General features: G+C 42.6%; 2 protein-coding genes across 3 annotated transcripts in view; one reads left to right on the forward strand and one right to left on the reverse strand.

The window, feature by feature from the left end:
- Window positions 1-5,397, reverse strand: part of LOC120054188 (methionine aminopeptidase 2-like) — an 11,568-nt gene extending 6,171 nt beyond the window's left edge. The window contains exons 1-5 of the mRNA XM_039001638.1: window positions 5,129-5,397; window positions 4,268-4,387; window positions 3,804-3,866; window positions 1,723-1,825; window positions 1,008-1,169 (exon numbers count right to left, since the gene is read on the reverse strand). Of these exons, the coding sequence (XP_038857566.1) occupies window positions 1,008-1,169; window positions 1,723-1,825; window positions 3,804-3,866; window positions 4,268-4,387; window positions 5,129-5,282 (602 nt within the window). The 5' untranslated portion in view covers window positions 5,283-5,397. The remainder of the gene's footprint in view (window positions 1-1,007; window positions 1,170-1,722; window positions 1,826-3,803; window positions 3,867-4,267; window positions 4,388-5,128) is intronic.
- Window positions 5,398-35,299: 29,902 nt separating this feature from the next.
- Window positions 35,300-60,071, forward strand: LOC120054189 (nuclear receptor subfamily 2 group C member 1-A-like). Of its 2 annotated transcripts, none has more exons than XM_039001640.1 (14): window positions 35,300-35,398; window positions 42,910-43,038; window positions 43,394-43,630; window positions 43,970-44,048; window positions 44,143-44,322; window positions 45,812-45,959; window positions 47,876-47,972; window positions 48,924-49,117; window positions 52,253-52,403; window positions 52,653-52,774; window positions 54,661-54,803; window positions 55,492-55,629; window positions 58,106-58,211; window positions 58,441-60,071. In XM_039001640.1, the coding sequence occupies exons 2-14, from the start codon at window positions 42,970-42,972 to the stop codon at window positions 58,610-58,612; spliced, it is 1,836 nt and encodes a 611-aa protein (XP_038857568.1). In that variant the 5' UTR covers window positions 35,300-35,398; window positions 42,910-42,969; the 3' UTR covers window positions 58,613-60,071. The 2 variants fall into 2 exon arrangements, with proteins under 2 accessions (XP_038857568.1, XP_038857567.1); XM_039001639.1 differs by having other exon boundaries at window positions 45,812-45,980; window positions 58,441-60,070.
- Window positions 60,072-70,037: the final 9,966 nt, after the last annotated feature.

The following is a 70,037-nucleotide window of genomic DNA, read 5'->3' on the forward strand; positions in this document are numbered from 1 at the left end:
CAGGTTTAACATGCCACAACAAGAGAAACACCAACATAAAGTGTTGGGCCACCACGAGCCAGAACAACTTCAATGCACTTTGCCATATATTCTACAAGTGTCGACACCACTGTTCCACGAGCAATTCCATCATTTGGTGTTTTGTTGATGGTGGTGGAGAACTGTCTCAGGCACCGCTTCGGAATCTCTCATAAGTGTTCAATTGGGTTACGATCTGGTGACTGAGACGGCCATGGCATATGGTTCACATAGTATTCATGCTCATCAAACCTTAAAGTGACCACTAGTGCCCTGTGGATGGGGGAATTGTTATCCTATGGGGGCATAGCCATTGTAGGCAAAATAATGGCCTGCCCAGCATTTTTATACATGACCCTAAGCATGATGGAACGTTAATTGCTTAATTAGCTCAGGAACCACACCCGTGTGGAATCACCTGCATTCAATATCATTTGTATCCCTCATTTCCTCAAGTGTTTCCATTATTTTGTATTTTTTAGGTTAACCGTACAATTGAATAAAGTCTCACTTATAGAGCAGTCCGCCAACCGCTCACTGACAGACAGGGGCCACGGCGGACATGGACAGGTGTCACATTCAGGATATTTTCCCTTCAGCAACACAGGTTAACCATGCAGGTTAATAAAGGCTCACTCAATGATCTTCAATGCTGCTCCTGTGGCACTCTAGAACCAGCTCAGCAGTGAAACACCTGATTCAGCTCATCATGGTGTTAAAGATCCGTTGATTAATGAAATCAGGCGTTTCACTGCTGATCTAGGACAAAAACCTACAGTACTGCGACTCTCCAGGTGCAGGACTGAGAATCACTAAAAAAATCTCAAATACGTCAATAAACAATATGACTGAAGTGAACAACAGCCAAGTACAGCACTTTGAGATATCAGCTGATGTAAGAAGGGCTATATAAATACATTTGATTTGATTAGTATAATGTGACAGTTTGTAAAGTACCAAGGCCTATATGATTTGTGAATGAACCTCACCAGATGTCAATCATGGTCATCCCAGGTTTGATCCAGGTATTGACGTAGTTTCGAACCTGTCTGTGGGCCTCGGCAGCCTGACGGAAGTCATTCCACATCTCCTCGTTAGCCTTGTCTAGGACCCTCTTCTCCTCATGGGTGGTCCTCCACGCTGCACTGCGCCTGGTGGTGAGGAACACACACTCCATGTGCGTTTTCGTATGTGTGTGTGTGTGTGTGCGCGCACGCCGGTGTCACATGGAGTCACATGGAGACATACACACACAGACATGTATGAACAGTCACAAATGCACACAGACACACACATACTGTACACACACCCCACAGACAGCACATTCTTTATCGTCTCATTATGCAAATGTTTTCGAATGGGATTATGATGTCAAACAACACGTTCAAGAAATTATGCAGTTTATAATGCAGGTATAGATTAACATACCGGTAGTGTGTGTACATTTTAATGCAGTGTATGCAGCTATAGATGAGTTTGTGTCTAATTCATTATTATATTTAACCTTGATCCAACCAATAAAGTGAATAAAGACAGAATTGCTGTGAATACAATGTTATGTTATGTTGGGTGACTGAGGTACATCCAATATTTTTATTCGGTTTCAGAGTATGAAGTATGATGGACTGTAAACCACAGAGGCCTCGATAAGATCTATGGCCACCACACTGCACAAGGCCAATGCACTTGGTAGAGGTGACATACCCGTCTTTAGATGGGGGATATTCACACTCCTCTCCTTTTGGGAAGTCTCCACTGGGATACAGCTCACAAATAGGGATGGAGGGAGGGTCAGTCTGTCCCTTCACTGTGGCCCAGATAGGAGAGAAAAGGAGAGGAAGGAGGGAGGGGAGGACGAGAAGAGAGGAGGACAGGGGAAGAGAAGTAGAGAGAGGTTAGCCTCTGCAGATGTCCAACCCATTGTTGCTATTAGCAACACATGGTAACATATTGTCACAGCACATGCTACAGCAGGGTTCCCCAATAAGCGGCCCACAGGTGATTTTATTTGCCCCCCCCCCCCCAAAGTTTTCTGAGCAAAAGAAAAAAAAAGAAAAAAATATGTTATTGGACATAAAAGACTGTAAAATCACCAGAAAATTAGCTCAAAGTGATTTTAATTTAGGGAATCTGTTCCCCAATATTTCAACGCATAAATAGAGAGGCATACAGTTAAGGTCGGAAGTTTACATACACCTTAGCCAAATACATTTAAACTCAGTTTCACAATTCCTGACATTTAATCCTTGTAAAAATTCCGTTTTAGGTCAGTTAGGATCACCACTTTATTTTCAGAATGTGAAACGTCAGAATAATAGTAGAGAGAATGATTTATTTCAGCTTTTATCACATTCCCAGTGGGTCAGAAGTTTACATACACTCAATTAGTATTTGCTTCATGGTTGGGATGGTGTTCATCGGCTTGCAAGCCTCCCCCTTTTTCCTCCAAACATAACGATGGTTATTATGGCCAAACAGTTCTATTTTTGTTTCATCAGACCAGAGGACATTTCTCAAAAAAGTACGATATTTGTCCCCATGTGCAGTTGCAAACCGTAGTCTGGCTTTTTTATGGCGGTTTTGGAGCAGTGGCTTCTTCCTTGCTGAGCGGCCTTTCAGGTTATGTCAATATAGGACTCGTTTTACTGTGGATATAGATACTTTTGTACCTGTTTCCTCCAGCATTTTCACAAGGTCCTTTGCCGTTGTTCTGAGATTGATTTGCACTTTTCGCACCAAAGTACGTTCATCTCTAGGAGACAGAACGCGTCTCCTTCCTGAGCGGTATGGCGGCTGCGTGGTCCCATGGCGTTTTTACTTGCGTACTATTGTTTGTACAGATGAACGTGGTACCTTCAGGCGTTTGGAAATTGCTCCCAAGGATGAACCAGACTTGTGGAAGTCTACAATTTTTTTTCTGAGGTCTTGGCTGATTTCTTTAGATTTTCCCATGATGTCAAGCAAAGAGGCACTGAGTTTGAAGGTCGGCCTTGAAATACATCCACAGTTACACCTCCAATTGACTCAAATGATGTCAATTAGCCCATCAGAAGCTTCTAAAGCCATGACATAATTTTCTGGAATTTTCCAAGCTGTTTAAAGGCACAGTCAACTTAGTGTATGTAAACTTCTGACCCACTAGAATTGTGATACAGTGAATTATAAGTGAAATAATCTGTCTGTAAACAATTGTTGAAAAAATTACTTGTGTCATGCACAAAGTAGATGTCCTACCCGACTTGCCAAAACTGTAGTTTGTTAACAAGACATTTGTGGAGTGGTTGAAAAACAAGTTTTAATGACTCCAACCTAAGTGTAACTTCCGACTTCACTTGTATCTGATCGTATCCCAATGTAATGCAGGATTGAAATGATTCTGTTTATGTCAAATACTATGTCTGTTTGGGATTCTTGAGGTCAATTTGCAATGTACAAATTATTTATAACTATGTTCCGGCCCCCTGACCATCAGCCGAAGGAAAAATCGTCCTAAGGCTGAATGTAATTAGGGATCCCTGTGCTACAGGGAGTATGACAATATATGCTTACAAGGTAGCTACCTAATGTATGATGTTATGTGTATAACATTACAGGTGTACAAACAGTGTTCTGGAGGCAATCTCTTCTCAAGAAACAAACCTCCTCAGGTCAAAAAATGCCAATATGTTTTTTATGCCATCTGTGAGCCATCAAAGGTTGGCCTGTACCCACTGATGTAACAGAAGGAACTCAAACCATGCAGTGGAGGGAAAAAATGACAACATCAATGGCAAGAACAAACTCACCTCCTTTCTTCTTTTTCTTCTTCTTTTTCTTCCTCCCTGCTGAGTTCTCCACATATTCTCCATCTGTTGAAAACACAAGGCTTATTCTCTTAACAAACGTGACGTGATGTGTTCAGTCACAATTCGCAGTGCTTGCGGTTAACTGTTTACACTTAAGAAGTTACGTTAATGCGCCACCACAGCAGGTGCCAACTCATGTCACGTCAAATTCTGAGTTTGTTGGATTAAAGGAGCAAATCGGGACTTCAAGATCCGTATGAGAATGACAATGACGATGACGATGATGATAATGAAGTCAAAGAGGACTTGAGAAGTGGTTCGGTCACAATACCCAGTGCAGTTCTTGCAGTTAATGTAGTTTGTTAATGCACCACACTAAATGACACAAAGCCCATGTCACATGTTGAGTTTGAGTATGAGAATGATGATAGTGAATGATGATGATGACGAAGTTGATGTCGTACCATCCACTACATCGTCCTCTTTCTCTTTGTCCTCCAGCAGAGCTTGCTGCTCCAACTGTTTCGTCACATCACCAACACCTCCTCCGGTATCTCCATCCCCCTCAGCCTCATTTGTCCCTGCTGCAAAGTCATACACACATACACACATGTGCGCACACACACGCACTCCGTAAGTAAATTGTTCATAGTTCTGAGTCATTTTGAGAAAGTGCATCTACTGTGATCAGAACTTGGCAGGAGCCATGCATAATTTCAATCTATACCTTAGGAATCAATATCCCAAGGGCATATGTAGGTACCTTGCAGGACTATGCCATGCCATTTAGCCCTTCTGAAACGGGACTACTCTATAGACTATAGAGAAATAGTTAAACGTGCTCCAGAAAATAAGATCATGTCCACATGTGTTTTTACAAGATAAGATAGCCTTTGCTTGTCACATAGTTTTGTCAGCAATTAATGTAATGCCAGAGCATGCTTTATTTTTATCCCTAGTGGAGCTCTTTTATAAGACAAGGCAAGTGCTGAAAAGTACTGGAATATCACGGTCATGCACAGACAATTGATATGGTATCTGCCTATTACTGTTGAAAGCAACATCCTTCAATATTCGAATTTGACAACATTCCATCAAACCAATAGAAGAAGAGCAATAGAAGAAGAGACATGTCAAGCCTCGAGAGAGGCATTGCCCAGTTTCCAGATGTGCATCTGCCACTTAGCCCTCATAACGGGACAGGGACCCGGTTTTCACTTACAGGTACGGGACTTCACTGCTTTTTTACGCTATGGCACAAATGGGAGCCCTCACTAATTGGCTATTTTCAAAACGGCATTTATCCACAATGTCATGCGTCTTACCTGGAGCAGCAGTCTTATTCTTTTTCTTTTTTCTTCTCTTTTTCTTCCCTGATTCCGAGGGCTCCTCGTCCTCTTTCTCTTCGTTCTCGCCGGCGTCCCCATTGAGAACTTCGGGCGCCTCCAGTTCAGACTGCATTGTCTCGAGCTCCGCCATGATCCGCGGCAGGAATGAAGTGACGCATGAACTGCTGGGAGCCTCCAGTGGACAGATTCTGAAACAGTCATCAACTGCAGCCTGTGGCTGGCTGTGCTCAAGAGAGAGCCTGCCTGCCCCGGCAGAGGCAGCTGAGCCACTAACGAGCTATTAGGCACTTTGTGCAACTTCTTGACCTCAAAAGAGATAACTAAACCCGTCCTATCTTAATGACAAGATAGGAGTGTAGGCTAGTGCATAAATGCTGTTTGGAGAGTTTGCGATTCTATACTAACTTTGTTGATGTTTGTGTTCCCAACATAGACCCATTTCGAGATATAGTATGAAATGAAATATGACGTATTATCAAAGTCAAATAGATTATCAAATGTACATACACATTATCACTATGACACTAGTCGTTCAAATGAGTAATAAATAAATAATAAAGAGAGCCCTTGATCTAAACTGTATTAAAATGACATAAAATGACAAAGTCTATAAAATGTTATCATCTCTTACTAGCCTACAGCTGGCATGAGACACTTCTGATGTCCTCGATGAGTGGCCCATAAGGGATGCAGGCCAGAATCAAATCACCGCTTTCTTTCTTGAACAATTATCATCCAGATATGTGCTAGCGCGTCCATCTCAAGTTACTGGGCTCTCTCTGTGCACTGGGGACGGGGACCACTTTGTTTCGCATAACTTGTGTTTGCAAGTAATCAAACGCTCAAGCCACATTCTATTTTTAGAAGAGGAGGGATCCGGTGGTTTGTATTGTCGATGTTATTCTTTCAGATTGTTAACAGGATTTTTATCATTTCTGGTGCGTGAACACATTTATAGACCGCACTGTGCAGTGTATCCAAGCAACACCTTTCCGCAAAATCAAACTAAAAGGATGAAGGTTACATTTACACTAATAGCTAGATGAAAAGGGAGGTTTGTCCAATGTTATTCTGACTGACACCTGCACTCGCTCCTCTTCTTCTACTTGGGTTCAAATGTGTGTATTTGGCACCAGATCTGGACAATATGTTGAGTTCGTAATTGAGTGGAATTATTAATAATGACAGATTTAAGACCCCGACCACTGTATTTCTTTGACCAGGTGAGGTAACCAATGGACATTATTATTGTTCTATAATTCTGCATATATTGAGGAAACATGGGATAATTAGGCTAATCATAACTTTACACCTCTCTTGCGAGCAGGACACGGATGCAGTAGGCCTTGAGAATGCACGTGAATGGATAATTCCTTTGATTTGGAAAATGAACAGTGGTATAAAGTAGTTCAGTAAAATTACTTTAAAGTACTACTTAATAACCATTTACTGCAGTGGGGTAAATCAGGGTCACACAGTGTTTCTTGGTAGTCTTAAACAAATCTACTTGGAAACAAAAGTATACACCTCACACACATGGTTATGGGTTTAAAGAAAACGAGTCACCTTTACCATGTCAGATAAAGAGTTGAAATGCATTCAATGTTGAGTTTGCATTCCAATATTACACTTTATATACATCACAGAAGACTGAAATATAGCAAAACCGTTTGGCATAGAAACACTGGATTTTTGGCAGGTTTTTGAAATAATGTTTATTAATTATGAAATAATAAAAATATGAATAACATTCCACCCGTGAGGTAATTTGACTGCAGGAAAGGGCTACATAGTTTTTTGGCGGGGTATCTGTACTTTACTTTATTTAGTATTTCTATTTGGGACAACTTTTACTTTTACTCCACTACATTCCTAAAGGAAATAATGTACTTTCTACTCCATAACATTTTCCCTGACACCTAAAAGTACTTGTTGCATTTTGCCCTTTACAAAAAAAGATTGCCGTTTTGAAACTGCAGTAAAAGTGCAGTACCCGCAGTCGACTGATATTTTGGATGCAGTAATTACAGAATAACTACAGTGTACTGCAGTTGAAAAAAAGGTGTTATTTTGAACACAGTATTTGCAGGATACTACCGCTATACTGCACTCAAACTGACTGCAATCTTTTTTCGTAAGGAGAATACAGAGCAGGACAGGTCCAATTCATGCACTTACCAAGAGAACACCCCCTACTACATCTGATCTGGCAGACTCACTAAACGAAAATGCTTTGTTTGTAAAATATGTCTGAGTTTTTGAGTGTGCCCCTGGCTATCTGCAAATAAAATCAAAAATCATGCTGTCTCGATTGCTTAAAATAAGGAATTTGAAATTATTTATACTTCTTTTACTTTTGATACTTAAGATGAAGAATATTTTAGCAATTACATTTACTGTTGATACTTAATTATATTTAAAACCAAATACTTTTAGAATTTTACTCAAGTAGTATTTTAATGGATTACTTAAAATTTTACTTGAGTCATTTTCTATTAACATATATTTACTTTTAATCAAGTATGAAAATTGGGTAAGCCTACTTTTTCCACCACTGCAAATGCTGGTGCCCTTTTGGCAACAAACAAAGGTATGTCCTTTATGTAACGGGTGTCTAGATCTTCCTCCTCCTCGGACGAGGAGAGGAGAGAAGGATCGGAGGACCAAAATGCAGCGGGTTGTGAATACATAATGATTTATTTACAGACGAAGACGAAACACGAAGAACACTTGAAATGATTACAAAATAACAAAACGAAAACGTAGACAGACCTGAACTCGGAGAACTTACATGAAACACGAAGAACGCACGAACAGGTACAGACTACAACAAAACGAACGAACGAACGAACGAACGAACGAACGAACGAACGAACGAACGAACGAACGAACGAACGACCCGAAACAGTCCCGTGTGGTGCGCAGACACAGACACGGAAGACAATCACCCACAAACAAACAGTGTGAACAGCCAACCTATATATGGTTCTCAATCAGAGGAAAACGTAAACCACCTGCCTCTGATTGAGAGCCATACAAGGTCAATTAACACTGACACTTAACATAGATACACAAAACATAGAATGCCCACCCCAACTCACGTCCTGACCAACTAAACACATACAAAAATAACAGAAACCAGGTCAGGAACGTGACACTTTATCCAAAGTAGGTCTTTATTGGTACGCATTTAGAGCACTGAGTCTGTGTTTGTTGTTGTTGTTGCTTAGTGGTTAATAATATTATGGTTCTTTTTTTGCATTTCTATATTTTCTATTCTTTTCATTTATTGATAGCCTTTGCACGCACAGTGAGTGTGTTGAGGATAAGGATGAGATATCAAACGTTTTTAAAAAACAACGATAATGGACACAAAGTGCAAAAAAAAACTTCATAAGTGATAAAATATCTCCCCGCTGTTAACGAAGTAATGAACATGGGTGGTGGGAAGAATCTGGAGGTCGCCACCATGCCAAACGTGCCAGCCGTGCCGGTGGACTGGCTGGATGACATGAACCCAATGGATGCATAAAAGCAGTTGTTGAGTAAGTTGGGGGAGTTTGCGTCTACAGTACCAGAGGAGCAAGGAGGTATGTATTCCAGACTGGCTCGTATTCTATTATATTCAATTCTACTCTATTTGATCTATTTCTATACCTTTGCCTGGAACACAAGATATCCATATTTCCCACAGTTGCTGTTTCAATTACTTTAGTGTGTCAATGTCTCAATAAGTGTGTGACCTCTCACTTCACTCTGAGTTAGGTGGGGCTCTTTCTCATAAAGTATGACTTCATTTAATACAGAAAATTGCAGACGACCAAGCAAGCAGAGAATGGCCTAAACAAACCACCCATCCTCCGCCCCTATGGAGACGTCAATTTGTCCACACAAGAAACATGGTATAAAGGAGACTGGTTGCCCTCTAGGTTACAGAGAGCTGGTAGTCCCATCCACCAAACTACCAGGTGTGAAACAGGGAAGAGACTCAGGGGGTATGCTAATTTGAAATAGAGCAGACCTAAAACCCTATTAAATTAGTCAAAACATGAACATTTTACATCTGGCTAGAAATTAATAAGGAAATTATCTAAACAAAGACAAATGTTCTCATGTGTGCTACCTATATCCCCCCAATAGAATCCCCATACTTTAACGATGACGACAGCTTCTCTATACTATAGGGGAGATCAACAATTTCCAGGTCCAGGGACATGTACTAGTCTGTGGCAATCTACATGCCAGAACTGGACAATAACCTGACACCCTCAGCACACAGGGGGACAAACACCTACCTGGAGGTGACAGCATTTCCTCCCCCATATGCCCCCCTAGACACAACTACGACAACATAACCAAAAAAAATGGGTCACAACTCCTGCAGCTCTGCCGGACGCTGGGTATGTACATAGTCAATGGTAGGCTTCGAGGGGACTCCTACAGTAGCTCATCTCTTGGCAGTAGTACTGTGGACTACTTTATCACTGACCTCAACCCAGAGTCTCTTAGAGTGTTCACAGTCAGTCCACTGACACCCCTATCAGATCACAGCAAAATCACACTCTACTTGAACAGTGCTATGCTCAATCATGAGGCATCAAAGCCAAAGGAACTCAATAATATTAAGAAATGCAATAGATGGAAGGAAAGTAGTGTGGAAATTTACTAAAAAACAATTGGGCAACAACAAATTCAGTCCCTTCTAGACAATTTCCTGGACAAAATGTTTCACTGTAATAGTGAAGGTGTAAACTTAGCAGTAGAAAACCTAAACAGTATATTTGACCTCTCAGCTTCACTATCAAATCTAAAGAAATGTAAAGCAGACAACCTAAGAAAATTAACAACAATGACAAATGGTTTGATGAAGAATGAAAAAACCTAAGAAAGAAATTGAGAAACCTATCCAACCAAAAACATAGAGACCCAGAAGAAAACCTGAGCCTGCGGCTTCACTATGGTGAATCACTAAAACAATACAGAAATACACTACGGAAAAAGCCGGAACAGCACGTCAGAAATCAGCTCAATGTAATTGAAGAATCCATAGAATCCAACCACTTCTGGGAAAATTGGAAAACTCTAAACAAACAACAACACAAAGAGTTATATTTTTGTCTCTTTAATAAAGGACAAACAGCACAAATATATACATGATCAAATACAAATATTAGTATCAACTATTAAAGACTACCAGAACACACTGGTTTCTCCAATTACATTGAATGAACTACAGGACAAAATACAAACCGTCCAACCCAAAAAGGCCTGTGGGGTTGATGGTATCCTAAATGAAATGATAAAATATACAGACCACAAATTTCAATTGGCTATACTTAAACTCTTTAACATAATCCTCAGCTCCTGTATATTCCCCAATATTTAGAACCAAGGACTGATCACCCCAATCCACAAAAGTGGAGACTTATTTGACTAACTTCCACAAAGCTGTGAATGATCTGAGAGACTTGGCAAGAAGGGCCTTCTATGCCATCAAAAGGAGCATAAAATTCGACATACCAATTAGGATCTGGCTAAAAATACTTGAATCCGTTATAGAACCCATTGCCCTTTATGGTTGTGAGGTCTGGGGTCCGCTCACCAACCAAGAATTAACAAAATGGGACAAACACCTAATTGAGACGCTGCAAAAATATCCTCTGTGTACAATGTAAAACACCAAATAATGCATGCAGAGTAGAATTAGGCCGATACCCGCTAATGATAAAAATCCAGAAAAGAGCTGTTAAATTCTACAACCACCTAAAAGGAAGAAATTCACAAACCTTCCATAACAAAGCCATCACCTACAGAGAAACGAACCTGGAGAAGAGCCCCCTAAGCAAGGTGGTCCTGGGGCTTTGTTCATGAACACAAACAGACCCCACAGAGCACCAGGACAGCAACAAAATTAGACCCAACCAAATCATGAGAAAACAAAAATATAATTACTTGACACATTGGAAAGAATTTACAAAAAAACAGAGCAAACTAGAATGCTATTTGGCCGTAAACAGAGAGTATACAGTGGCAGAATTCCTGACCACTGTGACTGACCCAAAATTAAGGAAATCTTCGACTCTGTACAGACTCAGTGAGCTTAGCCTTGCTATTGAGAAAGGCCGCCAAAGGCAGACCTGGCTCTCAAGAGAAGACAGGCTATGTGCACACTGCCCACAAAATGAGGTGGAAACTGAGCTGCACTTCCTAACCTTCTGCCAAATATATGACCATATTAGAAACACATATTTCCCTCAGATTACACAGACCCACAAAGAATTTGAAAAAACAAATCCAATTTTGATAAACTCCCATATCTATTGGGTGAAATACCAGTGTGCAATCACAGCAGCAAGATGTGTGACCTGTTGCCACACGAGAAGGGCAACCAGTGAAGAACAAACACTATTGTAAATACATCCTATATTTAATGTTTATTTTCCCTTTTGTACTTTAACTATTTGCACATCATTACAACACTGTATATAGACATAATATGACATTTGAACTGTCTTTATTCTTTTGGAACTTTTGTGAGTCGAAATGTTCACTGTTAATTCTGTATTGTTTATTTCACTTTTCTTTATGATCTATTTCACTTGCTTTGGCAATGTAAACATATGTTTCCCATGCAAATAAAGCCCTTAAATTGAAATTGAATTGCCAGAGAGGGATGGAGAGAGTTACTTCCTCACTGAGTGATTCACTGACTGATATAGTGACAATGTAGTGCCAGTGTGAAGAGCAATAACGGGTTAAGAATAGCCTATTCTGTGGAATGTCCACGGTGATAAAGATACTGAAGATACGAATGAAGACTTTAGTTCCTTACGTACTTCCTGACACAAATCTCCGAACTTGCATACTGAACTCCAGCGTATTCATTTTTCCACAGAACTCAGTTGCTGTTATTAGCACTGATGACGGAGAATTATATTCAACTTCAGCACACAATATGTGATGGTACATAAAATATTCAGCAAACAAATATGTAGGCCTATTATTACCATTATTGAGCACAGGCAATTTTTGGGTGAAGCATTTTTTATTAAACATATTAATAAATACTGGGATTGATAAATACACTGCTCAAAAAATAAAGGGAACAATAAAATAACACATCCTAGATCTGAATGAATGAACTATTCTTATTAAATACTTTTTTCTTTACATAGTTGAATGTGCTGACAACAAAATCACACAAAAATGATCAATGGAAATCAAATTTATCAACCCATGGTCTGGATTTGGAGTCACACTCAAAATTAAAGTGGAAAACCACACTACAGGCTGATCCAACTTTGATGTAATGTCCTTAAAACAAGTCAAAATGAGGCTCAGTCGTGTGTGTGGCCTCCACGTGCCTGTATGACCTCCCTACCACGCCTGGGCATGCTCCTGATGAGGTGGCGGATGGTCTCCTGAGGGATCTCCTCCCAGACCTGGACTAAAGCATCCGCCAACTCCTGGACAGTCTGTGGTGCAACGTGGCGTTGGTGGATGAAGCGAGACATGATGTCCCAGATGTGCTCAATTGGATTCAGGTCTGGGGAACGGGCGGGTCAGTCCATAGCATCAATGCCTTCCTCTTGCAGGAACTGCTGACACACTCCAGCCACATGAGGTCTAGCATTGTCTTGCATTAGGAGGAACCCAGGGCCAACCGCACCAGCATATGGTCTCACAAGGGGTCTGAGGATCTCATCTTGGTACCTAATGGCAGTCAGGCTACCTCTGGCAAGCACATGGAGGGCTGTGCGGCCCCCCAAAGAAATGCCACCCCACACCATGACTGACCCACCGCCAAACCGGTCATGCTGGAGGATGTTGCAGGCAGCAGAACTTTCTCCACGGCGTCTCCAGACTCTGTCACGTCTGTCACATGTGCTCAGTGTGAACCTGCTTTCATCTGTGAAGAGCACAGGGCACCAGTGGCGAATTTGCCAATCTTGGTGTTCTCTGGCAAATGCCAAACGTCCTGCACGGTTTTGGGCTATAAGCACAACCCCCACCTGTGGACGTCGGGCCCTCATACCACCCTCATGGAGTCTGTTTCTGACCGTTTGAGCAGACACATGCACATTTGTGGCTTGCTGGAGGTCATTTTGCAGGGCTCTGGCAGTGCTCCTCCTGCTCCTCCTTGCACAAAGGCAGAGGTAGCGGTCCTGCTGCTGGGTTGTTGCCCTCCTACGGCCTCCTCCACGTCTCCTGATGTACTGGCCTGTCTCCTGGTAGCGCCTCCATGCTCTGGACACTACGCTGACAGACACAGCAAACCTTCTTGCCACAGCTCGCATTGATGTGCCATCCTGGATGAGCTGCACTACCTGAGCCACTTGTGTGGGTTGTAGACTCCGTCTCATGCTACCACTAGAGTGAAAACACCGCCAGCATTCAAACGTGACCAAAACATCAGCCAGGAAGCATAGGAACTGAGAAGTGGTCTGTGGTCACCACCTGCAGAACCACTCCTTATTGGGGGTGTCTTGCTAATTGCCTATAATTTCCACCTGTTGTCTATTCCATTTGCACAACAGCATGTGAAATGTATTGTCAATCAGTGTTGCTTCCTAAGTGGACAGTTTGATTTCACAGAAGTGTGATTGACTTGGAGTTACATTGTGTTGTTTAAGTGTTCCCTTTATTTTTTTGAGCAGTGTACAATAGGCTTTACAGACATCCGATTGGAAATGTAAACACTGACAGCGATTGCATACAAATAAAACAAAAATAAATAAAAAAAGACATGTAAAAAATAAGCAAGGCATCCACAGCAACTCTCTGACCATATCAATAATGTATGTCCACGGCATGAGAGAGCACATCCTTAAAGTCCCTGTATAGAGCACCCAATCTACCCTACATATGTGTATTTGATTTGTGGAGTTGTGAGCCCCCTAGTGGATATGTTGTGAATAAACTCTTTTATACAATCAGCGCTCTCAGCGTAGACTTCACAGGCAGAGTTGATAACATCGGAGCGGATCAGAGCAGCGCAACCGATGCCTGTTCGGGATCAAAAGAAGAAACGTTACAATATCTAACGGGTGGATAGCAAGATTACTTACAAAGTTTTGACACCACACTCGAGTCTTGACAACGCATCTGAAAGAAGAAAGCGGTCGGTTTCCATTGGAAGAAAAAAATTGAAAAGCCAGCCGGAGGAATGTGTGTGTGCGACATTAATCATCATCATGAGCGCAGGTGAATTGACAGGCTGTAGTTGATGAGAAGTATTAATGGGTTTCGATTGGGTTAGAGGATTTGAAAAGCAAGCTTAATTTACCTGTGTAGAGATTAGACATTACACAAACCTTATAATGGTCGCCTATTGATTTAAACAATGATACATTTGGGATTATATATATATATATTTTTTAAAGGTAAAAATATGAATCACCACATTGTTGGAGCGATTTGGTGGCCCTAGTGCATAGGCCTACACTACAGTGTAGGCTAGTTTTGATTGTCCCAATACTGCAGGCACAACGACAAAGTTGAGTTCAAACAACTACAGAGCAGGTAGTTTAGGGGTTAACTCCCAAATGCCTGTGATGAGTAAAAATGAATCAACCAAGAGATTCTTAATATAATGTCCATCAATCACGTCATACTCTTTGTTTTTGGTGTTGCGTTAAGAAAAGGAAACTGTTCTCTTTGCTTTCAGTTGACTGTATTACGTTGCATTGTTTCGTTTAGTGGCACACCGATCAGGCCAAACTGAGTGAGAATACTTAATACACAATAACAGTTTGGTTTTCAATGCTGACAGTGCTGATTTGCTGAAGGACCTTTGTACGCCTATCTCTATTCCTCTCAGCAGTTCAGTTCTATACTGAACAAAAATATAAATGCAACAATGTAAAAGTTTTTACTTAGTTACAGTTCATATAAGGAAATAAATTAGGCCCTAATCTATGGATTTCACATGGCTGGGCCTTGGAGGACATAGGCCCATCCACTTGGGAGCCAGCTTCTCAGTACCCCCACATAAACCCTCCATGGAAACCTATTGAAATATAGATAATAGAATACACGTGACCTTTGAAGTTGACATTCGACGGTGGGTGGACCAGCGGTCATCTTTGTGGTAGTAATTATAAGTAAACATTTTCAATTTATATGTCAATGGTGTACCAGGTAAATTGCAGTGGTCTGAAGGGATGGGTTCATTCTATTAATTATATTTCTATGATTGAAATGACACCCACTCTGTAGTCAAGAGCATGTTGTGTCTCAACCGGTGGCAGGGACAACACGAAAAACTCAGAAGATGTAAAACAGGGTCTAACCTGCAACATATAAAAACATGGAGTATGTGTGCTTTTAGATAATTGATGTTAAAGGATGAAAAATGACAATTTACAAACACCGTAAGCAAAGTCAATCGTTTATATTTTCCAGTGTTGAAGACGTGGATGTCTCATGGTATGGTGGGGTATGCAAAATGGGTTCACTTTGAGCACCTTTATCTCCAGAGTGTTTTGGCATTCAGGTCCAAAAAGTCACTTTTTGAACACTTCTTTCACGGCCAAATGTATGAAACGTTTTGTTTTAAATCAAAAGGGATCCTCTCAAAAAGTAATTGAATTCAAATGGATTTACCCACATGTCAACCCTCTGAGTGGAGGCACGCACACACACCCCTTTCTCCTTGTTAGCCCAGCATCTGTTAGCTTTTACAGAACATTTAAATGTAATTTGTATTCTAGAGTACGAGGATTTTCTTATACTAGAATGATCAATAAAAATGTAATCTTTAGAGTTCTAACTTTTACTTTCAGTTAGGACTGCTTGACATGTATGAGGGTGATGGTGTCACTTTTCCTATGTTTTTAATGCCTGTTCTCTCTCTCCCTTCTCCAGCCATGCAGAAGCCACCGGTGGCCGCCAAACCAAAGATCACTCAGCCCCAGAAGCCAGGGCCCTCTCCATCCTCGGCTCCCAAACGAGATGGCCTCTCCCAGGCTCCCATCGGTACACCAAAGAGGGTTAAACCAGCTGTAGCCCCCAAACCACCATGCTTCCCCAAACCATGCCTCGCCACAGCGTTGGAGTCCAAACCGCTCTCATCAAAGACTGTAAGTCACAATCAGACCACAGTGAATGATGGTCAGAGACCATCGGAAATGTCCAGCAGTATAGGTCTTCTGAACTGCAGAAATGGAATACGGCATCAAGAGAACAAGAAACCAGATTGTGATTATATTATTCCAATTTGTCAGTGTAGCCAGAAGAACTGTCTGTGTGTGGGGAACGGTAACACACCGGATGTAGAGATTGACAAAACTGACAAAGACTTGAAAACGTTGCATAACAATAGCAAAATGGAGGAATCCAGAATAAAGCTTGTTCCCAAATCTCGATCTCGAGAGAACAAAGGAGACAACAACAAGAGCCAAGCAGTAAACAACACTTTACCAGATGTTTGTGTACAGGCTGTGTTGCTGTCCGCGAATAACCACCTCTTAAACACAAATCAGAACGTCAAATCAGACATTGTGACGTCATCACACCCTGACATAGTGCCCTCTTCCTCAGGAGAGCACATAGAGCAATGAAGCCAATGCTGGTGGTGACACCATCCCCTCCTCTTGTTCTATTGGTAGAGACACTGGCCAGCCCAATCAAAACCCAGCTGTCCATAGGAAGCCTCTCCCCCTCCCTGTACCACGGAAACCCAGGAAGTCTGCCCTGGTTAGACAGGAAGACCCAGAGGAGGGGAGGGGAGGATAACAACGGTCAGAAAGGTGAAGGTGTCACTGGAGAGGAAGAGCAGCCCATCTCTCTGTCAACGCACCTGCTGCTCATGCACACAACATTCCTGCCAATACCAGTGAAAGCTGTGAGTCTTCCATCGTCCAGTACACCCTGCCCTCCACCCCCTTCCAGAAAGAAAGCCTTTCTGTCTGAACCTGAGAAAGCAGCACAGAACTCTGCCACCTCCTCCCATCCACACCTCCCTCAGGATGTAGAGGAGGAGAATAAGGGATGGGTGGATGACTGTGTCTATGAAAAGGAGTGTTCAGTAGACAAGGAGGTGATCCATGGTGAGATTACTTGTCATCCTTTCTCGACCAGTCTGCCCAACCAGCTGGAGCTCAACTCTAACTGCCACTCGCCTTTCACCGTGGCAACCAGCAAGATGGCCGTTGTCCCCAAGAAACCACAGGGACACAGCTCCCCGGCAGCATTGGTACTGAAGAAGGAACTGTCAGAAGAGGGAAAAGGGGAGAAAGGAAAGACCTCAGATAGTGATGATGATGGACGTGTACTCGCTAAGGGCAGTCAAGATGGCAGGGCTCTAAATATGAAAGCTATGAGAGCGCTAGCTGCAACCCCAGAGGAGCGACCAGGAAGGAGCATCCTTCAGATGCTGGTATCACCTATCTCCAGTAAGAACAGCATCGGTGAAACACTGATGCTGTCCAAGACGCTTCGCTCCACCCTGGGGAACCGGAGAACCAAGTCCTTCTCCTCTGCCGACTTCACCCGCTCCGACGGACAGAAACTTAATTCCTTCCGGAGGCTCCTGGAGCTGAAGCTCTCTGTCAAGACGCTGCCCAAGCTGCTAGCCAAGGGAGGCCAGTCTTTAGACTGCACTGCAGCTGACTCAGAGGCTGAGCAGTGTGTGAATGGTGGCGTCCAAGATATCAATTTTCAAGATCGCCTGGGTATGTCGGGGGCACGCAAGTTCCCCTGTCCCCAGCTTGGGGTGATTGAGGTGAGGGTGGAGCAGAGCGTGGATGAGTTCCGTCACCTCGGAGCGGCACAGGCTCCGGAGATGGAGTATGAGAATGTGTGGTATTACGAGGAGATACCGGAGTATGTCATCCTGCCTCTGGTACTGGGGAGTGGGGGGCCGGTGGGTACACCTCCGGACCAGTCGGACTGGCACAACCACCTGTATTATGATAATATATATACGAGGAACAGGAGCCGTACCATCCCCTGGAGAAACACACTGAACATCAACAGCGGAAGCATAGTGAGAGGTATTCTTGCTCTTTTTGTTATTATTATTATTTTTTAATTAGGTAAAGGGAGCCATACATTTTTTTTCTTGTTATTTAAAGGATTAAACATGTTTGTGTATTTCATTGGAGAGAGGAGAGATACTGTAGTGGGAAAGACAGATGGAGAGTGAAAGTGTCACAAAGGCAGTGGGTCTGATTCAAACCCACAGCAACACAATGTGACTAACTCTATTTGAGCTATTCCACGCAAGTGTGGACGGGAAATATTTCTGGTATCTCAGATTATTTTGGCAAAAATATTATTCTGATTATCTCAAAACTACCCTTTTTGATTTTGTTCGTTTTTAAACATATTTTACATCGCATTTCCAGAGTGGGCTCTCTAGTACTTTTGAAAATATGACCCATTTCATACATAGAGATTGACAATATAGGTCATTAACCAATCACAGCCTTCCTTTAGGATTGCACATTCAGCAAATCACTAGCAGAGGGAGTTCCCTTTTAAATCCATTTTCCACTTCACTGTTTTGGGAACAGTGGGTTACCTTGTTCAGGGGCAGAATGACAGATTTTTACCTTGTCAGCTCGAGGATTCGATCTAGCAACCTTTCGGTTACTGGCCCAATACTCTAACCACTAGGCTACCATGGTTTGGTAAGAAGAATGCCCCTCTCCCCACAGGTGTGATTACTACCTCTGAGGGTTTAGAGCTTGAGGTAGTCACCTCATACAAGTACTTGGGAGTATGGCTAGACGGTACATTGTCCTTCTCTCAGCACACATCAAAGCTGCAGGTTAAAGTTACATCTAGACTTGGTTTCCTCTATTGTAATCGCTCCTCTTTCACCCCAGCTGCCAAACTTACCCTGATTCAGATGACCATCCTACTCATGCTAGATTACGGAGACATAATTTATAGATCGGCAGGTAAGGGTGCTCTCGAGCGGCTAAATGTTCTTTACCATTCGGCCATCAGATTTGCCACCAATGCTCCTTATAGGACACATCACTGCACTCTATACTCCTCTGTAAACTGGTCATCTCTGTATACCCGTCGCAAGACCCATTGGTTGATACTTATTTATAAAACCCTCTTAGGCCTCACTCCCCCGATCTGAGATATCTACTGTAGCCCTCATCCTCCACATACAACACCTGTTCTGCCAGTCACACTATGTTAAAGGTCCCCAAAGCACACACATCCCTGTGGCTGCTTTGCGTGATGTATTGTTGTCTCTACCTTCTTGCCCTTTGTGCTGTTGTCTGTGCCCAATAATGTTTGTACCATGTTTTGTGCTGCTACCATGTTGTCATGTTGTGTTGCTACGATGCTGTGTTGTCATGTGTTGCTGCTACAGTGGGGCAAAAAAGTATTTAGTCAGCCACCAATTGTGCAAGTTCTCCCACTTAAAAAGATGAGAGAGGCCTGTAATTTTCATCATAGGTACACTTCAACTATGACAGACAAAATGCGAATTTTTTTCTCCAGAAAATCACATTGTAGGATTTTTAATGAATGTATTTGCAAATTATGGTGGAAAATAAGTATTTGGTCACCTACAAACAAGCAAGATTTCTGGCTCTCACAGACCTGTAACTTCTTCTTCAAGAGGCTCCTCTGTCCTCCACTCATTACCTGTATTAATGGCACCTGTTTGAACTTGTTATCAGTATAAAAGACACCTGTCCACAACCTCAAAAAGTCACACTCCAAACTCCACTATGGCCAAGACCAAAGAGCTGTCAAAGGACACCAGAAACAAAATTGTAGACCTGCACCAGGCTGGGAAGACTGAATCTGCAATAGGTAAGCAGCTTGGTTTGAAGAAATCAACTGTGGGAGCAATTATTAGGAAATGGAAGACATACAAGACCACTGATAATCTCCCTCGATCTGGGGCTAAACGCAAGATCTCACCCCGTGGGGTCAAAATGATCACAAGAACGGTGAGCAAAAATCCCAGAACCACACGGGGGGACCTAGTGAATGACCTGCAGAGAGCTGGGACCAAAGTAACAAAGCCTACCATCAGTAACACACTACGCCGCCAGGGACTCAAATCCTGCAGTGCCAGACGTGTCCCCCTGCTTAAGCCAGTACATGTCCAGGCCCGTTTGAAGTTTGCTAGAGAGCATTTGGATGATCCAGAAGAAGATTGGGAGAATGTCAGATGAAACCAAAATATAACTTTTTGGTAAAAACTCAACTCGTCGTGTTTGGAGGACAAAGAATGCTGAGTTGCATCCAAAGAACACCATACCTACTGTGAAGCATGGGGGTGGAAACATCATGCTTTGGGGCTGTTTTTCTGCAAAGGGACCAGGACGACTGATCCGTGTAAAGGAAAGAATGAATGGGGCCATGTATCGTGAGATTTTGAGTGAAAACCTCCTTCCATCAGCAAGGGCATTGAAGATGAAACGTGGCTGGGTCTTTCAGCATGACAATGATCCCAAACACACCGCCCGGGCAACGAAGGAGTGGCTTCGTAAGAAGCATTTCAAGGTCCTGGAGTGGCCTAGCCAGTCTCCAGATCTCAACCCCATAGAAATTTTTTGGAGGGAGTTGAAAGTCCGTGTTGCCCAGCAACAGCCCCAAAACATCACTGCTCTAGAGGAGATCTGCATGGAGGAATGGGCCAAAATACCAGCAACAGTGTGTGAAAACCTTGTGAAGACTTACAGAAAACGTTTGACCTCTGTCATTGCCAACAAAGGGTATATAACAAAGTATTGAGATAAACTTTTGTTATTGACCAAATACTTATTTTCCACCATAATTTGCAAATAAATTCATTAAAAATCCTACAATGTGATTTTCTGGATTTTTTTTCTCATTTTGTCTGTCATAGTTGAAGTGTACCTATGATGAAAATTACAGGCCTCTCTCATCTTTTTAAGTGGGAGAACTTGCACAATTGGTGGCTGACTAAATACTTTTTTGCCCCACTGTATGTTGTTGTCTTAGGTCTCTCTTTATGTAGTGTTGTTGTCTTTCTTGTCGTGATGTGTGTTTTGTCCTATATTTACTTTTTAATTTATTTTTTAATCCCTGCCCCCGTCCCCGCAGGAGGCCGTTTGCCTTTTGGTAGGCCATCATTGTAAATAAGAATTTGTTCTTAACTGACTTGCCTAGTTAAATAAAGGTTAAATAAAAAACTCTTCAGTGTTCTGTGCCTTGAACCAACAGCTTAGTGTGTTAGTCAGGCCTCTTTGTTTCAGAGTGAAACAATCACATGCATCTAACACACATTGAGCCTCTCACAAATACAGCCGTACCAGAGAATCTCTACTGTAAACAGGGCATGGCCTCAGAATGCACAGAGAAGGAGACTACTTGAGGTAGCCACTCACCATGGTCCAGTTCTAAACCAATACCTAACAACAATAGTTCTGCTAAGCCTTCTGCTTGGCTAGGTGGTGTTTTTGTCATATTATAGCTGGTTGGAGTAAAGGGCCTAGGATTAGGGTAGAGTTAGCATGCTGCATAACTTCATTCCCCCCCCCCCCCCCCCCCGTAGGAACATAACATAAGAATGTCCTTCACAGAGGACTGAAAAGGAACCAGCTCTTTATATTTGGCATTAGAGCTCAAACACCCCTCAATAGAATAAATAACGTTAAAAGGTAACCCTCAAGCCATCAGATTGGCCCTCTCAGGGGCCAGGCCCATAGGAACCAAATCTCCGGCTTTGCGTGCCAAACCTGCCCATGTGTCGCCCGAAGCGAGAGAATGTACACACTACTCCACAGCAGTGGGGAGCACCAAGGTTAGGAGGGAGAGAGACTGAGTCCCTCACTGTATGCCACCACCGCCATAAATATTGCTGGTTCTGACCAGCATAAGCTGGCCCGACAAAGGTGGAAGGGAGCACCTGATACCCTTAGGGGGATGTGTCTGTCGTGATCATCCTGCATGTTACAACTCAACTCATGGGAGCCCCCTGACTATAACAGTGGGTCCCACCACTGAGCCAGAACCTGTAGGCCCGATGGGGACACCCAAAGCAACCGGTTTAGGCTGTGAAATGCGTTTATGTGAGCGACTTGCACTCAGCGCTGGAAAGGCCGCAACAACAATAGCCCCAGGGGAATGGCTTCTACCACAGAAGTCATCATCCCCAGTAAGCTTAAGCACTGGCGAAAACACACTGCGTGACCCAGCTGAAATGTGATTAATCAGAGCCAGTGAGTCGAACTCGAGACCCAGAAACGGAATGCGCTGAGAGTCAGACAGCAAATTTTCTGGTTTCCTATGAAGCCTAGAGACTGAGTATGGGAAACAAGCATGTATGCGTGTAACACTGCTTGCCCCCAGCCCGTCAACTGTAACAGTTGGCGGCTCGTGATGCATTCTGAATTCATAGACTCTTAGGTGCTTGCTGAGGACACATAGGTCTCAGGAACCAGGATTTACCGGCTGTACCAGCCTTCCTGGAGCCGACATAGAATCCACTCGGATTGCCCGCTTCGGGAACAGTCGATGTGATGACCCGCAGAAGTGTGGGGGACGCGCAACAAAATTGTACCCTGTACCCTGACGTCACTGTTCACATGGTCCAGAGCAACACTGCGCATGCAAGCCATCGGTTCGAGCAGAAAACGAGCCTACTGTCAAGTGCCATCTGAAAGAGTGGGACGCCACATTGTGGACTGGGAGAGATTGGTTCTTCTTCCCTTTCCACTGCTCTCGACCACCATTTGTCTGGATGTGGAGAATGAACATTTTCCAGTGAACCCACATTCAAATCAAATCAAATTGTAATAGTCACATGCACCGAATACAACCTTACAGTGAAATGCTTACTTACGAGCCCCTAACCAACAAGGCAGTTAAAAAAAAAATACAGATAAGAGATAAAATGAACAAGTAATTAAAGAGCAGCAGTGAAATAACAACAATAGTGAGACTATATACAGGGGGGTACTGATACAGAGTCAATGTGCAGGGGCACCGGTTATTTGAGGTAGTATGTATATGTAGGTAGAGTTATTAAATTGACTATGCATAGATGACAACAGAGAGTAGCAGTGGTGTAAAGAGGGGGTGAGAGGGGGGGTACTGCAAATAGTATGGGTAGCCATTGGACTAGATGTTCAGGAGTCTAATGCCTTGGGGGTAGAAGCTGTTTAGAAAACTCTTGGACCTAGACTTGGCACTCCAGTACCGCTTGCCGTGCGGTAGCAGAGAGAACAGTCTATGACTAGGGTGGCTGTAGTCTTTGACACTTGTTAGGGCCTTCCTCTGACACCGCCTGGTATAGAGGTCCTGGATGGCAGAAAGCTTGGCCCCAGTGATGTACTGGGCCATTCGCACTACCCTCTGTAGTGCCTTGCGGTCGGAGGCTGAGCACTTGCCATACCAGGTATTGATGCAACCAATCAGGAAGCTCTCGAGGGTGCAGCTGTAGAACCTTTTGAGGATCTGAGGACCCATGCCAAATCTTTTCAGTCTCCTGAGGGGGAATAGGTTTTGTCGTGCCGTCTTCACAACTGTTTTTGTGTGCTTGGACCATGTTGGTTTGTTGGTGATGTGGACACCAAGGAACTTGAAGCTCTCAACCTGCTCCATTGCAGCCCCGTCGATGAGAATGGGGATGTGCTCGGTCCTCTTTTTCCTGTAGTCCACAATCATCTCCTTTGTCTTGATCACATTGAAGGAGAGATTGTTGTCCTGGCACCACACGGCCAGGTCTCTGACCTCCTCCCTATAGGCTGTCTCGTCAGGCCTACCACTGTTGTCATCGGCAAATTTCATGATGGAGTTGGAGTCGTGCCTGGCCTTGCAGTCATGAGTGAACAGGGAGTACAGGAGGGGACTGAGCTTGCACCCCTGAGGGGCCCCTGTGTTGAGGATCAGCGTGGCGGATGTGTTGTTACTTACCCTTACCACCTGGGGGCGGCCAATTAGGATGTCCAGGATACAGTTGCAGAGGGAGGTGTTTAGTCCCAGGGTCCTTAGCTTATTGATGAGCTTTGAGGGCTCATCAATGTTGAACGCTGAGCTGTAGTCAATGAATAGCATTATCACATTGGTGTTCCTTTTGTTCAGGTGGGAAAGGGCAGTGTGGAGTGCAATAGAGATTGCATCATCCATAGATCTATTGGGGCGGTATGCAAATTGGAGTGGGTCTAAGTTTTCTGGGATGATGGTGTTGATGTGAGCCATGACCAGCCTTTCAAAGCACTTCATGGCTACAGATGGTGAGTGCTACGGGTCGGTAGTCGTTTAGGCAGGTTACCTTAGTGTTCTTGGGCACACGGACTACGGTGGTCTGCTTAAAACATGTTGGTATTACAGACTCGGACAGGGAAAGGTTAAAAATGGCAGTGAAGACACTTGCCAGTTGGTCAGCGCATGCTCGCAGTACACTTCCTGGTAATCCGTCTTGCCCTGTGTCCTTGTGAATGTTGACCTGTACAAAAGTCTCACTTACATCGGATGCGGTGAGCGTGATCACAGTCTTCCGGAACAGCTGGTGCTCTCATGCATGTTTCAGTGTTATTTGCCTCGAAGCGAGCATAGAAGTAATTTAGCTCGTCTGGTAGGCTCGTGTCACTGGGCAGCTCTTGGCTGTCCTTCCCTTTGTAGTCTGTAATGGTTTGCAAGCCCTGCCACATCCAACGAGCGTCAGAGCCGGTGTAGTATGATTCGAATTTACATGTGGGAGAAGCAAAACTTTTGACACCCATGAACACTGTAACTTTGGATTGACGACTGTTTATGCGCCAAGGTTTGCCTGAAGCCTGCCACTCTGGGTTCGGGGGCTCCAGGAATCATTGACATACCCCAACTGGCAGTGTCACTTGGGGGTACTTTTGTCACATCGAGCCTCACTTGGTTTAGGCAGTAAGATGCGTCCCGGCACCCAGCACTGTACCGCACACATTTTACAATAGACTCAGGGAAAAAAAGCTATCATGAAGGTTATCATGCCCACCAGTCATAGGTACCGGTGCCACAGGACCATGTAACACAGTTGGAAAAGGGACAGAGCTTTCAAACAAGATTTGTAATTGAATCTAATTCCCAGCAATAAAACAAATTGCTTATAGAACCCATAAACTGTATCACTAAGCACCTCATAGGGACTAGTGAGCTGCTGGCAGGAATTGGTAATGAGCCACCTATGGGGGAGGGGTGCCCCCTTGTGGACAGAGTGAATAGCCCAACTCCTTACTCTTACCTTGGGGAAATGTACACTACATGGCCAATAGTAGGTGGACACCTCCTCGACGAACCTCTCATTCCAGTCAAGTTCATTCACACCAATCTCTACAAACCCATTTACAGTTGAAGTCGGAAATTTACATACACTTAGATTGGAGTCATTAAAACTAGTTTTTCAACCACTCCACAAATATCTTGTTAACAAATTATAGTTTTGGCAAGTCGGTTAGGACATCCACTTTGTGCATTACACAAGCATTTTTTCCAACAATTGTTTACAGACAGATTATTTCACTTATAATTCACTGTATCACAATTCCAGTGGGCCAGAAGTTTACATACACTAAGTATCTAAGCATGCCTTTAAACAGCTTGGAAAATTCCAGAAAATGATGTCATGGCTTTAGAAGCTTCTGATAGGCTAATTGACATAATTTGAGTCAATTGAAGGTGTACCTGTGGATGCATTTCAAGGCCTACCTTCAAACTCAGTGCCTCTTTGCTTGACATCATGAGAAAATCAACAGAAATCAGCCAAGACCTCAGAAAAAAAAGTGTAGACCTCCACAAGTCTGGTTCATTCTTGGGAGCAATTTCCAAACGCCTGAAGGTAGCACGTTCATCTGTACAAACAATAGTACGCAAGTATAAACACCATGGAACCATGCAGCCGTCATACCACTCAGGAAGGAGACGCGTTCTGTCTCCTAGAGATGAACATACTTTGGTGCGAAAAGTGCAAATCAATCCCAGAACAACAGCAAAGGACCTTGTGAAGATGCTGGAGGAAACAGGTACAAAAGTTTCTATATCCACAGTAAAACGAGTCTTATATCGACATAACCTGAAAGGCCGCTCAGCAAGGAAGAAGCCGCTGCTCCAAAACTGCCATAAAAAAGCCAGACTACAGTTTGCAACTGCACATGGGGACAAAGATTGTACTTTTTGGAGAAATGTCCTCTAGTCTGATGAAACAAAAATAGAACTGTTTGGCCATAATGACCATCGTTATGTTTGGAGGAAAAAGGGGGATGCTTGCAAGCTGAAGAACACCATCCCAACCGTGAAGCCAGGGGGTGACAGCATCATGTTGTGGGGGTGCTTTGCTGCAGGAGGGACTGGTGCACTACACAAAATAGATGGCTTCATGAGGAAGGAAAATGATGTGGATATTTTGAAGCAACATCTCAAGACATCAGTCAGGAAGTTATGCTTGGTCGTAAATGGGTCTTCCAAATGGACAATGACCTCAAGCATACTTCCAAAGTTGTGGCAAAATGGCTTAAGGACAACAAAGTCAAGGTATTGGAGTGGCCATCACAAAGCCCTGACCCCAATCCTATAGAAAATTTGTGGGCAGAACTGAAAAAGAGTGTGCGAGCAAGGAGGCCTACAAACCTGACTCAGTTACACCAGCTGTCAGGAGGAATGGGCCAAAATTCACCCCACTTATTGTGGGAAGCTTGTGGAAGGCTACCTGAAACGTTTGACCCAAGTTAAACAATTTAAAGGCAATGCTACCAAATACTAATTGAGTGTATGTAAACTTCTGACCCACTGGGAATGTGATGAAAGAAATGAAAGCTGAAATAAATCATTCTCTCTACTATAATTCTGACATTTCACATTCTTAAAATATAGTGGTGATCCTAACTGACCTAAGACAGGGAATTTTTACTAGGATTAAATTGTGAAAAACTGAGTTTTAAATGTATTTGGCTCAGGTGTATGTAAACTTCTGACTTCAACTGTACATAAGAGCTGTGAAGTTTTTTGTTACAGACATGTCATTTTATCATTACGGGTGTAGATCGAGTAATATCTATACATTGACATCATCTGCAGTTTTTAGTATTTGCCATTACAGTTGATTGAATGATATCTTATTTTAATGTATTATGCAGAAAAGGCAAATAAATGAGTTGTTTTGTCCCAGGGCTTGTTCTATCAGATGTCGTGACACGTAAGACCTCTTTTCATGCCATTGCAGTTATATCATCAGAGGGAAACACAACATGAGCACAAGTCACACCATGGAAATGTATTTCAAACACAGCATTGGGTAGTACAGCCTGTTTGGTGCACCTAAAAACATTGGTGCAGTTGTTTGTGGGGGAAATTCACTCATGAACACATGGGCCTTTGCACAGGAATTATGAAATCAAATGTCTACAGTTTACCTCACAATATTCCTTTGAGGCACTACAGCACTAGTGATCAATCCTTGTTATTGTACTGTGTGTAAATATTTAGCTTTCATGGATATTGATTTTACATAGAATTTTAAATAAATCAAGTTGACATGTAATCGATTTTATATTTACTGGTATGATTACGCACGTGCCAATTGTAATAACTTTTGTATCTGTTTCTCCATTTCATATTTTAAGCCAAAAGCCCACTGGGCAAAAACAAATTCTGCATCTATTCCACACTGGTTCAATGTAATTCATTGAAATTATGTGGAAAAAACATTGACAGTGTTTGTCCAGTGGGAGCCTTGTTGTGGGCCTGGGACAGAATTGCTATCTTGTTTTGTAGAAGGTGAAAACTAGGCTATTTTGATTTAAAGAATCTTAGCTGATCAAGATATATTATCAAAATATGGGAGGGATACCGTAAATATAGCCGTGAGCAGCAATGAACGGGGTTCACAGCATGACAAAGGACACAAGATCAGCTGGATAACAAAGCAAGCACTATCATGTAGGAACGATCTTTATGTGCAATCAGTGAATGCATTAGTATGTTTATCTCTCAATACCACAAGGATGATGCAAGTCAAGTTAAGTCTAGTGCTGTAGGTTGGTTATCTTTGAATGCAGCAGGTAATCATTCTTTATGCGGGAAAATCTGACCCGAGCTAAATGTGCGTAAATGGAACGTAATTCCTTTTTTATGCACCTTTCTTTACGCGTATTCTGACCTTCAACTTAAGCATGAGAATAGCATGCTATTCGTTTAGAGTGGCAATCAATGCAATGAAGGTGTGCCGGAGGTGCGTCTATAGATATGCTGTATTCTGATCTTGACTTAATTCCCTCATCCTTTCACCACATTTACAAGCGATGAATAAGGTCGAGCAACCTGTCAGTTCCAAATGGAAAATCGACTTAATTTTTCCCAATTGAAATAAGACCATTCTCCATGCACTGTCATTTTCAAATTGATAGAGCTAGGTAAATGAGTAAGCTGTTTTGGATAACGGGATTATAAATATAAGTGTTTTTGATCTATTTTACCATATGATTGCTGAAACCAGTCATTTGGCAGTAAACTGAAGAATATCAACATGTGAAGTGTATAAAATACTGGCCTTATATTCAGGGATGAAATTTGGAGACGCAAGCTATATGATTCTGTATTCATGAGCAAATTACAGTATAGCACCAAACCTACAGAGTTGATTTATGATTTCTATGATGTTTTAATTATTATTATTATGTAATTATAAACATGAATGTTTTTACAATTTGTATCATGTTAAATATTAGCCACTATCGTTAGGTCAGTTATACCCACATACATTTATACTGAACCAAAATATAAACTCAAAAGGTAACATTTTGGTTTCATGAGCTGAAATAAAAGATCCCAGACATTTTTGAAATGCACAAACAGCTTATTTCTCTAATTTCGTGCAAAAATTTGTTTACATCCATGTTAGAGAGCATTTCTCCTTTGCCAAGATAATCCATCCACCTGACAGGTGTGGCATATCAAGAAACTGATTAAACAGCATGATCATGGTGCACCTTGTGCTGGGGACAATAAAAGGACACTAAACTCTGCAGTTTTCTCACAGAACACAAGGCCACAGATGTCTCAAGATTTGAGGGAGCGTGCAATTGGCATGCTGACTGCAGGAATGTCCACCAAGAGCTGTTGCCAGATAATTTATTGTTAATTTCTCTACCATAAGCCGCCTCCAACGTCATTTTACAGAGAAATTGGAAGTACGCCCAACAGGCCTCACAACCACAGACCACGTGTAACCAGGCCAGCCCAGAACATCCACATCCGGCTTCTTCTGAGACCAGCCACCCAGACAGCTGATGAAACTGTGGGTTGCAAAAATGAAGAATTTCTGCACAAACTGTCAGAAACCAGCTCAGGAAAATTGATCTGCGTGCTCGTCGTCCTCACCAGGATCTTGACGTTCTGCAGTTTGGCACCGTAACCGACTTCAGTGGGCAAATGCTCATCTTCGTTGGCTACTGGCACGCTTTTTAGAAATTGTTGCTCATTTGAAAACTGAAATATCACATTTACATAAGTATTCAGACCATTTACTCAGTACTTTGTTGAAGCAGTGATTACAGCCTCGAGTCTTCTTGGGTATGACGCTACAAGCTTGGCACACCTGTATCTGGGGAGTTTCTCCCATTCCTCTCTGCAGATCCTCTCAAGCTCTGTCAGGTTGGATGGGGAGCGTTGCTGCACAACTATTTTCAGGTCTCTCCAGAGATGTTAGATCGAGTTCAAGTCCGGGCTCTTGCTGGGCCAGTCAAGGACATTCAGAAACTTGTCCCGAAGCCACGCCTGCGTTGTCTTGGCTGTGTGCTTAAGGTTGTTGTCCTGTTGGAAGGTGAACCTTCGCCCCAGTCTGAGGTCCCTAGCACTCTGGAGCATGTTTTCATCAAGGATCTCTCTGTACTTTGCTCCATTCATCTTTGCCTCGATCCTGACTAGTCTCCCAGTCATGCCGCTGAAAAACATCCCCACAGCATGATTCTACCACCACCATTCTTCACCGTAGGGATGATGCCAGGTTTCCTCCAGATGTGACGCTTGGCATTCAGGCCAAAGACTTAAATATAGGTTTCATCAGACCAGATAATCTTGTTCTGGCAAACTCCAAGCGGGCTGTCATATGCCTTTTACTGAGGAGTGGCTTCCATCTGGCCACTCTACCATAAAGAGCTGATTGGTGGAGTGCTGCAGAGATGGTAGTTCTTTTGGAAGGTTCTCCCATCTCCACAGAGGAACTCTAAAGCTCTGTCAGAGTGATCAATGGGTTCTTAGTCACCTCCCTGGCCAAGGCCTTTCTCCCCAAATTGCTCAGTTTGGCCAGGCAGCCAGCTCTAGGAAGAGTCTTGGTGGTTCCAAACTTTTTCCATTTAAGAATGATGGAGGCCACTGTGTTCTTGAGGACCTTCAATGCTGCAGAATTTTTTTTGGTACCCTTCCCCAGACCTGTGCCTCGACACAATCCTGTCTCGGAGCTTTACGGACAATTCCTTCGACCTCATAGCTTGGTTTTTGCTCTGACATGCACTGTCAACTGTGGGACCTTATATAGACAGATGTGTGCCTTTCCAAATCATGTCCAATCAATTGAATTTACCACAGGTGGACTCCAATCAAGTTGTAGAAACATCTCAAGGATGATCAATGGAAACAGGATTCACCTGAGCTCAATTTTGAGTCTCAGAGCGAACGGTCTGAATACTTACAGTACGAGCCAAAAGTATTTGGACACACCTACACATTCAAGGGTTTGTTTACAACATTGAATCATGTAGTAACCAAGAAAGTGTTAAACAAATCAAACTAAATATGAGAATCTTCAAAGCAGCTACCCTTTGCCTTGATGACAGCTTTGCACACTCTTGGCATTCTCTCAACCAGCTTCATGAGGTAGTCACCTGGAATGCATTTCAATTAAACAGGTGTGCCTTTTTAAAAGTTAATTTTGGGAATTTCTTTCCTTCTTAATGTGTTTGAGACAGTCAGTTGTGTCTTGACAAGGTAGGCGTGCTATACAGATGCTAAGCTATAGGACTGTTTTGCTAGCACAGACTGGAATATGTTCTGGGATTCTTTCGATGGCATTGAGGCCACATCAGTCATTGGCTTCATCAATAAGTGGACCAATGACGTCGTCCTCATAGCGACCGTACATATATTCCCCAACTAGAAGCCATGGATTACAGGCAACATCCGCACTGAATACACTGCCCTTTCCCAACTGGACAAAAGGAAGACCTAGGCTAGGAAACACTGTCACCACTGATAAATCTATGATAATCGAGAATTTCAATAACAATTTTTCTACGGCTGGCCATGCTTTCGACCTGGCTACCCCTACCCCGATCAACAGCTCTGCACCCCCCCACAGCTACTTGCCCAAGCCTCCCCCATTTCTCCTTCACCAAAATTCAGATAGCTGATGTTCTGAAAGACACTATCTTTTTCAAATTATCCGCCGCAATTGTTGCAACCCCTATTACTAGCCTGGTCAACCTCTCGTATCGTCTGAGATCCCTAAAGATTGGAAAGTTGCCCCGGTCAGACACTCTCGACCCAAACTGTTACAGACCTATATCTATCCTACCCTGCCTTTCTAAAGTCTTCGAAAGCCAAGTTAACAAACAGATCACTAACTCTTTCAAATCCCACCGTACCTTCTCCGCAAGGTCCTAAACGATATCCTAACTACCATTGATAAAAGACAATACTGTGCAGCTGTCTTCATCGACCTGGCCAAGGCTTTCGACTCTGTGAATCACCGCATTCTTATCGGCAGACTCAACAGGCTTGGTTTCTCAAATGACTGCCTCGCCTGGTTCACCAACTACTTCTCAGATTTCAGTGTGTCAAATCAGAGGGCCTGTTGTCCGGACCTCTGGCAGTCTCTATAGGGGTGCCACAGGGTTCAATTCTCGGGCCGACTCTTTTCTCTGTATATATCAATGATGTTGCTCTTGCTGCTGGTGATTCTCTGATCCACCTCTACGCAGACGACACCATTCTGTATACATCTGGCCCTTCTATGGACACTTCTTCAGGATAGGGTCTATTTTTCTCCATTTGAGCCGGACTGACGTGCCCAAAGTAAACTGCCTGTTGCTCAGGCCCTGAAGCCAGGATATGCATATAATTGGTACCATTGGAAAGAAAACACTCCTAAGTTTGTAGAAATGTTAAAATAATGTAGGAGACTGTAACACAATAGATATGGTAGGACAAAATCCAAAGAAAAACCAACCGAAATGTATTTTTTTTGAGAGCCCATGCTCTTCCAATGGAACATATAGATAAATAATTTAATCTCGCTCCCAGTATGCAATTCTTTGGCTTTCACTGGATGTCTGTAGTCTTTGTTCAAGGTTTCAGGCTTGTTTCTTCCCAAACGAGGAAGAATAATGAGTTTTGATACAGGAACACAGAATTGGAAATCAGCATATGTGTGCGCAATGAAGAGGACACGCACCTGCTAATATCGTTTTCCAATTGAACATACTTCTTTCCGTATGAAATATTATAGTTGAATTACATTTTAAGGTATCTGTGGATCAAATAGAAATGGATTTTGACTTGTTTTAACAAAGTTTAGCGGTAGCTTTTTGGATTCCTTTCTCTGCATGTTGAACAAGTGGATTACTAAAATTTATGGCGCCAACTAAACAGACTTTTTGGGATATAAAGAAGGATTTTATCTAACGAAACGACACTACATCTTGTAGCTGGGACCCTTTGGATGACAAATCAGAGGAAGATTTTCAAAAAGTAAGTGAATATTTAATCGCTATTTGTGAATTAATGAAACCTGTGAGTGAAAATATTTTGATGTGGGGTGCCGTCCTCAAACAATTGCATGGCATGCTTTCGCTCTAAAGCCTATTGGAAATCGGACAGTGCAGTTAGATTAACAAGAATTTAAGCTTTTAACCGATATAAGACACTTGTATGTAAATAAATGTTTAATATCCATCATTGTTACGATTATTTATTTGAATTGTGCGCCCTCCAGTTTCACCGGAAGTTGTCCCGCTAGCAGGACACCTAAAAGGGTACCAAAACCCTAGTATAGTCGAGGTACGGATCTGGGGAAGGGTACCAAAACATTTCTGCAGCATTGACAGTCCCTAAGAACACAGTGGCCTCCATCATTCTTAAATGGAAGAAGTTTGTAACCACCAAGACTCTTCCTAGAGTTGAGCAAAGAGCGGAGAAGGGCCTTGGTCAGGGAGATGACCAAGAACTCACTGGTTACTCTGACAGAGCTCCAGAGTTCTTCTGTGGAGATGGGAGAAACTTCCAGAAGGACAACCATCTCCGCAGCCCTCCAGCAATCAGGCCTTTATGGTAGAGTGGCCAGATGGAAGCCACTCCTCAGTAAAAGGCACATGACAGCCCCCTTGGAGTTTGCCAAAAGGCACCTAAAGGACTCTCAGACCATGAGAAACAAGATTCTCTGGTGTGATGGAACCAAGATTGAACTCTCTGGCCTGAATGCCAAGCGTCACGTCTGGAGGAAACCTGGCACCATCCCTATGGTGAAGCATGGTGGAGGCAGCATCATGCTGTGGGGATGTTTTTGAGCGGCAGGGACTGCGAGACTAGTCAGGATTGAGGGAAAGATGAACGGAGCAAAGTGAGATCCATGATGAAAAACTGCTCCAGAGCGCTAAGTGCCTTGGAAGGTGAAGCTTCGCCCCAGTCTAACAGGACAATGACCCTAAGGACAAGTCTCTGAATGTCCTTGAGTGGCCCAGCCAGAGCTCGGACTTGAACCCTATCGAACATCTTTGGAGAGACCTGAAAATAGCTGTGCAGCGACACTCCCCATCCAACCTGACGGAGTTTGAGAGGATCAGCAGAGAAGAATGGGAGAAACTCCCCAAATACAGGTGTTGCCACAAGGTCATACCCAAGAAGACTTGAGGCTGTAACTGCTGCCAAGTGCTTCAACAAAGTACTGAGTTAAGGGTCTGAATACTTATGTAAATGTCATTTTTTTTCTCCAGTTTATATTTTATTTTAATACATTTTCAAAAATGTTTAAAAACATGTTTTTGCTATGTGTGAATGTGATTTTTCCATTTTTATTTTAATAAATGTGCAAAAATGTCTAAACCTGTATTGTGTGTAGACCTACATTGTTTTGTATGTAGAATGCGGGGGGGGGGGGGGGGGGGGGGGGGATATTGAATCCATTTTAGAATAAGGCTGTAATGTAATGTAACAAAATGTGGAACAAGTCAAGGGGTCTGAATACTTTCCGAATGCACTGTACATACAAAGTTAAGTCTCTAAGTCAAACGGGAGACGGATATGAGCAATGAAGTGAGACCGCGTATAAATAACAGCAACCCCTTATTGGCCAATATGTGCCATTATTTTTGACCAAGTTACTCATGGTCTCTAGTCTGTGTGCCAAATTTGAAAAGTTGCCAATCCATGCTTGAATTATTTATTAAGTCAAGGAAAAATTATTCATAGAATAAAAATAGATTTCACAGCTTTGCTGTGAACCCCTAATAAGTAATTAGTAGGTCTGCATAATCTATGTTATGATTGATTGCCTATTACTTTGAGCCAAGGGCAAAATTTCCTCCTGAGGAGCTGGCCAATCAGCGGTCCACTTGCATGAACGTTTTAAAGACTGGTATACTCCCACACCACTCCAACATTGAAAAGCTTTTTTTTTTTAAACATACTTAATTCCAGGAAAACTATTTCAATCATATTGTTAATTATAGGCCATAAATCTGGAAACACTGGACAGTTACTTTAAACACAGTTGACCAAAAGCAGGGGATTAAATAATATCACAAGAAATTGTGTAACAGATGGTGACAGTGGACACACTACGGCATTAGCTACATTGTCATTAATTGCAAAACTCGAATGACATGGTTGAACTGAGGATACACCAGGACTCAAAACAAAAAGTCATGCGGATCACGGAAAAGCCACAACTTTGTTTTAAAAGCCTTCAGTTGTGATATTCAACAGAATACGCATTTTGCAAGCCTTGCGACTCGCGATGCCCGGGTGTTTGAGCTAATGCGCAGAAGCATCACAACGTGTTTTGAGGAAAAAGGTCACGAACTCTGACCCTGCCTGAAGCAGGAGCAAAAGACAGAAAAATAACATTAATTTATTACCTATACAATAGCGTACAACAAGCAGAGCAGGTAAGACAACTGGATTGTGCGCGAAAGCTGCCATGAAAAAACACGTCATGCATCACACAATGAAGAATACATTTGCCAAGCCAGCAGCCCGAGGGGAAGCTGCCATTAGCTAACGTAGCTAGTTCGTAGACTTTGCTAATGATTCCGGACCAAGAGTGCACCAAAACCGGCAAGTAATGAGATATCAAAACCATACGGATACTCGGTGTTATTTGGCACTAAACGACAGAGTGTAGTTAGCTAACTCAAACAAATCGATATTCGTGTACCAGTTATTAGATAAAACGTGTATGCTAGCAAGCGGGTTAGATGTGAATCCTGTACGAGAATGCTAACTAAAAATACCTAGCGCGAAGAAATTGGTTCGATTTCCGGAGCTGATGTTTAAATATGAACACCTAGCTAAATGTTCGTTTGTATTGGACCAACAACAATTTGAAACGGTTCCAAATTGATTTTCAATTGCTAACTAACGTTACATTTGTGCGTTCTTATTCCTTGTTGTCAACAGCGAAGTCCCGCCACTCGCTGGCTGCGTTTGTGTATGGGCCTTGAACCCTAGCGTGCTTTAACCCTTCAATGTTGACCTTTCACCTACAGGAAAAGAAATACCTTTATCTTCCGTATCGATTTGAAATAGTTAGCTACTAGACCAGAGCGTGTTTATGTTGTACTTACAACCATCGATATTAACGTATGGCTAGTTAACTAGATTTTGTGTGATATTTCTCAGCTTGGTGAAGACGGCCACAATTGCAGATAACAAGCATGCTAGGCCGTGCAATTCTACCACGGTGTGCCCCATAGTTAGCTAGTCAGCTAGCATGCACATTCCGAGTTGATCAACCCCTAACGTCGTTACTCTCACGAAGTTAAGTCAAAACAAAATGAGTCTGTACTACATTGACTGACCCTCCTGTTTTCTCACATTAGTAGTAATTAACGACATAGCTAGCTTCCTGCATAGGACCAGGGCTGGCATTTCAAACAACATGTTGCTTGCTAGCTAGTAAAACTGACCCATATTCAGTAACATTTGTTATTATTGTGGGCAGGGCAAAACCGATTTAGTGATTTCTGTTATGATTAAAATAAATAAATCACAGCACGTCTTTGGACTCGTTTTACCGGATTAAGTAGAATGCAATTGGAAATGAATGTTGAAAGTTCAATGTATATGTCAAAAATGTCAGTTGACAAGACATTTTGATAAATATCCTAATGTCAAAACGCAGTTTGTGTCCAAATCTATGACCAAAATGCAGAAACAGATTTCATGTTTATGTTTCAGAATATCAATCTACACATGTGCCACAATAGTAACAATATCACTTGTATTTGTTTTATTTAAAATGAGCACCTTATAAACTGCACACACACACACACACACACCGAAAACCCAGTTTTGACAAGTGGCAATAAATCACTCATAGATATGTGCTCAAAAAAACATACGGAAACTGGAGATATTCTTTTTACATCAACTGGTTAGAGGACAACCTTCAGAACAGTCATCTACATTTTGTAATTTCGTTTTTTTTTTTTTTTTCAAGTGGGTCTCCAACGTGGTAGGCTAAGTATAACGCAACACTTCTTTTGTTAATCCATCGATATGAGGTTGAAATCAATAGGACAGGGGGCAAACGTTTGGGGTGTAGCACTGTTTCAACTAACACTATTCGAAGGCCACACGGAAACTTAGAATAACATCTACATGGTTGTTTAGAGGAGACCTTTAGGAGGCTTATCTATACTGAACAAAAATTTTACTGCAACAATTTCAAAGATTTTACTGAGTTACAGTTAATGTAAGGAAATCAAGTCAATTGATATTAATTCATTAGGCCCTAATCTATGGATTTCACATGACTGGGAATACAGATATGCATCTGTTGGTCAGAGATACCTTTAAAAAATAGGTAGGGGTGTGGATCAGAAAATCAGTCCGTATCTGTCTGACCACCATTTGCCTCATGCAGCGTGACCCATCTTCTTCCCTTAGAGTTGATCAGACTGTTGATTGTGGCCTGTGGAATGTGGTCCCACACCTCTTCCATGGCTGTACGAAGTTGCTGGATATTGGCGGGAACTGGAACACACTGGTGTACACGTCTATCCAGAGCATCCCAAACAGGCTCAATGGTATGCAGGCCATGGAAGAACTGGGACATTTTCAGCTTCTAGGAATTGTGTACAGATCCTTGCGACATTATCATACTGAAACATGAGGTGATGGAGGCGGATTAATTGCACAAAAATGGGCCTCAGGATCTCGTCACAGTATCTCTGTTCATTCAAATTGTCATCCATAAAATGCAATTGTGTTTGTTGTCTGTAGCTTATGCCTGCCCATACCATAACCCCACCAAGGGGCACTCTGTTCACAATGTTGGCATCAGTAAACTGCTCTCCCACACAATGCCATACACATGGTCTGCGGTTGTGAGGCCGGTTGGACATACTGCCAAATTCTCTAAAACGATGTTGGAGGCAACTTATGGTAAAGGAATGAATATTAAATTCTCTGACAACAGCTCTTGGCATGCCACTTGCACGCTCCCTCAAAACTTGAGACATCTGTGGCGTGGCATTGTGTTGTGACAAAACAACACATTTTAGAGTGGCCTTTTATTGTCCCCAGCACAAGGTGCACCTAATCAGCTTCTCGAAATGCTACACCTGTCAGGTGGATGGATTATCTTGGCAAATGAGAAATGCTCACTAAAAGTGACAAACAAATTTGTGCACAACATTTGAGAGAAATAAGCTTTTTTTGCATATGGAACATTTCCATACAGAAAAATAACCCCAAACTCAGCTCTGTTTTACTCCCGTCACGGTGGAAAACCTTCAGGTCGCTCTTGGTACGCACTCCGATAGCATATTTCGCACTAGTTCACTGGGCTTTATCCCAGTGCACCAAAGTTGGCAACCAACTTTAAGATGCATTACTGCCACCAACTGGACTGGAGTGTGTGGATCTTGTTCATCTTTCAATCACCAACATGATGCTTGTAAAAACCAATGAGTCGATGGGAGAGGCAGGACTTGCAGCACATCAAGCGTTTAAAATAGAACCAAGTTCTATTTTAGAGACTGGCTACTCAGGTGACTGTTGACGTGTGTGTAGGGATGTTAGTGACCCTATTACCGCCACACATCATGACTGCAGTCAAATTCCACATGCTCAAGCTTTGATGCTCATTAGCAGCCTACCAAACTTGCTAACTGCCTGGTACTCAGCACTCTATTGTCCCGCTAATCACTCTGACAGCAATGCAAATGTGATCTAAAATCAAATCAAACACTTCATGAGAGCCCATGAGCTCATGTTGTGCAACATTTCTATAGGCTATACAATAGCATGAGAAAATAAAGTTTTGATGGCCTCTATTAAAAAGAGGATCCCATCTTTCTATAGGCTAGGCCTACTATATTTATTTCTCAACTTTCCTAATATTAAGCACATTCCTTTGCTTTACAACAGGTACAACTGACTAGTTATCCCCTTCCCTTTCCGCTGTTCCGAGACAATTAATTTCACACATATAGTATATGTGAAGACAAGCTCTGATGCTCATTGGATCTGGCAGGGCTTAAAAACTATTACGGACTACAAAGGGAAACCCAGACGCAAGCTGCCCAGTGACGCGAGCCTACCAGATGAGCTAAATGCCTTTTATGCTCGCTTCGAGGCAAGCAACACTGAAGCATGCATGAGAGCACCAGCTGTTCTGGATGACTGTGTGATAACGCTCTCGGTAGCTGATGTGAACGAAACCTTTAAACAGGTCAACATTCACAAAGCCCTGGGCCAGACGGATTACCAGGACGTGTACTCAAAGCATGCGCGGACCAACTGGCAAGTGTCTTCACTGACATTTTCAACCTCTCCCTGACCAAGTCTGTAATACCTACATGTTTCAAGCAGATCACCATAGTCCCTGTGCCCAAGGAAGCAAAGGTCACCTGTCTAAATGATTACTGCCCCGTTGGTAGCCATGAAGTGCTTTGAAAGGCTGGTCATGGCTCACATCAACAGCATCCTCCTGGACACCCTAGACCCACTCCAATTCGCATACCGCCCCAACAGATCCACAGATGACGCAATCTCAATCGCACTCCACACTGCCCTTTCTCACCTGGACAAAAGGAACACCTATGTGAGAATGCTGTTCATTGACTACAGCTCAGCATTCAACACCATAGTGCCCACGAAGCTCATCACTAAGCTAAGAACTCTGGGACTAAACACCTCCCTCTGCAACTGGATCCTGGACTTCCTGACTGGCTTCCCCCAGGTGGTAAGAGTAGGCAACAACATGTCTGCCACACTGATCCTTTACACTGGGGCCCCTCAGGGGTGTGTACTTAGTCCCCTCCTGTATTCTCTGTTCACCCACGACTGTGTGGCCAAACACGACTCCAACACCATCATTAAGTTTGCTGATGACACAATAGTGGTAGGCCTGATCACCGACAACGATGAGACGACCTATAGGGAGGAGGTCAGAGAACTGGCAGTGTGGTGCCAGGACAACAACCTCTTCCTCAGTGTGATCAAGACAAAGGAGCTGATCGTAGACTACAGGAAAAGGCGGGCCGAACAGGCCCCCAAAATCCACTAATTAAGACGGGACTGTAGTGGAGCGGGTCGAGAGTTTAAAGGTCCAAACATCACAAAATACTCGTGAAGAGGGCACGACAAAACCTTTTCCCCCTCAGGAGACTGAAAAGATTTGGCATGGGTCCCCAGATCCTCAAAAGGTTCTACAGCTGCACCATCCTGACCAGTTGCATCATCGCCTGGTATGGCAACTGCTCGGCATCTGACCATAAGGCGCTACAGAGAGTAGTGCGAACGGCCCAGTACATTACTGGGGCCAACCTCCCTGCCATCTAGGACCTATACAATAGGCGGTGTCAAAAGAAAACCCATAAAATTGTCAGAGAGTCCAGTCACCCAAGTTATAGACTGTTTTCTCTGCTACCGCACAGCAAGCGGTACCGGAGCGCCAGATCTACGGCCACAAGGCTCCTCAACAGCTTCTACCCCCGAGCCAGAAGACTGCTGAACAATAAATAAAATCACCACCGGACAATTTACATTGAGTACCCCTGCACACTGACTCGGTACCGGTGCCCCCTGTATATATCGTTATTGTTATAACTTTTTTTTTTTTTGTCTGCTTGGTAAATATTTTTCTTGAATATTAAATAAATACTCTTCTTGAACTGCACTGTTGGTTAAGGGCTTGTAAAGTAAGCATTTTTCACAGTGAAGTCTACAGTTGTTGTATTCGGCACATGTGACAAATAAAAAAGTTTGTTTTGAAGTTAAGAATAGTCTGATGGGTGACAATATTAGCCTATCAGTTGTGAATGATGCCCAGCGTGTGCAGTAAGGCAAGAAACAGCCTTTTTATTTGATTTTTTTTATTATTTTTTTTTACAACTTTTCCAAATCATAGTCGCACACCTCATGTAGCCTAGCCCATAGACCTATATGCTGATAAGGTTTGTATCACAACTAAAGTGGCCAAATAACTTCTTAAAAATAAGCACATTTTAATTTGCTTTACAACTGGTGTAGAGCATAACTGGCATGCAATTTGGGGAAGATAATTTTTACCACAAATTCATCTTTATAGTAAAGCGTTAGATGCATAATCGGATTTGCGGTCACTTTTAAGAAAAGTGTTTTCCCGCTAATTGATTGCATCTTGGAACGTTCACGCTTGTAGCCTACTGCCGGGTGCGCATTGAAATGGCCCAGTAGTTTATCAACATTAAGCTAAACGTTCTGATCTGTTTATTAGCCTCATTGCTTTAAAAGTTGTTTTGATGCGAGTGGTTGTATTCATTTGGGATCTATCGCATCCCACAACTGTCCCAGAGTATGTTTTGGAGTATTTATTTCTCGCATAGAAAGACAAGTTGACCAATAGAATAGGTCAATTTTTGTACTATGGGGGACAGTATATCTTTTTTAATTTGACCTTTATTTAATTAGGCAAGTCAGTTTAGAACAAATTCTTATTTTCAATGACAGCCTAGGAACAGTGGGTTAACTGCCTTGTTCAGGGGCAGAATGACAGATTTTTACCTTTGTAAGCTCAGGGATTCGATCTCACAACCTTTCAGTTACAAGTCCAACGCTCTAACCACTAGGCTACCTGCCTCCCCATAGGCTAGTGCTTTTGCTGTTCGTTAGGCCTACTCATCTTGTTGGCTGACAAAGTAAATGTGAACAGTTCTAACATCTTCAATATGCACCTCGGAATTCGATAAGAAGGATGCACGCAGTTGCGTCCCTGATGTGTCTGTCTTCACTTGTAGCCTACTTCGGAGCTGAGATGCCTGTGAGACGGACCCGATCACGTGACAGGCAATGGCTAATCAAAATTGAGATATCTGAGAGGGGCTGAATATAATAATTATAATTCCCTTCGCCCGGCTGCCAATCACCGTGCTCCGAAGCACACGGGCACACCGGCCACCTTCGCTGCAAAAGACATTAAAAAATATTTTTTTAGGGGGCGTTACGGCCACACAAAGGGGATTTGTATCTACTGTAGCCCCCAGCCATATGTCATAGCCAGATCAGGGCCTAACATAAGCGCAACTCACAGTATGCTATTCTGTTCTTCTGAAATAGACTGCATTTTCTTCATAGCGTGTTTCTTCAGACCTGTCTAAAATAAATAATAAATTTATTGTGACGGTGTAGGCTATATTACATGTATTTATTAGACTTTTTCAAATGTAGATGTTCCAAAGGTCTGCATCGGTGGCATGTAGCTTTTGTGTGGAAGCCAAGAGCTGCTAAACATGTTTGTTAATTAAAGGTGAATTACCGTGAGACCGGCAGTTACAATCACAGGCTGACAATTTCATGACCGTCACAGTCCTACGCGCGTAAGCAGTTTGGATGAAATGATTTAAAAACATTTATTTTGCAACATTTGTGTACGCTAGGTGGCCGGTTTGGCCAGCGTGTAAGTCCTGCGCACCCCAGCATTTGACAAAATCAACGGTTCAACACCAAAGATCTAGATATATTTTTTTAAGTAATCGATCTTACGTTATCGTGATGACTTAACTTTTATTTTAACATCACCAATCTGAAGTAAAAAAGGATGTCATTCCACAAAATGTTATGGGGTGAAAATGCAAGTTTGTGTAAGGTAGTAACACAAACTGTCCACATTAGGGAAATTAGCGCAATCCAAAATAAGTTTTTATATGGCAAAATAATTCAACATGTCAATTAAGATGATAGTATATGTTTCCTAATCACAAACCATTGCAACAATGACATGTATTTCTCACTAATTGAACCATTTTGAGAGTTTAAAAATGCTCTCAAACAACATTTTACCATAGTGTCTGTGTAGCAGCCTGAACATTTGACGTCCATAGTTATGGTATGTAAGAATGTAGGCCTATGTTTGTCCTCTCATTGTATAGACCCGTTACTGGCCCATCCTTATGGCCTAGTACTAACTATATGGTGTCTATTTTAGAAAAAAAGTATTTCTTTCATGTTTTGCTATGATATTAATAAGCCCATTTGCTACACATCTCACTCTCTGAGAATTTGTTCTGATGCAAATATGTTTATCATCGATTTTCAATGCATACCCAGTAACTGTGAAACATTCCTTCCTTCCTACACAGCTTGATGTGCCTCCTGGGGCTTTGATGTGAGCAGCAGCAGAAGGAAACAGAATCGGCGTCATGGACGGACAGACTCAGAGGATTCAGCTGGTGTCAGCTGATGGTGGCATGATGGGACACCGTATCCAGGTAATGTCACGGACAGGTCATTTCCTGCCCTGAGACATGGCTGTGACCTCCACGTCTCAGGTTATCCCTTACCCCCAAACTATTGGTCAAGGCTATTATTAGTCAACATCCGCATGACTAGTACCTTCATATGACTTCAAGGTTAGACAATAGCAGAACGTACAGCATCAGGGTTAGATTCCAGTGGAAAGGTATGGGACAGGACACTATTAACAATACTGTTCGTCGGCATTTGATCACACCAAATAGAGCATATTGGCTTCAGACAGTATACTAACTCAACATAATTTGGCTGAAGTATTTCTGTTATTCTCATATAAGTTGACTTGATTATTCTCCTCTCCTTTCCTTCCAGATTGTGACAGACCAGTCCACGGGCCAGAAGATCCAGATCGTCACTGCATTGGAGCAGGGTTCTGGTGGGAAGCAGCAGTTTATCCTGGCTAACGCAGACTACTCCACGGCAGGCAAGGTAATCCTAGCCAAACAAGAAGCCTCGTCCCCGGGCAAGGTGATCCTGGCGGCCCCAGATGGTTCAGGGGTCAACCAGCTGCTGTTTGTCTCCCCTGACCTGGCTGGCCAGCAGATCCAGGTAGAGGCCTCGGCCTGCACCACCAATATTCTAGCCTCTTACTACCTTCTATTCAGAATATTGCTATCCACAAAATTCTGGTTCCCCTAGCACAGATTAAAGCTACGAGTTTTTCAGCAAAACAGCCGCCTGCCATTTGTTTTGGTATACAGCTGAGGAATGGGGTTAGGGAAATGTAACCCCTCTCAAATTCATATGAGACGGCGCTCTATATGCAAGGATTGACATTCCATTTAGTCCAGTACTATGCTTAATCTGTGAGGGAAACAGGCCCCTAGAAGTGTCTTTGACATCTGATATGAATGCCTCTTTTGCTTTTTGTGTGCGTTGTATTTCCAGTTTGTGACGGAAGGGTCAGACCAGGCCCTTTCCAAGCCCGTGGTGGAGTACTGTGTGGTGTGTGGAGACAAGGCCTCAGGTAGGAATGACATGCACTTGAACTGGTCTGACCCTTCTTGAACCCTCTCTTCTCATTGTGTGACTGACCCTGTCCGTCCCTTCCCCTCGCCCAGGTCGTCACTACGGGGCAGTGAGCTGTGAGGGCTGTAAGGGTTTCTTCAAGCGCAGCATCAGGAAGAACCTGGTTTATACATGCAGGGGGTCCGGCGAGTGTGTCATCAACAAGCACCACAGGAACCGCTGCCAGTACTGCAGACTTCAGCGTTGCATGGTTCTGGGCATGAAACAGGACTGTGAGTATCTGCCCCAATCACTTACTGACGTTCACATAGGTATATAATGTCAAACAAACATGCTTCTCTAACATGTCATTTAAGAAATGGTGTCAGTTTGTCAACGTCTGCAATGTTCCACAATGCCCTGTGTTGCTTACTAGTCAGTATGTTTGAGGGGATCAGTTTGAGCAAAGTGGAGGTCTTGATCACACAGGCACTCTAAGAACCCAAATCATCTGATTTAATTTATATATTCCAATATTTATTTTTGACTGTCAACATAGTAGCACACAGATGCAATGCTAAATTCCTGTCACTTTTACATTTTGGGATGGTTGTCATGATAAAGGCATGTCATGTGCAAAAAATACACTTCCGAGCAGTTCTTTTTCGATCTGAGCGTTCAGGCAGAGGTCGCATATGGAGGTTTTGTATCAGGATTCCGATCTACTAAAGCCTTGTTCACATTGGCAGTTTGAAGTGACTCTAAACATTTATTTTTCATATCTGATTAAAATCTGTTATTTTTCCTGCGGACAAAAAGCACATGGAATTAGATATTTCAAGCCACATTTGTAGGTGGTTTGAAATCGGATACAAATCAGATTCCTGGCCACGCGACTTGTCTGAACAGTCAAATCTGAGTTATTTATATGCTGTTGACAGTTTTGACAAAAGCATGTGGTAGTTAACTAGGGTGTTGTTTACAAACAAATGAGTGAATGTGTTAGAAAGCTAAACAGCTAGGCCTACCTAGCTAGCTAGTTGACTGCTGTGGCTAGCCAAAAAGGACCTCGTTTTGAAAGTTGGATCATCTTATCCTTTGAAACTTTAAAAGCATTCGTACACTATGATTTTTAACATTCAAAGCAACTGGGAATGTCCATGGTTGGCATTGTTGTCACCTTAGCTTGATACGTAACTTCCGAGTGATCGGAAGCACGAGCACCACCACCAATCAGCCTACACCACTGCGCACACATCTGTTGTTGCTATGACAACTGGCGTAGACATGTCAGCAAATGACTGCTGTCTGAACATACCCAAATCCTATTTGGTCACTTGTAACTTGCTGTTTGGACAGTCAGTATTCAAAAATTGATTTGAAAAACAAAACTTATTTGAGCATTATGGCCTGCAATGTGAACAAAGCTTTAGACTATTTTTACACAGGCAGCCCAATTTTTGGGCAAAAGATCAGAATTGAGCTGCCTGTGTAAACACAGCCATATGGAGGTGGTATGAATTGTAAATCAAAAGATCAGATTCCATGTGTTTTTTTGTTGTTGTTTGCTGTTTACATATTAGGAAAATATCAGATATGCAAATGAATTGGCGAAATATCTTAATTTAGCTGCCTGTGTATACAACCATAATGAGTAGTTATTTGGGATGGAAGGTGATTTGTAAATCACTGGTTCTGTGTAGTCCGACTGCAATGCAGTCGATCACAAAATGCACATAAGCACGGCGGATTAAAGTTAACTGTTCTCTTCCTCTCTCTCAGCCGTTCAGTGTGAGAGGAAGCCGGTGGATGTATCCAGAGAGAAGTCTATCAACTGTGCTGCGTCTACGGAGAAGATCTACATCAGGAAGAACCTGTGTAGTCCTCTGGCTGCCACGCCCACCTTCGTCACCGACAAGGAAACCGCCAGGTACTACAAGGAGACAGCCAGGTACTGCAGCTGGCTTAAGGGCCCCATCACATTGAGCAACACAGCATACAATTATAAAACCAACTCTATGTATTTCATTGGGGAAGTTGGTTTGGAGTGGTGGAATATAAGGCACATGAGGTCACACCAAACACCTGCAAACACAGCCTCAAAAGGCACAGGGTACATACTCCACTGTAATCTCTGTGCGGGATGCGTTACCAGTGTGTGTGAGCCCTAATTAATTAATTGATGTTACTGATTGGCTGGAGTGGACACACCTGTGTTCCCATGTAGAAATCAGTCCATAGAGTCCACTCAGAGAGAAAGAGGCGAAGTCAGGGATAACTGGTCCCAAAATCTGTCTTCTCCAGCAGGTGGCTTTTTAATTTTTTCCATTTACCGAGCAAGGAGTTTTTGTATGAAGGTTAGTAAGAGGGTTGAATTTGGTTAACAAAAAATATAATTGTGTGGCTTATTTGATCAAATAGAAGTTCCGTAATGCTTAGGTTGCACTGATATAAGTAGGACACGTGGCAACTTCGGGGGAAAACCCCACTTTATATCGGAGTTGTTCCTGTTCACGCGTATCTGCCCAACCTCCATTTTTTAAAAACGTTTATTTTTGTTGTTAGTGGCCACTTGAGTATCTGACACCTTGCCCAACCGGCTGCGCGCGTGTGCTATTGTGCATACATTTATTTTGCCCCCCCACACCAAACGCGATCACGACACGCAGGTTAAAATATCAAAACAAACTCTGAACCAATGACATTAATTTGGGGACAGGTCGAAAAGCATTAAACATGTATGGTAATTTCGCTAGTTAGCTTGCTCTTGCTAGCTAACGTTAATTTGTCCTATTTAGCTAGCTTGCTGTTGCTAGCTAATTTGTCCTGGGATATAAACATTGAGTTGTTATTTTACCTGAAATGCACAAGGTCCTCTACTCCGACAATTAATCCACACATAAAACGGCCAACCGAATCGTTTCTAGTCATCTCTCCTCCTTCCAGGCCTTTTCATCGTTTAAATTATATGGTGATCGCATCTAAACTTTCATTGTATTACCATGACTACCGGCAAAACAGTTCGTCTTTCTATCACCCACGTGGGTATAACCAATGAGGAGATGGCACGTGGGTACCTGCTTCTATAAACCAATGAGGAGATGGCACGTGGGTACCTGCTTCTATAAACCAATGAGGAGATGGGAGAGGCAGGACTTGCAGCGCGATCTGCGTCAGAAATAGGAACGACATCTATTTTAGCCCTTGGTGTCGCAGACGCTCGTTGGCGCGCGCAAGCAGTGTGGGTGCAATAATTGAATAACATGGATTTCTAAATTTATTTTGCGACGCACGCGACGTGTCCGGTCTGGTCAGCATGTGAGAAGACTAACCACTGCTTCAGCAGTCTCAATCGTTCATAATTGGACCTCCAATTAATCTGCACTGATTGGAAAATACTTCACAGGTGAAAACAATATTGTGGAAGCTCAACATTGGCTGAGTTTAGACAGGCAGCCCAGTTCTGATATTTTTTTCACTAATTGGCCTTTTGACTAGTCAGATCAGCTCAGAAAAAGATCCGATGTGAACAGATCTGATGTGATTGGTCAAAAGACTTGGGGTGCCTGTCTAAACGCATCCAAAATAGGCTAGCTTTCAACCTTTTTTCCAGATTAGTGTAAATGAAGAGGATGGTTAGGGTAAACGGAATGACTGTATAGCCATTTGGCTGCGTTTATACAGGCAGCCCAATTCTGATATTTTTCCACTAACTGGTCTTTTGACCGATCAGATCTTTTGCCATTAATTGGGCAAAATATCAGAATTAGGCTGCCTGTGTAAACGCAACCTTCGAGATTTCTGTGGGATTAGATGGTAGAATTGAAGTGTTGTTTGTGTTTGCAGATCAACTAGTTTGCTGGAGTCGAGCATGCTCCTCAACATCCAGCAGCCATTCCCCAAGCTGGAGAACACCATCCTGCTCCCGACATCGCCTGAATCGGTTAGTAACTGCAGCACACGTGGGGGGCACAATATACAAATTAATTTCATAGTTAGCTCGCGTCCACCCGTGGGCTAAACTCATCTTTTTGAGTGTTTATATATATTTTTTAAGTATACATACCATAGAGCCAAAAAGTGAAATGTAGTATGTATTTAAAAAATATATTAAAAAAAACCCATTGCCTTCAGAAATGATTCATACCCCTTGACTCATTCCACATTCAGTTACAGTTAAATTCTAAATGGGTAAAATAGATTTGAGATATTTAATTTTCACTAAATTTGCAAAACTGTTGAACATTTTTTTTTCACTTTGTTATTATGGTGTATTGTGTGTAGAAAAAAAATCTATGTAATCCATTTTGAGTTCAGGCTGTAACACAACAAAATGTGGAATAAGTCAAGGGGTATGAAGACCTTCTGGAGGCACACTATAAGTGAAGACCATCTCTTCCAGGGCAATAGGAGACACCGTATTTATATTTATACTCAGCCGAGGGCTGGAAGAATCAAACCAATTTAGGATTGGACAAAATGCTGGTGCATAGAAATACTATTTTAAAGTTCGGTGTGGGTAGTCTTCCTACGTCTTTCCCTCTTTGTAATTGTTCATTTTATCCGGGAAACTGCAGTTTTATTGAAACCGCACTGGATTTGTTCCCGATAGCCAGAAAGGAAACAAAGCATTGAACTACAGAAATTCAGCCGTGGCAATATATTCATTTTGACAATAGATATTCTGCCGGTTAAAGCAACTGGGATGTTAGTCTGTGATGAGGTCTGATTGAATCTATTTGAGCATCCTGTTAAAGTTTCAGGCAATGGTTTTATCTAAGGAAGGAAATATATCTATTCACAAATATTTAAAATGGGGAAACGATTGGGACTCCAAAAGTAGAGGTATCCATTATTAATAGTGGTGCTGATTTTCCCTTGTGCCTCTCCATAGAATGACCCATGTCAGGGTGACCTGAGCACGCTGGCCAACGTGGTGACATCATTGGCTCACCTGAACAAGGCCCGGGAGATGAACGACATTACAGACGGCAATGACCTAATGGGTATGGACGACACCCTTAGCAACGGAGACAGCTCAATGACGGATCTCCAAGGAGACGAACAGACCGCCAGTGACATTACGCGGTGAGGAGATTTCTTATGCAGGATTTTTAAGCTACTTTCTGGAATTTGTTTTATGCAGAATGCCATCCCCGCCACTTGTTTTGGTATACATTTGAGGGATAGGGCTAGGGACGTACAGCACAGCCCTTCTGAAATCCATAGACGGTTCTCTAGATACTTAGACTGACCGTCCATAATACCCACATGATAGTTTAAAACTTTTTGTAGCTAGACAAAATGTATTTTGCCATTTGAACGAATTCTCAGATCCCAGATTGTATCTATTTTTAACCCCCTGCAGTCGATTAAATCCAAGTTACATAACAACAACAAAAACATAAAAATCTGTAAGTTTAAGTTAGAGATGTTTTTTTGAATTGGCTGCATCTCAAATCTATCGCATCTGCCAGTGTCGCACTTCCGCATCTGCGGTGAAAGGTGGCAGAGCTAGAGTGGTGTTTGTCAGACCATGATACATCCCTAAAATCGGGCTTCTCACGTAAATGTCTGCAGCGTCCGTATGGTTTGACCTACGGGGGAGACTCACGAACACGATGGTGTTCTCTGTTTTGCTCTACGAGGAGACTCGTCCGAAGTCTGTACCGTTTATGTGTCAACTTCTGTTTGGTACTGTCTGAACCGTTTGGGCTATAAACTAATGGGACCCCACTGTGGAAAGGGGAGATTCTCACAAACACAATGGTGCTCTGTTTTGCTCTAGGACCACCACAAGTGTTACTGGACTCGTCTGAAGGTACCGGTTTAAAAAAAAAAAAAACGAATGGAAGTATGAAGGTAGTTTTGTGCCTACTCAAAAAAGGGGTTCAATATGTATAATTCAAAAAAATTATACAAAATATCTCCTGTTTAAAAAAAAAATTATTTTGTTTTTACATCTCCTAGATTTAAGACGGACACTTCAAAACCTTGTTTCTTATTTTCTGACTGTCCTTTTTGCCATTTATGAATGTGTTATTCAATGTGTTTCTATGGGCTTCAGTAGTAAAGGCCAACATCGACCTAAAATTCCAAATCAAATAGCTAAATGATCCATATTATGACCATCTTAAAACAATTCCATATGTCAGCTTAGCATCCCCCCTTCCCCAACGTCTTTAAAGGATTTTAATAGGTAAAATGTCATGTGCTTGGATTGACTAACGGCAGTATTGATTTTAGAGCTGATAAATGTTCTGAGTGTATCAGAAGGAACTTAGGGGTTGTGTTTTCTGTATATCATGGGGCTCAAATTGAATTTTTTTGCCAGTCAAGGGCCATGTGGTTCCTGTGTTCCTGCCTCGGTTAATTAGGTTACGTGCTGGTTAGATATTTCCTATCCCAAGATCTGTCAAGCTTGAAGCTTGTTTTCCTTTCTGCAGTCTATTTCTGTATCACTTCCTGAATCTCAACACTAATAGACATTTTTACCTCTAAGAAAGTAAAGACAATATAAGTACTTTTAGAGATGAATACAGTGCCTTCAGAAAGTATTCACACCCCTTGACTTTTTGTTGTGTTACAGCCTGAATTTAAAATGGATTACATTGAGATTTATTGGTCACTGGCCTACACACAATACCCCATAATGTCAGTGGAATTATGTAATAAAATAAAAAAAATGTTTTTTAATAAAAAATGAAAAGCTGAAATGTCTTGACAATAAATAAGTATTCAGCCCTTTTCTTGTGACAGGCTTAAATAAGTTCAGGAGTAAAACTGTGGTTAACAAGTCGCATAGTAAGTTGCATGGACTCACTCTGTGCAATAATAGTGTTTAACATGATTTTTGAAGGACTACCTCATCTCTATACCCCACACATACAATGTCTGTAGGGTGCCTCAGTCAAACAGTGAATTTCAAACAGATTCAACCACAAAGACCAAGGAGGTTTTCCAATGCCTCGCAAAGAAGGGCATCTATTGGTAGATGGGTAAATTGCACTTTGGATGGTGTCTCAATAAACCCAGTCACCACAAAGATACAGGTGTCCTTTCTAACTCAGTTGCCGGAGAGGCAGGAAACTGCTCAGGGATTCCACCATGAGGCCAATGGTAAAACAATTAGGATTTAATGGATGTGGTAGGAAAAAACTGAGGATGTAACTACAAACTTAATTGACAGAGTGAAAATAAGGAAGCCTGTACAGAATCATTTTGTTTCCAAAACATGCATTCTGTTTGCAATAAGGCACTAAAGTAATACTGCAAAAAATGTGGCAAAGCAATTCACTTTTTGTCCTGAATACAGTGTTATGTTTGGGGCAAATCCAATACAAGACATTACTGAGTACCACTCTCCATATTTTCAAGCATAGTGGTGTCTGCATCATGTTATGGCTATGCTTGTAATCACTAAGGACCGGGGAGTTTTTCAGGACTAAAAATAAACGAAATGGAGCTAAGCACAGGCATAATCCTAGCGGAAAATCTGGTTGTCTGCTCTCCCAGACACTGGAAGATTAATTCACCTTTCAGCAGGACAATAACCTAAAACACAAGGCCAAATCTACACTGGAGTTGCTTACCAAGAAGACAGTGAATGTTCCTGAGTAGCCGAGGTAGATTTAAGTCAAAACTACGGCAAGACCTGAAAATGGTTGTCTAGCGAAGCTCAACAACCAATTCGACAGAGCTTGAAAATATTTTCGGAAGAATAATGGGGAAATGTTGCATAATCCAGGTGTCGAAAGCTCTCAGACTTACGCAGAAATACTTGATGTAAATTAGATTTCTTTATTTAATTTGTAATAAATGTGTAAAAATGTCTAAACATTTTTACACTTTGTCGTTGAGGTATTGTGTGTAGAGAGTGATATAGAACATCTATTTAATCCATTTTGAATTCAGGCTGTAACACAACAAAATGTGGAATAAGTCATGCGGTTTGAGTACTTTCTGAAGGCACTAAGTGTACTAGTTTAAACTCTCCTGTGTGTGTGTGTAAAGGGCTTCTACACTACAGAGCCAAAACAGAGATGTACTGAGCTGGCCTGATTTACGTATCCACCATAATTGATGGAACTGTGCTGGAAAGGACAATGACAAACTAAAATATCAGAGCCAGAAGAGTTTGGTTTTGAGTCGGCACTATAGTGTGAATCGAGCACTAATTTGTTGATTGACTTGTTTTGTTGTCTCGCTGTCCCACCTCCCCAGAGCGTTTGACACCCTGGCCAAGGCCTTGAATCCTGGTGATGGCTCAGCGGCCTCTCTGGAGGCCACGTTGCAGTTGATGTCAGGGGACCAGTCGGGCCCTGTGGTGGAGCTGGAGGGGCCCCTTCTCTCAGACAGCCACGTCCCCTTCAAGGTGAGGCCCAGGGGCCATGCTCAAAAGTAGTCCACTATAAAGGGAAAAGGGTGCCACGTGGGACGCTACCCCACTCAAAGGCCCAGGGCCTGACCAAAACACCTGATTTAAAAATGGATTCTTAAAAATGGATCCATCTTAAAATGGAAATTTGTTCTCAGTACGTTGTAGAGTGCTTAAAGAAAAAAAATCTAATGTCTAGGCCCATTCTTTCTCAATCATGATGTCTCTCTTGCTCACTCTCTTTAGTTGATGATGCCTTTGCCCATGCCTGAGTACCTAAACGTGAACTACATCTGTGAGTCGGCCTCAAGGCTCCTCTTCCTGTCCATGCACTGGGCGCGCTCCATACCTGCCTTCCAAGCCTTGGGGTGAGTCCCTACCTACCTACTGCTCTCATTCTGTGTCTCTAATTCTCTTACACTGAATTGTAAGATGTAAGTAATGGAAGATGTAAGTATTCAGACCCCTTTTTTCACATTTTGTTACATTACAGCCTTATTCTAAAATGGATGAAATGTTTTACCTCAACAATCTGCACACAATACCCCATAATGACAAAGCGAAAACAGGTTTTTAGAAATCTTTGCAAAACAAAACGAAATACCTTATTTACATAAGTATTCAGACCATTTGCTATGAAACTCGAAATTGAGCTCAGGGTGCATCCTGTTTCCATTGATCGTCCTTAATGTTTCTACAATTTGATTGGAGTCCATCTGATGTAAATTCAATTGATTGGACATGATTTGGAAAGCCCCACACCTGTCTATATAAGGTCCGACAGTTGACAGTGCATGCCAGAGCAAAAAGCAAGGCGTGAGTTCGAAGGAGTTGTCCGTAGAGCTCCGGGACAGGATAGTGTCGAGGCACAGATCTGAATAAGGGTACGAAAACATTTCTGTGGCTTTGAAGGTCCCCAATAACACAGTGGCCTCCATCATTCTTCAATGGAAGATGTTTGGAACCACCAAGACTCTTCCTAGAGCTATCCGCCTGGCCGAACTGAGCAATCGGGGGAGAAGGGCCTTGGTCAGGGAGTTGACCAAGAACCTGATGGTCAGGTGTTCATGATGGTCAATCTCTGGAGTTCCTCAGTGGAGATGGGAGAACCTTCCAGAAAGACAACCATCTCTGCAGCACTATACCAATCAGGCCTTTATGGTAGAGTGGCCAGATGGAAGCCACTCCTCAGTAAAAGGCACATGACAGCCCATTTGGAGTTTGCCAAAAGGCATCTAAAGGACTCTCAGACCATGAGAAACAAGATTCTCTGGTCTGATGAAACCAAGATTGATCTATTTGGCCTGAATGCCAAGTGTCACGCCAGGATGAAACCTGGCACCATCCCTACGGTGAAGCATGGTGGAGGCAGCATCATGCTGTGAGGATGTTTTTCAGCAGGAAGGACTGGGAGACTAGTCAGGATCGAGGCAAAGTACAGAGAAATCATTGATGACAACCTGCTCCAGAGCGCTCAGGACCTCAACAGGACAACGACCCTAACCACACAGCCAAGTCAACGCAGAAGTGGCTTCGGGACAAGTCTCTGAATGTCCTTGAGTGGCTCAGCTAGAGCCTGGACTTGAACCCGATCGAACATCTCTGGAGAGACCTGAAAATAGCTGTGCAGCAACGCTCCCCTTCCAACCTGACAGAGCTTGAGAGGATTTGCAGAGAAGACTGGGAGAAACTCCCCAAATACAGGTGTGCCAAGCTTGTAGCGTCATACCCAAGAAGACTCGAGGCTGTAATCACTGCCAAAGATGCTTCAACAAAGTACTGATTTAAAGGGTCTGAATATTATGTAAATGTGATATTTCAGTTTTAAAATTAGCAACAATTTCTAAAAACCTGTTTTTGCTTTGTCATTATGGGGTGTGTGGATTGATGGGGGGGGAAACAAGTTAATACATTTTAGAATAAGGCTGTGACGTAACAAAATGTGGAAAAAGTTAAGGGGTCTGAATACTTTCCAACGGCACTGTATATGCAAACTGCCATGTGTATCAGTCAGCCTTTTTCTGCCTAATGGCCAGAGCACCAAAATGGAAGTATTTGTGTGTCATCCTCTGATTTTTAAATGCAGTGTATATTAATGTATTCTCCATGCATGCATATTAATAAATGAAATGAAATGCATCCTATATTTCCCAGTGATAATGACATTAACCTGGTGAAGTCCTGTTGGAACAAACCGTTTGCCCTGTGCCTGGCTCGACGCTCCAACGTTTTGAATGTTGTCTTTTTTACATAGGGGTCTCGATAATGACATTAACCTGATGAAGGCGTGTTGGAACGAGCTGTTTGCTCTGGGCCTGGCTCAGTGCGCCAACGTTATGAATGTCGCCACCATCCTGGCTGCCATCATCAACCACCTGCAGACCAGCCTACAAGAAGGTACAGGAGGTGATTGTACAAATGAATACATATTTCTCACAATATTTACAATAATTGCCAGCGGATTTTTATCCAAATTGCCTTCCAGTATGGGGAGTGTGATTTATGCAGCAAACATATTTCCAGGCTCGGGGGCGGAAGGGTAGCCTAGTGGTTAGAGCGTTGGGCTAGTAACCGAAAGGTTGCAAGTTCGAATCCCCGAGCTGACAAGGTACAAATCTGTGTTTCTGCCATTGAACAAGGCAGTTAAGAACACTGTTCCTAGGCCGTCATTGAAAATAAGAATTTGTTCTTAACTGACTTGCCTAGTTAAAAAAAAGAAGAAAAAAAAAGAAATCTCAATGGATAAAAATCTGTCCTCCGCGTTGTCTCCTCTTTTTCATAATCTGGACTGATTCGAAAAGACTTGACTGGGAAAAACAATATGGTGGAAAGGAAGCTCATTAGGCTAGCTTTTACCTGGTCATTTTCTTTTGAAAGATCAGTGCATATGAAGGAGAGGAAGGATTTTAAACAAAGAACCCCAGTGTCCTTCTCCAGTATTCCTCTTGTGTTCATTCCCTGTTCCCCCCCTGCAGAGAATCATCTGCTGAGTCAGAGCCACAGTAGGTTTTTGTTGTTGTGGGAAAACATGGGGGGCGTTTATAGTATTATAAATTATTTACGTTCCCCTGTTTCCCCCCTATAGAGAAGCTGTCACCAGAGCGAGTGAAGCTGGTGATGGAACACATCTGGAGGATGCAGGAGTTCTGTAACAGCATGGCCAAGCTGTCCCCTGACTCGTATGAATACGCCTACCTCAAAGCCATCGTCCTCTTTAGCCCTGGTGAGTGGTGGCTGGAGAGAGGGATTAAAGAGGGAGGGGAAGGGGAATACAGAGTTTCATTATATATCATGGAATGATGCATAATGTAACTCGGTGTTGCAAATAGTAATTGGTCACATTCCAGACAGTGCAAAGCATCCATGGAGAGAGGGGGAAAAGATAAAATGTGTTAGTTTTGAAATTAGATTGTAAAGTGCTGATACACTATATGACCAAAAGTATATGGATACCCCTTTCAAATTAGTGGATTTGGCCATTTCAGCCACACCCGTTGCTGACAGGTGTATAAAATCGAGCACACAGCCATGCAATCTCCGTAGACAAACATTGGCAGTAGAATGGCCCGTACTGAAAAGCTCAGTGACTTTCAACATGGCACCGTCATAGGATGCAACCTTTCCAACAAGTCAGTTCGTAAAATTTCTGGCCTGCTAGAGCTGCCCCGGTCAACTGTATGTGCTGTTATTGTGAAGTGGAAATGTCTAGGAGCAACAGCGGCTCAGCCGAGAAGTGATAGGCCACACAAGCTCACAGAACGGGAAACACTGAGTGCTGAAGAGAATAGCGCATAAAAATCACTCACTAACGAGTTCCAAACTGCCTCTGGATGCAACGTCAGCACCAGGACTGTTAGTCGGGAGCTTCATGAAATGGGTTTACATGGCCAAGCAGCCGCACACAAGCCCAAGATCACCATGCGCAATGCCAAGTGTCTGCTGGAGTGGCGTAAAGCTTGCTACCATTGGACTCTAGAGCAGTGGAGACGCATTCTATGGAGTGATGAATCTTGCTTCACCATTTGGCAGTCCGACGAACAAATCTGGGTCTGACAGATGCCAGGAGAACGCTTCCTGCCCTACTGCATAGTGCCAACTGTAAGGTTTGGTGGAGGAGGAATATTGGCCTGGGTCTGTTTTTTATAGTTCAAGCTAGGCCCCTTTGTTCCAGTGAAGAGAGATCTTAACGCTACAGCATACAATGACATTCTAGACGATTCTGTGCTTCCTCAATCAACATGACAATGCCCCTGTGCGCAAAGCGAGGTCCATTCAGAAATGGTTTGTTGAGATCGGTGTGGAAAAACTTGACTGGCCTGCACAGAGCCCTGACATCAACCTCATCTAACACCTTTGGGATGAATTGGAATGCAGACTGCAAGCCAGGCCTAATCGCCCAACCTAAGTGCCCAACCTCACTAATGCTCTTGTCGCTGAATCCCCGCAGCAATGTTCCAACATCTATTGGATAGCCTTCCTAGAAGAGTGTAGGCTGTTATAGCAGCAAAGGGGGGATCAACTCCAGATTAATGCCCAGAATTTTGGAATGAGATGTTCGACGAGCAGGAGTCTACATACTTTTGGCAATGTAGCGTACATGAGAAACTGTTGCATGACGCAACTCACTTCTGTGAAAAATTGTCACATGATTACGCTCATTGGGCCAACCTCCTGGACACAGATTATGCAAATATATAATATATATATTTTGAATTTAAAAAAAGGGAGAGTTATTATAAATGCAGTTGCACCCTTTCCTTTTGCTTAATCTACTTGTTCTGTGTCTTTGCCAAGAACTATACTGAACAAAAATATAAACGCAACAATTTAAATGATTTTACATGTTGAAATCAGTCAATATTAAATAATTAATTAGGCCCTTATCTATGGATTTCACATGACTGGGAATAAAGATTTGCATCCCGTTACCTATACCTTAAAATAAATGTGCCTTACATTGCTTCAGGCTTCAGGATCTCGTCACGGAATTTCTGTGCATTCAAATTGCCATCGATTTAAAATGCAATTGTGTTCATTGTCTGTAGTTTATGCCTGCTTATACCATAACCCCAATGGCACTATGTTGACATCAGCAAATCGCTCGCCCACATGACGCCATACACGTGGTCTGTAGTTGCGAGGCCGGTTGGACGTACTGCCAAATTCTCTAAAACGACGTTGGAGGCGGCTTATGGTAGAGGATTCTATGGCAACAGCTCTGGTGGACATTCATGCAGTCAGCATGCCAATTGCATGTTCCCTCGACACTTGAGACATCTGTGGAATTGTTGTGACACAACTGCACATTTTAGATTGGCCTTTATTTTCCCCAGCACAAGGTGCACCTGTGTAATGATCATGCTGTTTAATCAGCTTCCCGATATGCCACAGCTGTCAGGTGGATGGATTATCTTGGAGGGATGTAAACAAATTTGTGCACACCATTTGAGAGAAATACGTTTTTTGTGCGTATTAAGAATTTCTGGGATCATTTATTTGACTTCAAGAAACATAGGACCAACACTTTACATGCGCTTTTATATTTTTGTTAAGTGTATAAAAGACAGCAGTAAAATGGAAACATGTACACAGTCAGTGACGGTTGTTTGGTACCATGGTGATTTACCCGATTGTCTCTGATGCGATACCTTTCCTTTTGTTTAATGAACTTGTTCTCTGTGTGTGTGCGCATGCTATAGACCACCCAGGCATTGACAACACCTTACAGATCGAGCGGTTCCAGGAGAAGGCTTACATGGAGCTACAGGACTATGTTACCAGGACCTACCCAGAAGACTCCTATCGGTCAGTAACTCGCTACATTTTACCACTAAATCCAACTATAACATATTTTCCTCTCTCATTCATCTTCCAATTCTGTTTCTCTCCCACTGTCTTTGCCTCCCTCAATTAAATTGTCACATTCTAATGCTTTCCTGTCTTCAATTATAAATGATTTATTGGCATGACATTCACATGAATATTATTGCCAAAGCAAAGATCCATAACATTATAAAATGTCTCTACCCGTCAGGTTATCCAAGCTGCTGCTGCGGCTCCCGGCCCTGCGGCTGATGAGTGCAGCGGTGACCGAGGAGCTGTTCTTCACTGGCCTCATCGGCAACGTGCAGATAGACAGCATCATCCCTTACATCCTCAAGATGGAGTCCACCGACTACAACAGCCAGGTGGCCACTGGAGTCTGACCTTTTGACCTGACCCACTCCGACCTGGTCACCACAGCAGCCAGAAGCATCTCCTGGTCACCGTGGCAACATCACCTGCAGGACAACTGTAGGGCTGTAGGCGAACTTCCAAGGTAAAAATGCAGGGTCGTGTTCATTAGGGCACACCATTAGCAAAAAAACAAACATCTGTGGGAAGTTCAGATAGTGCCTCCATGTTTTTAATTTTTCACTCCATTTTGGACGGTTTTCTTTCCGTTTCGTACCTACTGAACACAACCCAGGTTGGCTGCATTGCTGTGTGTCCACCTCCCTAAACAGAATCTGAAGGTTTTTCAATGGAATCAGATGACCTTCAATGCTGAAACAATCCTCTTCTTTGACAACCTGATAATAGCTCAAGAAGGAAGACTGTAGTCCACACCCATACAGCCGCCACGCCTGCTGTTATCCTCCGCTTCAACAAATGAACTTTGAGTGAGTCAATCAAGCTTCGTAAATTGTGCTCTTTAGTAATGTACAGTACATTACATATGTAGGATCTTAATTTGATAAATGTTGCTGAGAATTTTCCTGCACAACAGGAAATGCAAACTTGTGTATTCAGGGTTTTAAAAAGGCTTCTGAAGTTTGTACTTTCCGCTTTAAAATGTCAGACTTGATTTGCCTTAACAGCATTTTTTTGTCAACCCCTACAAAGAATTTGAGTACACATTAATCACATTTCCTGTTTCTGCCGGATTATTTTCCTGCTGTTGCAAACTGGCTCAAATTAAGATCCTACATCTGTTTTCTTTATATCCCTTCATTTTGTGCTTCTGATCTTGTTTGTATTTTGATGAACGGACCGAGGAGCTGTTAACTTTTTCGAGTGCCCGCCTCATCTGGTTTCAACATGCACTTGTATTATTTTTCCAATTTTTTTGGGAGAAACCTTTTGTCAATGTGAGTTGGTTTGCCATGATGTGATCAGTTAAGGTTATAACCTTTATGATATTTGTTTGCTAATCCGAAGGAAAAGGCTTGTATCACGAGTCAACTCTTGTCTAACTTGGAACTCAAAGTATCATGTATGTATGTGTAAATATGTATATAGAAATATGTGAAGAAAAAGCTATCATGGACTAAAGCTGCTTATTACAAGAATTGTAGTTGCTAAAATGTAGTTGCTAATACAATTAAGTCATTTCAAAATAAAATGACATTTCAATGGTCAATCAAATGTATTATATAATCATTCACACTTTTCAATGATGGGGTGACCTTTTTTGATGACTACTTCAGTTGTAGCCTGGTTCCAGATCCGCTTGGGCTATTGTTACGAAACCAATAACTAGCCTGCTAATATTGTTGCACTTGCTATAAGTCTAGGGATCTTAGGCCTAGTCTGTGTGCATTTGTGAGAAGTCAGCGTATGTGCCTTGGTGTTGAATGTAGCCTACATGTGCCCAGGGCAGTGCTTCATTGGTAAATCGGGAGGTGCCTGAACAAAAAGTGAGCGTGATAGAGGGGGGCTGTGAGGTACCAGAATGCATGAAAAAATATACAAATGTATTCGGCGCAGATGTTATTGCGAGTGTAGCATAATGCTTGTGTTCCAAGCTCCAACAGTGCAGTAATATTTAACAATACACATCTAAAAAGTAAAATAATGGAATGAAGAAATATTAGGTAGAGCAATGTCTGGAGTATAAATAAAATAAAATAAAAATATATATAGTACCAGTCAAAAGTTTGGACACACCTTCTCATTCAAGGGTTTTTATTTTTACTATTTTCTACATGTAGAATAATAGTGAAGACATCAAAACTATAAAATAACACCTATGGAATCATGTAGAAACCAAAGTGTTAAACAAATAAAAATATATTTTGAATTTGAGATTCTTCGAAGTAGCCACTCTTTGCCTTTGACAGCTTCGCACACTCTAGGCATTCGCTCCAGCAGCTTCAGGAAGTAGTCACCTGGAATGCATTTCAATTAACAGGTGTGCCTTGTTAAAAGTTCATTTGTGGAATTTCTTTCTTAATGCGTTTGAGCCAATCAGTGTGTGTTGTGACAAGGTAGGGGTGGTATACAGAAGATAGCCCTATTTGGTAAAAGATCAAGTCCATATTATGGCAAGAACAGCTCAACTAAGCAAAGAGAAACGACAGTCCATCATTTCTTTAAGACATGAAGGTCAGTCAATGCGGAAAATTTCAAGAACTTTGAACGTTTCTTCAAGTGCAGTCGCAAAAACCAAGCGCTGTAATGAAACTGGATCTCATGAGGACCGCCACAGGAAAGGAAGACCCAGAGTTACCTCTGCTGCAGAGGATAAGTTCATTAGAGTTTCCAGCCTCAGAAATTGCAGCCCAAATAAAAGCTTCACAGAGTTCAAGTAACAGACACATCTTAAGATCAACTGTTCAGAGAAGACTGCGTGAATCGGGCCTTCATGGTCGAATTGCTGCAAAGAAACCACTACTAAAGGACACCAATAAGAAGAGACTTGCTTGGGCCAAGAAACACGAGAGATAGACATTAGACCGGTTGAAATCTGTCCTTTTGGTCTGATGAGTCCAAATTTGAGATTTTTGGTTCCAACCGCTGTGTCTTTGTGAGACAGAGTAGTTGAACGGATTATCTCCGCATGTGTGGTTCCCACCGTGAAGCAGGGAGGAGGAGGTGTAATTGTGTGGGAGTGCTTTTCTGGTGACACTGTCAGTGATTTATTTAGAATTTAAGGCACACTTAACCAGCATGGCTACCACAGCATTCTGCAGATACACCACCCCATCTGGTTTGCGCTTAGTGGCACTATAATTTGTTTTTCAACAGGACAATGACCCAACACACCTCTAGGTTGTGTAAGGGCTATTTGACCAAGAAGGAGAGTGATGGAGTGCTGCATCAGATGACGTGGGCTCCACAATCACCCAACCTCAACCCAATTGAGATGGTTTGGGATGAGTTGGACCGCAGAGTGAAGGAAAAGCAGCCAACAAGTGCTCAGCATATCTGGGAACTCCTTCAAGACCATTGGAAAAGCGTGTGCCACAAAGTGTGGCTACTTGGAAGAATGTCAAATATAAAATACTTTTTTGGTTACTACATGATTCCATATGTGCTATTTCATAGTGTTAATGTCTTCACTATTATTCTACAATGTAGAACATAGTACAAATAAAGAAAAACCCTTGAATGAATAGGTGTAAATCATTCATCAATCTACACAATACCCCATAATGACAAAGCAAAAACAGGTTAAAAAAATGTGTTGCTACTGTATAAAAAAAAAAAAAAAAACTATCACATTTACATAAGTATTCAGACCCTTTGCTCAGTACTTGAAGCACCTTTTGGCAATGATTTACCGCCTCCTAGTCTTTTTGAGTATGACACTACAAGCTTGGCACACCTGTATTTGTGGAGTTTCTCCCATTCTTCTCTGCAGATCCTCTCAAGCTCTGTCAGGTTGGATGGGTAACGTCGCTGCACAGCTATTTTCAGGTCTCTCCAGAGATGTTTGATTGTGTTCAAGTCTGGGCTCTGGTTGGGCAACTCAAGGACTCCTGAAGCCACTCCTGCATCGTCTTGGCTGAAAAACATCCCCACAGCATGATGCTGCCACCACCATGCTTCACCGTAGGGATGGTGCTAGGTTTTTCCCAGATGTGACGCTTGGCATTCAGGCCAAAGAGTTCAATCTTGGTTTCATCAGACCAGAGAATCTTGTTTCTCATGATCTGAGAGTCCTTTAGGTGCCTTTTGGCAAACTCCAAGTGGGCTGTCATGTGCCTTCCGTCTGGCCACTCTACAATAAAGGCCTGATGGGGAGCATCACACATCGGCGGAGAAGGTCAAAAGCTTAAAGTTCCTTGGCGTACACAAAGTTCCTGTGACGCACCGCCCCAGACCATGACGGACCCTCCACCTCGATCTCGCTCCAGAGTACAGGCCTCGGTGTAACGCTCATTCCTTTGACAATAAACGTGAATCCGACAATCACCCCTGGTGAGACAAAACCGTGACTCGTCAGTGAAGAGCACTTTTTGCCAGTACTAGTACTCGCAAAACACCAGTCTTAACGTCAACAGTGAAGAGGCGACTCCGGTATGCTGGCCTTCTAGGAAGAGTTGCAAAGAAAAAGCCATATCTCAGACTGGCCAATAAAAATAAAAGATTTAGATGGGCAAAAGAACACAGACACTGGACAGAGGAACTCTGCCTAGAATGCCAGCATCCCGGAGTCGCCTCTTCACTGTTGACGTTGAGACTGGTGTTTTGTGGGTACTATTTAATGAATGTGCCAGTTGAGGACTTGTGAGGTGTGTGTTTCTCAAACTAAACACTGTAATGTACCTGTCCTCTTGCTCAGTTGTGCACCGGGGCCTCCCACTCCTCTTTCTATTCTGGTTAGGGCCAGTTTGCGCTATTCTGTGAAGGGAGTAGCACACAGCGTTGCATGAGATCTTCAGTTTCTTGGCAATTTCTCACATGGAATAGCCTTCATTTCTCAGAACAAGAATGGACTGATGAGTTTCAGAAGAAAGTTCTTTGTTTCTGGCCATTTTGAGCCTGTAATCGAACCCACAAATGCTGATGCTCCAGATACTAGTCTAAAGAAAGCCAGTTTTATTGCTTCTTTAATCAGAACAACAGTTTTCAGCTGTACTAACATAATTGCAAAAGGGTTTACTAATGATCAATTAGCCTTTTAAAATGATAAACTTGGATTAGCTAACACAACGTGCCATTAGAATACAGGAGTGATGGTTGTGGATAATGGGCCTCTGTACGCCTATGTAGATATTCTATTCCAGCTACAATAGTCATTTACAACGTTAACAATGTTTACACTGTATTTCTGATCAATTTGATGTAATTTTAGTGGGCAAAAAAATGTGCTTTTCTTTCAAAAACAAGGACATTTCTAAGTGACCCCAAACTTTTGAACGGTAGTGTAGGTCCAGATGGCATTGGGCAGTGTGCAGTGCAATGGCTAATTGGGTCATCTGTGGATCTATTTGGGCGGTATGTAAATTGCAGAGGGTCTAGGGTGTTGGGTAAGGTGGAGGTGACATGATCCCTGACTAGTCTCTCAAAGCACTTCATGATGACAGAAGTGAGTGCTACGAGTGATAGTCATTTTGTTCAGTTACCTTTCGTTTTCTTGGTTACAGGAACAATGGTGGACATCTTGAAGCAAGTGGGGACAACAGACTGGGATAGGGAGAGATTGAATATGTCCGTAAACACTCCAGCCAGCTGGTCTACGAATGCTCTTAGGACGCGGCTTGGGATGCCATCTGGGCCGGCAGCCCTGCGAGAATTAACGCGCTTAAATGTCTTACGTCGGCGGTGGTGGCACTGTGTTTCCCTTGAAGCAGGCGAAGAAGGTGTTTAGCTTGTCCGGGAACAAGATGTCGGTGTCCACGGCGTGGCTTGTTTTTGCTTTATAATCCATGATTGTCTGGAGTCCCTGCTACATACATCTCGTGTCTGAGCCATTGAATTGCGACTCCACTTTGTCTCCGTACTGAATAATAAAGCATTGCATGCATTTGTCACTTTTGCGTAGTGGCACAGAGTAGTAGAGCATAGGCGCTTGCAGAAGTTGCACACACATCACAGGAGGCCGGTGGCACCTTAATTGGGGAGGACAGGCTCATAGTAATGTCTGGAACAGAATAAATGGAATGGTATCATACTCATCAAACACATGGCTGGTATACATGGTTGGTATATATAACACATGGTTTCCATAAAACAAATGGTTTCCATTCCATTTTAGCCATTATTATGAGCCATCCTACCCTCAGCAGCATCCTATGACAGACATAGCCGTGGGAAGTAAGGGTGCAGAGGATGCTGCCGCACCCCTTGAAACCATGTTTGATGCATTTGATACAATTTCACTGATTCTGCTCCAGCCATTACCAGGAGCCCATCCTCCCCAATTAAGGTGCCACCAACCTCCTGTGGATCATTCTGATCCAGATGTCACAATATCAACATCCTACAATCTGGATTTTCAGTGCTTTGAAAAATCACCACCTCACTGGACAACTCAAATAATTCGAAACACAAATACATATTATCATCTGAAAATGCAACTTGATCATCTTTCAAGTGTGCTTGGAGTAAGCGAATGCACAGTTTTGTCTCTTTGTTGGAGCATGACAACTTGATCTTCAACCAACAAGTCTGCTTTTCTGCCCTTACAAGATATCCATAGGCATTATCACTGGTGTCTTTCTCAAGATGCATTTTATCCTAATCACTACCGTAGAGCTTTGAAAAATGTAAAAACAACATTTAATCCTGATTTAAAGGTGAGATTGGATGACCTAATCCCTGTCCAGATGACCAGAATCACATTTGTCAGTTTTGAACACCCAATTCTAACATTTAATCCTATCTGATTGGGGAAAGCCTAGCAGATAATTTTTGAAAAACTGGCCCCTGGTCTGTACATGCTAATTTAAATTAATGAATTACAGTAATTCCAGGTCAATTCAATGTAATTCTGTAGAAAATGAGGCAGAGGAATGGGGAGATTCCAGAGTTAAATTGCTTTACATATGGAGCCGGTTTCCCAAACACAGATGAAATCTAGTCCAGATTAAGCCTGGACTAAAAATCCAGGACTATGCTTAATCTGTGTCGAGAGAACCTGCCCTTAGGATTTATTGATGGTGACCCCAAGCTTTTATTCATATTCAAAAAGGTACAGTATGTAATATCTTTATAGACTCCCTGGAGTCAAGTGTACTTCCATTGTTGCTGATATCAATCTCTACATGAGGTGAATTGGAGTTAACCACATGCTCTCAGCTAAATGGTAATACCAAGTGTCCCATTAACCCATACACCCACTTGTATTATGAGAGGCTTTAGCTAAGAATGTATATAAGCAGCTTTAGGCGTATATAGGCTATAAGAGTACAGCTAAAAAGCTATATGCATGTGACTTGCTGCAGAATTTGAGAGAATTGATATTGCTTAATATCACACAATAATTAGTCATTCAATACGGTTTGAGTAGGTGAGACACAGAATGAGAAATTGCCATTTCTATAGATCATGCTGCTGGACTGATGTTGCTGATGTTGTACCCACTGTTTCAATAAATTGAGTAGGTCAACAATCTACATCAAAGGTTTCTGTGAGTATCAGAAAATGGGCAATTATCTATCCACAATGCAGTCTGCTTCCCAGGGTCCAAGAGGCTATTTCTGACCTGGATTACCATATTTCCCAATAATATTGACTGATTCTTTTTTTTCTTCTTTTTTCTGTTTGTTCAGATTGCATTGCTTACCATTCAAAACAATAGGAATCTATAGTGTAATTGCCTTTTATACTGTGTGTAGATAATCTTGACCGTACGACTATGCGGCTTATCCTGTTGTGACTTTGTTCTTGCAGCGGACTATGCCAGAGGTATGAATATCTATTATTGTTATTGCAAAGAGGTGATAAATGGGGACCAATTCGATAAAAATAGGCAAGTCTCCCCATATCCAGATTACGTTACAGCTCTTGGTCTGTGTTTACACAGGCAGACCATAATTCTTTTCACTAATGAAATCTGTTGACCAATCAGATCAGCTCTGAAAAGGCTCTGATGTGAAAGATCTATTGTGATTGGACAAAAGACCAATTCTTGGAAAAAATATAAGAATTTGTCTGCCTGTCTAAACTCAGCATTATTATGTTGGTACCACAACGAGCAACAGTAAATGTTATTCACATAGGCCTAGATGATTTACATGTCTTTCCCTTGAATTTTTTCAATTATGCAAAATCTGTATATTGAGGTCCTAACAGCTTTGTGTTATCAGTCAAATGTCTTATAGTGGAAGTTAGTCTTATTGGTTGATTAATATTTTATCAGGCTGATGCAAATAGGGTAGTGACGGGGGTAGTAGTGACACACGCAAACACAGAGAGACAGACAGCCCTGTTTTGCTGTTGTCACCTGGTGAATGTCTCCTAAAAATGAAACTCATTGGTAAGCACATTAACTTGATGACCTAGTGCTGGCTTCTGTTTTTAGATTCCATTGTCATGTAACCAGGGATCTAATATCCTCATATCTGATTCTACCGCTTCTGCACGGCCCCTATCATATTATCAATCAACTTCCTCAGCCCCTTTTGGAATTGGGACTATTATTTGACTGCACTGGGCACGAAGCATCTCCGAGTAAGATCCGGTCCTCTCTGTCCATATAATCAATCTTATTCATTATGATTGTAGTGGAATTTTACCGTGTCTCTTTCTGCTTACAGTGTCTCACACTTGTCATACATGTTTGACCTGTTGCATACTTAACTGATCCTATATCGCCCCTCCGACTCTTTGTGAGTACGGGCCCTGTTCTCTTGTCTGTCCATTCTGGTGACCACTCACTCATGAGAAGTTTTGCATTTCAGACACGACCCAAGCCTCACCAACAGAACAGGAGACGTCGTAACAACAGCATGCCTGTTTGAACTCCAGATAAGGTATCCTATTCAGGCAGTAAGCCTTCAAACACACCTTCAAATCTAAGAACAGTAACACTTGTTTGTAAAGAAAAGGAACAAAGTGAAGCAATTTATGATGCAAGATCAACTGGTCTGGAATGGCTGACCTTTTCCCAATCCCATGGACTCTGGTCCTGGTAGGGTGGATCTCTGAGCAAAGAGTAAACACTCAAGCCAATGTCCTGATAAATCCTGAATTGCTTTGAGGGCTCTGTTTGTTGTTTGGTTGATACTGGCTTCAGGGGGAATAGGCTATGGGTGTGGAGGTTTAGATAACGAGTGGATAAGTGAGCGTGAAATGTGTGTGTATGCATGTGTGTTTTTGTGTATGCGAGCGAGAGATCGAGAGAGATTAAGTGGCAGCCTGCTTTTGTCCTTTCAGAGTCTCGTCAATTTACCACGGTGTCGTCCGTTTCTGTTGTTGCACATTTGTTAGGGTTGGAGTAGTGATAGGATAGGCTGAGACATTTGTCAGACATTTGTTAATGTTTGTAAACTGCTCTGAGTCTCACAGATGCAGTCTGACAATATTCCGAACTGTTCTTGCGCTCTCACTTTTTCTCTCCAGGCTTCACAACAACGCGAGATGAACGCAAATGAGATTAAAGGCCATGAGATGAGAGGCTTGAACGACCACAACAGGTTCCAAACAGGCCGAGAGTAGAGCGACAACACAGGCGAACAAACTTTTATGATCTAAACACGCCAAAACTGCGTTGCATACACATTGAAAACTGCTGCGCTGACAGAGAGCTCACACACAGGTCGGACAGCTGTGTTACTTCCTCCTTCCTGACAGCGGGTGCACTCTTAAAGTGGCAACGCACGGTGAAGGCTCTGTGCAGGATTTCGCCACGCTCCTCCCCCCATTTAAAAAAAAAAAAAAAAAAACAAGCCTGTAGAAACGGGGATAATGCAGGCTTTGGCAGGCTAGGTTCATACTACTCATAACCAGGGAAGTCCTCATCATCAGAGTCCTCCAAAGAGTTCCTGCAGGCGATATCTGGGCATCAGTCCAAATTGTGTTATTACGCAATTAGTACAAGCCACTGTCAGCAGCATTAGAATAGAAAGGAATAATTGGACTGGTGTGTAGATATCCCTGATGCTACATGAGTCACAGAGGGCAGTACAGACTTACTTTTAGAAGTATTAATTGAGGACCAGGTGAGGAGGGACACAATCGTGTTGGCCGCCAGGTCCTCTGCAGCCAGTTCCTGCACCCTGATGGACACAGTGTTGAGCTTGAAGAACCTGTCAAGAGCCTGTTGGGAAGCACTGCGCCAACTTCACTGCTCACCGTGGCCTCCAGCCTTGCCCATGGTGCGCTGCAGCACTATACACAATTGCTTGGCCAGGTCGTCCGACAGGCCCTGCACTTTGCTAAAGTAGTTTCGAATGAGGTTCATGTTGTGCGTGTTCCTGATGCCCATGCAGCGCTGATCGTACATGAGGTCATTCCATGAGCCCTCCAGGTTCATTAGCTTGCGGTGGCCCTACATTAGCTCTGCCGCTACCTCGTGCACTGCACCGGAAGTATCACAGTATCACATCAAATGCAATGCAAGCCAACAATAATAGTTCCCAATCAAGTGGCATGTAACTGGTGGAGTTTTTAATATATTTTTTCAGGTTCTCCACGGCTGAGGCAAGCTGACTGTGTTGCATGATCCATCCCAGCATATTTTATGTCCTTCATGTTTGATTTATTAAGATCCCCATTAGCCGACACCAATGGCGATAGCTAGTCTTACTGGGGTCCGACACGTAACAGAAAAGACATTACAGACAAAAGACTTTACAATTGACATGCATTTCAAAACATGAACATGTAGTGTGCGTGTGTGTGCATCTATCAGTTACACATACATCTCAGTACATACACACACGTAGATCACATGGGGGAGAGGCGTTGTGCTGAAAGGTGGTGCTTTATGTGTTGTTTTTTTTAAACCAGCTTTGCTGATCACTTGCACGATACGAGATGGAATGGAGTTCCATGCACTCATGGTTCTGTATAATACTGTACGTTTCCTTGAATTTGTTCCGGACCTGGGGACTGTGAAAACACCCTTGGGGGCATGTCTGATTGGGTAAGTGTGTGTGTCTGTGCTGAGTGCAAAGTTGACTTTGCAAACAACACGTTTCTTACAAAAAACAAGAAGTGACGCAGTCAGTCTGTCCTCAACTCTTAGCCAAGAGAGACTGGGATGCATAGCATTAGTATTAGCCCTCTGATTACAATGAAGAGCAAGACGTGCCGCTCAGTTCCAGGCCAACTGCAGCTAATCCAGGTCTTTCTTTGCAACGCTTGACCATATGACAATAATCAAGATAAGATCAAACTAGAGCCTGCAGGACTTGCTTCGTGGAGTGTGGGGTCAAAAAAGCTAAGCATATCTTTATTACAAACAGACTTCTCCCCATCTTTACAACCATTGAATCTACTAAATAATATGACATCCTACGGGATTGGTGTCCCTAAACCAGGACGGTTGTGGCTAATGTGCGCTAATGTGACTAGAATGTCGTAAGTAACAGCCAACTTTCCAGGACATTGACATGTTTTATTGGGCAGAAAGCTTAATTGTTAATATAACTGCACTGTCCAATTTACAGTATTTACTACTGTGAAAAAATAACATGCTATTGTTTGAGGAGAGTGCACAACAACAAAACACAACTGGTTTGATACATTCACCTCTGAAGGTAAATAATGTACTTACATTCAGTAATCTTGCTCTGATTTGTCATCCTGAGGGTCCCAGAGATAAAAGGTAGCATAGTTTGATAAAATCAATTTTTAGATTCAAATGTAGTAAATGGGTTCTACAGTTTGAACCCCTGCTGTCTCTGGCCCCACACCCACCCCTCCCGGCCATCTAGATGTGTAAAGGTTAGTGTCTTTTCTGTAGGGAAGTTAATT

The sequence above is a fragment of the Salvelinus namaycush genome, chromosome 9, assembly GCF_016432855.1.
Source record: "Salvelinus namaycush isolate Seneca chromosome 9, SaNama_1.0, whole genome shotgun sequence".
Taxonomy (NCBI): domain Eukaryota; kingdom Metazoa; phylum Chordata; class Actinopteri; order Salmoniformes; family Salmonidae; genus Salvelinus; species Salvelinus namaycush.

Bases quoted from the DNA above. Each gene is read 5' to 3' on its own strand.
- LOC120054189 (XM_039001639.1), top strand. From the start codon at position 42,970: ATGGACGGACAGACTCAGAGGATTCAGCTGGTGTCAGCTGATGGTGGC. The intron at 49,118-52,252 runs GTGAGGAGATTT...CCACCTCCCCAG, and splicing joins ACCGCCAGTGACATTACGCG to AGCGTTTGACACCCTGGCCA. The intron at 54,804-55,491 runs GTACAGGAGGTG...TCCCCCCTATAG, and splicing joins GCAGACCAGCCTACAAGAAG to AGAAGCTGTCACCAGAGCGA.